At 32.4% G+C, this 69,497-nt stretch overlaps 10 protein-coding genes and 1 pseudogene across 17 annotated transcripts in view; 2 read left to right on the top strand and 9 right to left on the bottom strand.

Moving 5' to 3' along the window:
- Positions 1 to 2,713, top strand: part of LOC11435469 (indole-3-acetate O-methyltransferase 1) — a 5,072-nt gene extending 2,359 nt beyond the window's left edge. The window contains exons 3-4 of the mRNA XM_003617599.3: positions 761 to 1,036; positions 2,008 to 2,713. Of these exons, the coding sequence (XP_003617647.1) occupies positions 761 to 1,036; positions 2,008 to 2,364 (633 nt within the window). The 3' untranslated portion in view covers positions 2,365 to 2,713. The remainder of the gene's footprint in view (positions 1 to 760; positions 1,037 to 2,007) is intronic.
- A 1,575-nt stretch (positions 2,714 to 4,288) lies between these two features.
- Positions 4,289 to 8,445, bottom strand: LOC11432015 (phosphoribosylformylglycinamidine cyclo-ligase, chloroplastic/mitochondrial-like; annotated as a pseudogene).
- Positions 8,446 to 8,680: 235 nt separating this feature from the next.
- LOC11432014 (protein HOMOLOG OF MAMMALIAN LYST-INTERACTING PROTEIN 5) lies at positions 8,681 to 12,059 on the bottom strand. The gene is made up of 6 exons (XM_003617597.4): positions 11,874 to 12,059; positions 11,683 to 11,783; positions 10,687 to 10,796; positions 10,263 to 10,338; positions 9,976 to 10,116; positions 8,681 to 9,877 (listed from the first exon to the last, which is right to left on the bottom strand). Exons 1-6 carry the CDS (start codon positions 11,962 to 11,964, stop codon positions 8,933 to 8,935), a joined length of 1,464 nt encoding a protein of 487 aa, XP_003617645.1. The 5' UTR covers positions 11,965 to 12,059; the 3' UTR covers positions 8,681 to 8,932.
- Positions 12,060 to 15,851: 3,792 nt separating this feature from the next.
- On the bottom strand, positions 15,852 to 20,319 carry LOC11436648 (65-kDa microtubule-associated protein 1). The gene is made up of 10 exons (XM_003617595.4): positions 20,089 to 20,319; positions 18,911 to 18,999; positions 18,620 to 18,823; positions 18,247 to 18,495; positions 17,914 to 18,129; positions 17,613 to 17,768; positions 17,223 to 17,534; positions 16,811 to 16,898; positions 16,528 to 16,676; positions 15,852 to 16,368 (listed from the first exon to the last, which is right to left on the bottom strand). Exons 2-10 carry the CDS (start codon positions 18,980 to 18,982, stop codon positions 16,066 to 16,068), a joined length of 1,749 nt encoding a protein of 582 aa, XP_003617643.1. The 5' UTR covers positions 18,983 to 18,999; positions 20,089 to 20,319; the 3' UTR covers positions 15,852 to 16,065.
- Positions 20,320 to 30,665: 10,346 nt separating this feature from the next.
- LOC11433052 (phosphatidate cytidylyltransferase 1) lies at positions 30,666 to 34,151 on the top strand. Its single transcript, XM_003617594.3, has 12 exons — positions 30,666 to 30,862; positions 31,255 to 31,408; positions 31,558 to 31,811; positions 31,915 to 32,066; positions 32,166 to 32,307; positions 32,433 to 32,589; positions 32,695 to 32,742; positions 32,841 to 32,927; positions 33,034 to 33,162; positions 33,269 to 33,325; positions 33,462 to 33,545; positions 33,844 to 34,151. The coding sequence occupies exons 2-12, from the start codon at positions 31,331 to 31,333 to the stop codon at positions 33,931 to 33,933; spliced, it is 1,278 nt and encodes a 425-aa protein (XP_003617642.1). The 5' UTR covers positions 30,666 to 30,862; positions 31,255 to 31,330; the 3' UTR covers positions 33,934 to 34,151.
- Positions 34,152 to 34,311: 160 nt separating this feature from the next.
- On the bottom strand, positions 34,312 to 39,408 carry LOC11427367 (trigger factor-like protein TIG, Chloroplastic). The gene is made up of 13 exons (XM_003617593.4): positions 39,007 to 39,408; positions 38,470 to 38,553; positions 38,006 to 38,134; positions 37,450 to 37,538; positions 37,064 to 37,247; positions 36,680 to 36,767; positions 36,418 to 36,572; positions 36,101 to 36,193; positions 35,905 to 35,997; positions 35,572 to 35,652; positions 35,287 to 35,436; positions 34,964 to 35,059; positions 34,312 to 34,542 (listed from the first exon to the last, which is right to left on the bottom strand). The coding sequence occupies exons 1-13, from the start codon at positions 39,370 to 39,372 to the stop codon at positions 34,465 to 34,467; spliced, it is 1,686 nt and encodes a 561-aa protein (XP_003617641.1). The 5' UTR covers positions 39,373 to 39,408; the 3' UTR covers positions 34,312 to 34,464.
- Positions 39,409 to 41,169: 1,761 nt separating this feature from the next.
- LOC11428864 (putative lipid-transfer protein DIR1) lies at positions 41,170 to 41,701 on the bottom strand. The gene is made up of 2 exons (XM_003617592.3): positions 41,392 to 41,701; positions 41,170 to 41,204 (listed from the first exon to the last, which is right to left on the bottom strand). Exons 1-2 carry the CDS (start codon positions 41,699 to 41,701, stop codon positions 41,170 to 41,172), a joined length of 345 nt encoding a protein of 114 aa, XP_003617640.3.
- Positions 41,702 to 47,621: 5,920 nt separating this feature from the next.
- On the bottom strand, positions 47,622 to 48,230 carry LOC11436106 (uncharacterized). The gene is made up of 2 exons (XM_003617590.4): positions 47,873 to 48,230; positions 47,622 to 47,793 (listed from the first exon to the last, which is right to left on the bottom strand). The coding sequence occupies exons 1-2, from the start codon at positions 48,180 to 48,182 to the stop codon at positions 47,756 to 47,758; spliced, it is 348 nt and encodes a 115-aa protein (XP_003617638.1). The 5' UTR covers positions 48,183 to 48,230; the 3' UTR covers positions 47,622 to 47,755.
- A 2,703-nt stretch (positions 48,231 to 50,933) lies between these two features.
- Positions 50,934 to 54,621, bottom strand: LOC11436105 (uncharacterized). Of its 8 annotated transcripts, none has more exons than XM_024784652.2 (8): positions 53,959 to 54,621; positions 53,125 to 53,266; positions 52,695 to 52,769; positions 52,251 to 52,603; positions 52,048 to 52,168; positions 51,665 to 51,844; positions 51,480 to 51,548; positions 50,934 to 51,384 (listed from the first exon to the last, which is right to left on the bottom strand). In XM_024784652.2, the coding sequence occupies exons 5-8, from the start codon at positions 52,144 to 52,146 to the stop codon at positions 51,184 to 51,186; spliced, it is 549 nt and encodes a 182-aa protein (XP_024640420.1). In that variant the 5' UTR covers positions 52,147 to 52,168; positions 52,251 to 52,603; positions 52,695 to 52,769; positions 53,125 to 53,266; positions 53,959 to 54,621; the 3' UTR covers positions 50,934 to 51,183. The 8 variants fall into 8 exon arrangements, with proteins under 8 accessions (XP_024640420.1, XP_039690428.1, XP_039690425.1 ...); XM_039834494.1 differs by having other exon boundaries at positions 51,668 to 51,844; positions 52,511 to 52,603; positions 53,959 to 54,620; XM_039834491.1 differs by having other exon boundaries at positions 52,511 to 52,603; positions 53,087 to 53,266; positions 53,959 to 54,619.
- A 1,006-nt stretch (positions 54,622 to 55,627) lies between these two features.
- Positions 55,628 to 56,401, bottom strand: LOC11433558 (putative lipid-transfer protein DIR1). Its single transcript, XM_003617588.4, has 2 exons — positions 56,007 to 56,401; positions 55,628 to 55,859 (listed from the first exon to the last, which is right to left on the bottom strand). The coding sequence occupies exons 1-2, from the start codon at positions 56,314 to 56,316 to the stop codon at positions 55,822 to 55,824; spliced, it is 348 nt and encodes a 115-aa protein (XP_003617636.3). The 5' UTR covers positions 56,317 to 56,401; the 3' UTR covers positions 55,628 to 55,821.
- Positions 56,402 to 58,327: 1,926 nt separating this feature from the next.
- On the bottom strand, positions 58,328 to 64,015 carry LOC11433051 (grpE protein homolog 2, mitochondrial). The gene is made up of 5 exons (XM_024783210.2): positions 63,726 to 64,015; positions 60,665 to 61,159; positions 60,420 to 60,590; positions 59,296 to 59,424; positions 58,328 to 58,735 (listed from the first exon to the last, which is right to left on the bottom strand). Exons 1-5 carry the CDS (start codon positions 63,867 to 63,869, stop codon positions 58,649 to 58,651), a joined length of 1,026 nt encoding a protein of 341 aa, XP_024638978.1. The 5' UTR covers positions 63,870 to 64,015; the 3' UTR covers positions 58,328 to 58,648.
- Positions 64,016 to 69,497: the final 5,482 nt, after the last annotated feature.

The following is a 69,497-nucleotide window of genomic DNA, read 5'->3' as shown; positions in this document are numbered from 1 at the left end:
TACGTGCCATGTATGCAGATTCTGCTTACATGGTGGAATGAAGGACCAAAAGTGGAAGAATATGAAATTACAGGGACAAAATCTAATTTTTTTTTACAGGGACTAAAACCGAAATTCGCTAATATTACAGGGACGAAAGTTTTATCTCAAGGACAATATAGTAAAACCATTATTACTTTGAATGCTAAGTTCTAATTTATGTATATGTGGTCAAAAAGTTAATGCAACAAATTCATGGTCAGTCGAAAAAAGGACCATGTATCATGGAAACAAGAACGTGTTTGAACAGTAGTTTTCAATGCATGCATAGTAAACACATAATGTGTTCTTAAATTCTTATCCAACTTTCATGCACCTTGGACTTTATAGTCTCTCTCTCTCTCTCTCTATATATATATATATATATATATCAGCCGGCATATATCATTTTTTATTGCGATCATACTCCTTATTCAACTTTCATGCACACCTTGGCTTGGAGTACATTTATATGCAGAAATTTCACTAACTTTTTTGAGAGTGCATAACTATGGTCCAAAAGAGTTTTCATACATGATGGACCCAACTTATTCCTTCACAAGATATCAATGATTATTAAAAGTCTATCAACTTTATTTTGAACTTGTATTGTTTCCAATAAAAAATTCTACACACTCACTTTGTTAGTTTCATCCATCTCATTTTAAGTGTGTTATTTCGAATATTTCGCTATCTCTTCATTTTAAATAAATTTTCACTCTCACTTTGTATACTTTTGCAGATACCAGAATCAGTGTTGGACAAGAAGTCAATTGCATACAACAAAGGGAAGGTGTTTATTCATGGTGCTAATGAGAGCACAGCCAATGCCTACAAGAGACAGTTCAAAACAGATTTGGCAAGCTTCTTGAGTGCAAGGTCAGTGGAAATGAAGAGAGAGGGGTCCATGTTCTTAGTTTGCTTAGGCAGAACTTCAGTGGACCCCACAGAACAAGGTGGTGCTGGAGTTCTTTTTGGGACCCACTTTCAGGATGCTTGGGATGACCTTGTACAAGAGGTATAATAATAATTAGAAACATTTTTATGCATGCTTTGTGTTTTTTGAACAGTAGTCACTTCACAATCACATATATTTAGCCTCTATTTACAATTGGCAGACCAAAAAGGAGTTGTAGATAGACACTATTGAGATAAATATCAATAAAAAAACACAATCACTTACAATCATAACAGCCATTGATTAACCACCCTCATATTGTTCTGGCCAACCATATTCATCATAGATCATAGGATGTTGGCAGAAATAGGATGTCTTTCAGTACTCAATGAAGTGTACTTGCAAGAATTGTCATCTGCCATGTCTTGAGCACAGAATTTTGGGTCCGAAAGGGTCTTGGGGATCATCACATTAAACTTTAAGCAATTACGCAAATGATACTCTTAAGTACACTTTATATTCCTGCTGCGTAACATTAACAGGATGTCGCGAACACAATTACGGTCAAATATAACTTAATTGCTTATTTATAGAGAAAGATCAAGAAAAATTAGTGGTTTAAACTAATAATGATTTGAATTTGAACGGTCTCTAACATCATATTTATGATAAGATGTGATAAATTATGAAAGTTCGACGCATGTCATATAATAAGGTTGTTCTAACATGTGCATAAAGGCGAATTTCATAAATAAAATATATTTATTAAAAAAAATTAATTTTCAACATTTTGAGAAATAAATTGACACAATTTTCCATACATGGTTTTTATTTTTGATGATATACTAATATGTGCCCTGCTTTAAGGGCACATGTTAGCATTTCTCCAATATAATAATAAGTTGGAACTAATTTTTATTTATGCATTAAAAGTGAAAACCTTGATTAGTGTATATGCAATTGAGTAGTATGAGCAGTAATGTGTTTGCAACTTGTGTTTAGAATGATGATCAATAGCTTCCTTCAAGATTTTCCAACTATTAGAGCATATAGTATCCTTTTTCATCATTGAATCACATTGTAAAATGCAGGGACTAATTAGCTCTACAAAAAGAGACAATTTTAACATTCCAGTTTATGCACCAAGTATGCAAGACTTCAAGGAGGTAGTTGAAGCAAATGGTTCATTTGTCATAAACAAACTTGAGGTATTCAAAGGAGGAAGTCCCCTTGTTTTGAACAAACCAGATGATGCTAATGAAGTAGGTAGGGCTCTAGCCAACAGCTGCAGGACTGTGTGTGGAGTCCTTGTTGATGCTCACATTGGTGATAACCTTAGTGAGGAGCTCTTCCTTAGAGTGGAGCGCCGAGCCACTAATCGTGCCAAAGAGCTTCTAGAGAAACTACAGTTCTTTCACATAGTCGCATCCCTTTCTTTTAGTCAATGAGAACAAGTCTCGATCCATCGTTCATTGATTTCTAATACCATATGCCTATTTATAATATATAAACAATCGTTAGAAATTGGACCATTTTATACATTTCATAGAAAAAAGACACTTGAAGACGACAATGCAAAGACTTTTCTCTTGCCTCTCACTCTATCATGTTTAATTTTGAAAGAGAAAAGAGAGGTTCGCAATTTGTAGCATCTTGTTTTTGGATCTGAATCCTCTACCGCTGCAGCTGTGGAGGATCAATATCATTTGTTTTTCCCTCTTTTGTGTATTATATATATATATGGCTGATTGTAATTATTTTCTACACATAATGTCCGTTTTGACTTGTTTTGTGTTCCCTTGTTTCTGAACTAATTTTTGCTTTCTAAGTAGAGAATACTATTGTGTTCATATATTGTGAAAATTGGAATTGAACTTATGTTATACCTTTTGTGCCTGACAAACTATGATGTTAGATCATTTGGTTTTAGTCTCATTGCCCTTTCTTTATTTAATTGCACACAAAGGCGCTTGTGTAACCTCAATTTTCATTTTATAAATATCTAAATGGTTAAGAAACCGGTCCCTAAAATCAAGATAACAGTAAAATTCGTGCAAGAGTTTATGGAATATATCCATAATAGTGACCATGATGAATTCATGATTCATGAAGATCCAAGTTGAAGACAACATCATAATCAATGTTGTAGTGAAGTGAAGACAAGATAAGAGAGAAATTTCACTCAAATTATGTTGAGCCTTTAACTGTTCTTTTTCACCATTGAGCTGTGAAAGTTGTCCGTATACCATATCTCAATTGACCAAAGAAAGCACCCTTTAACTAAATTAGAGAAAATGACATGCATTCTCACTCATAGACAACATTGTGTTGGAGAGATGGACTTTGTGCTTTTGATAAATATTAGATGGCTAGAATAAATTAGAGACGTTTAGTTCCACCATTTTGCATGAAGAGGATACCCTCAGCATGCACCAATAATCGTTGTTGTTTGGCAAATTATTATATTAATTTTAGTTGAACAAGTGTGGTGTGTGTGATTAACTTAGTTGTAATCATTTCTCAAATAGTCAAATTCAATCAATGAGGGATAATTTTATTAATTGAACATGTGTGATTATTTATTAATTAATATTCAACATTGAAATTTCACCCCTTTTTGTTAATTTTGATATCAATGGGACAAAGATTCAACACAAACATATGTATGCTTAGCAGCAGGGGAAAGCTACAAACCAACCTCACTAAAATTCATACAACACGAAAACAATCCATCTAGCCAGCCCTTTTATAGGCAACATATACTACACTACAATATACTTAATTAATGTAACTGACCTTGGAGCCAAATTATTGTGACTAGACCTTAATGCATTGTTGAAATTCATCCTCTCAATTAAGAATGCTACTATTTATTTGTTACTATAATTTTTTACCTGTCATTGTTTAATCAGTATTTTGCCTTTTTAACATATGTTTCTGTTAAATGATGATGTTGTTTTGCTTTATCATGAGTGGAAAACACGCATTTTCACCATTGAGCAGAATTTAGATTATAGTACAGTTCTCTCAACCCTGCTCACATTCAAATCCAAAGAAGCCACACCTTTGTCTTTAGAACATAATACAATTATCGATATGCATGAAAAGTACAATTAATTTGTTAATATTTGACTTATTTTCTCAACTTCAGGACAATGTCCTTATCATATCCAACCCCAAGTCAGTATCTTGTTCTGCCATTAGACTTGAGTTTCTCGAAAACATACAAACATAAAGAAAAAAACACAAATTGCATTAAGCAGTGCTGGAAAAATTGTACTAAAATTCCTTCAGTTAAGGAGGGAAGGTCTGCTACATCTGATGGAATGCCTTCAGTTGGATCTTTCTATACATGCATTTATGCCAAAGATATGAATATAATGTATTAATATTGAGGGTAAAAAGTATGCACCATCATTTAAAACTCATTTCTCATAAATTAGAACTCTAGAAGGCAATGCAAGTACTATTCCTAGCAATATATATAGGTAGTGAACATGACAGTAATACTTGAAAGTTCATATGCCCACCAAAGGTATCAAGCTAGTAGCTACCTCTTACACTCAAACTAAACTAACAGTAAGTCACACCCTTTCCGCTAATAACTTCACCTATGCGGTAGGCTTTATCTGTATCACTTCCGTTTTCAAGTATTCTATTAGCTGCCTCTGGAGTAACTACAAGGACTATCCCAATGCCCATATTAAAAGTGCGCATCATCTCAGAATCTTCAATCTTCCCAGCCTAATGTGAGAGGTAATTAGTACTGTGCACTTTTGTTTCCAAAAGATTTGAAGATCAAATTTAAGTATATTATTATTGATATAAATAATTTAAAACAAAATTTTAAGAATTTACCTCCTGAAGCCATTTGAAAACTGCAGGCATTTCCCACGAGTCTTTGCATATAGAAGCACCAAAACCTTCTGGAAAAACTCGAGGAATATTGTCTGTGAAACCGCCACCAGTTATATGGGCAATTCCCTTTTCCCCTCCTTTGCTGACTATGTCAGGCACCTATTTCAAAAAGACAAGAGACGACTTCAAGATCAAAATGGGAGTGAGTTTAAAAAATAAAATAATGAAGAATGTCACCTTCTTTGTATAGACCAGGCATCTCTGCAGTCTGAAAGGTGTATAAAATTAATTAGAGGAGAAATATAAATAATCACTATCTTCATCGACATTTATAATAACATGCAGTTGCGCGCGTGTGAGAAATGAAGTTATGTATTTAAATAGAGACATGTGCTTAATTTATTTGACAACAATATAAGATTTCAATAACCTAATGGGGTTTGAACATGTCCTATCCAAAAAAGGAATTGAACATGTCTTATCCTAATAAGTAGGAATACGACTTGAATGAATAATTGCATGGACAAACCAAATTCCAATAAAACCATTTAGATTGAGGTCTTCTATAATAGTTAATTTTTTTTTACTGAATAAATTTCTTAATTCTTCCCTACCCGGTTCGAGCTTATCCAAATGCAGCCTTTGTTCTACTGTGGTTTTCTCAAATAGCTAAATCACACCTCAATAAGTATACCTCCAACCTTTCCTGCGTATACTTCATGCTAAGCCCCCTCAATATCAGATACTAGCAATAAGTTCTTTCAAAAATAGAGATATTTTAAGAATGAATGCTCTAGTTACTTCATTTTGTCTACCCTAAATTGATCATATTATGAATTGGCAAGAATACATGACAGCAAATCCAATTGGCAAGAATAAACCACAAAATATTTCAATACCTCTCCTCCGAGAAGAGCACAATCAGATTGCTTACAACCATCAACAATTCCTTTTATAACCTGAACAACAGAAAATGTCAGTAGCAAAGTAATCTAGGAAAAACAAAGGCTTTGCCCCTGAAGTAACAATGTCATTGACGCTCATCGCAACCTAGAGAGAAAAACAATCAAAACTCAAACCCTAAGAAAACCGAAACACTTCAAAAATAAAAAATCAGATATCCAAAATGTTTACCAGATCAATCCCAATAGTGTCATGAATGCCAGTTTCAAAAGCAAGCATCGCCTTCGTCCCAACACCATCAGCACCAGCAACGAGATATGAATCACCTGCGCAAAACAAGTCAAATTAATATCCAATTAAAAGGAACTAAACAAACAAGGGTTAAATACATTTTTGCCCCCCGACATTTGATCGAAATCCAGTTTACCCCTCTGTAATTTTCTTTTTTGAGATTCCAACCTTTTAATTTAAAGATTCTTTGCTTTTAGACTTTCGTGTTATTTAACTGTACAAAATAAATGATGTGGCAGGGAGGTGATTTGCCCAAATGTTAGGGACCAAAAGTACCTTTAATCCCGAAATTTAATGTCAGGAAAGTCTAAAAGAAAAGAATCTTTAAATTTCATGGTTGGAATTGCATAAAACATTTCTACAGTGGGCCACTCGGGTATGTTGGAATAGTATTCTAAAAAAAATGACTTCAATTTACTAAAATTCAATTCTAGAGTCAAAAGCTATGAATCTCAGCTTGAGGTCTTGATAATCCAAATAGCTTAATTAAGCGCTTATAGATAAGCTATTTCTATAATACAAGATATAAAGAGTCAAGTTTGTCTCATACAACCTATAAGCTGTTTTTATAAGCTATCTTAGTCAACTCGTGACAAAATCATAAGCTGAATAGATAAACTGAAATAAGCCGATTCAAACATACCCTTACGTTAGAAACAAGTTCAAAAGAAAAATGAGTTACAAGGGGGGAATAAACCACCGAAGCCACCAATCCCGGGAGCCATCTTGGCAATTCTTCGAACAAGCTGAGAATCAGCGTCAATGTCAACTCCAGAGTCCTTGTAAGTAAGACCTTGACCTTCATCTCTAACAGCAACAACTCTGCTATTCGAGCTCGACATTGATAGTGCTCTGTTGTTACGGCCGATTGCAATGCGCAAACTGTGGGTGATTGTGGCAGTGCATTTAAGTTTAACTGATGCAACTGCAAGAAAATGTGATAGCTCTGTGCAAGTTCCGAAACTCCATTGCTTTGCTAAAGAGTGGTGGAATGGAACAAGTATATGAAAAGAGAGAAAGCGTAGGTTAGTTAGGGTGGGAAGGGATAAGGGAGGAATAGAGGTGGCTACGGGCTGAGAGGAGAGACGACGGTGGGTGACGGTGGTGGAAAGGTTGTGTGCTGCGCGTGCGTGTTGGGAAAGAAGAAGAAAACGCGATGATGAGTTTTGGAAAGAAAGTGTGTCTGATGGGCTGGGCTGGATGGACAGATAAAAATTACTTTTACCACCCTATCTACTTTTTATGCGTCCTATAATTTTTACAAAAATGTTCATGGGAATTCGGTTTATAAAATCCAAAAACATGCGAAGTGTGTTTGGATTTTATAATCCAAAATAGGTTTATATATAATCAGTAATCATTATTTCTCCCATTTCAGCGGTTTTGAATTTTGCTTTTAAAAATAACCAAAAAACAAAGTAAAAAACGATAAAAACTTGTCAAATAAAAATATAAAAATACCACAAAAAAAAAATTCTATAAATCAAATAAAATTACTGCAAAATTTTTTGGATTTTTCTGAGAATATAAAAGAAAAAAAAAAGAATCTAAACTATAGAATGGACTTCAATGTTTTTTTAAAATATTTATAGACCAATTATGCGGATTTATCTATCAATTTATTGACATAAATTGGATATCTTATAAATACAACTGTAGATGCCAATCATTCAAATTTTGTGGAACTGAAATGAGTAGCAAACTCTCTTTGAAAATTCAAAATGAGTGGCAAACTCTTTGAGAATTCAAAGTTGTTTCATGCCCAAATTACCTAACCATGGACATATTTTTCTTTATATTTTGGTGTTTGTGAATCAACCCACCAACCTATATGGATTTTCAGTCTGATGGAAAGCTTGTAGTCATTTCCCCTTCTTTCCAAGGAGAGCAGTTTGTAACCATTTCAAGGAGCGAAAATGTTAAACTGAAAATGCTGAATTCAATAATGGTCCCGTAGCCATCCGAATGCATTAAAAATCAAATATGTTATCTTCTCGCACCTAGAGCGGAAGCTGTCTCAAAATAGTGCAAACATTAATCACTTCCATTATGAAGTTGTTTAACAATCTATAATCTAGTCATTTGCCTGGTTGAAGTTGTTTAAAAGCAAGCATTTATTTAATTCCATAAAAGATCCTAAAGCAAGGTAATTACTACGTTTTACACATCATGAAAATCAAAATAGGTGACTACGGTTCTCTAATAATAGGTTGTTATAAATGTACAAGTGTTCATGGTTCAGTTAGAGATTTTTTTTTTTTCTTTCTGTTAGAGATAATAAAATAATTTATGAAAAAGTTAAAATGCAGAAGCTAACTCCAACAAATGAAGAACATTATTTATAAAGAAGACTCGTTTGGAAAATCATTTTAAGTTTTATTTTTCTGCAAGTGTCTGTTGAAAAATTTATCCAAACTAGCTTTAAGCACAACTTTGTTTCAACTTACCAAAACTGTTTGTTCCACTTTCGTTCTCATTATGACAATTCCAGTCAATAAAAATGTGGCTGTCCAGTTGTGAAAAATACAACCAGCCTTAACTAAAGTAGTAAAATGCAGTTATAAACTGTACTAATCTAGTTTATACCAAACCAAATTGTACTAATCTATGAATGGAGCTTCTTAAAAAAGAAGTTTTATGCTGAGATTCAGATTCCTTAAGGGTAAAAAAATGAACGTATGTGGACCTAAATTGAGTTTAGAGAAAAGACCAATTAAAAATAATAATAAATTGATCCAGACAGACAACTGAAATTCATCAATCAGATATCTCATGTCTCATAACCCCTTGACAAAGACATCAATCTCAATGACTTCTATATTAATGACAACTAGACACTCCAGACAAATTTTATGATTTTCATTCAAGTCATGTTTACTGAATTTCTTCACGCTTCATGCACAAGGAATATAATATATTACAAAACAGGACACCATGTATACCAGTACCAATTTTTACACAATCTTACTGGCCAACTGATGGGTTTGTTAGCAACTCTAGTGATTTCTTCAAGTAGTCTACTGCAATTGAGACATCATCGAATGCCAGTGCCCCAACGGCAAATCTTGCAGCTTTGTGTGCCTCTGCTATTCTTTCAGGTGGTGGCTGGTAGCTACTGTCATACTGGTATGTCGGAGTTGTTGGCTTGGGTTCTGGGACAGTACCATTTCTGCTGCTGGAACTGTTTTGGGTATTTAATGAATGGTTTGTAGTCAGAGGAGCTGACTGGGAAGAATATGAAGCATCGGGCCCTTGATAATAAGTGTGGTTTACTGGTACCGACGGTAGGCTGCTTTCTGTAAAACTTGGATAAGATTGAAAATGGGGAAGAGAGTAAGGAGGGGGAGTTTCGTGAGAAGGGTAATTGGGACCTAAATTCTGTGACTGATCTGGTGAGTATTGTTGGTGGTTGTAGGGCTCGGAATAAGAACTGTCTGATCTTGCAGGTGGAGGCTGATGGTAATCTTGGGAAGGTGGAGGGGGTTGATAATCTTGAGAAGGTGGAGGAGGATGGTAATCCTGGGAAGGTGGAGGAGGATAATCCTGGGAAGGTGGCGGAGGATGGTAATCTTGGGAAGGTGGAGGAGGATGGTATTCTTGGGAAGGTGGTGGGTGATGATAATCCTGGGAAGATGGAGGAGGATGGTAGTCTTGGGAAGGATAAACTCCAGGTGTATAAGAGTGAGATGATGGAGAAACAATGGAAGAATGCTTATTATCATTTACCCTATCATGAAACTGCAAAGATGGTGGAATGTTTGCAGAATTTTGATCATTAAGAGTGTCGTTGAATTTAGGTGCAGGAGGAATGCTTGGCAGATTCTGGTAGTTGACAGGGTTATGATAACCATGTGTTGAATCGGATTCTGACCCAGCACCAGAAGCAGAAGTTTCAGTAGTCCCAATATCCTGCAGGAATAAACAGTTGAATTTTAATTGTTTATAATTTATTAATATATCTATTTATTTATATGCACTAACAGACCGAGTTGAGTTTTGAATCATACATATATATTACTAGGAGAGCTCGACAGAACGGACAGGTCCTCGTCACCAGCAGGTGGGCCAGCCACAGGCTTCCTTCCTTCTTTCAAAGCCTTTCTTATATCAGCTGCTTTCCATACTGCATATTTCTGTTTCTGCTCCAGCTGGAAAATAAACTCAGAAGTATTAAAAATACAATTACACAAAGGTATATTATTGCCCCAAGTTGTTGCCATATAAGACAGACTAGCAACTGTGCAAATGCAATTGAGACATTGTTAAAAATAATTCAATGCATTGAAGTACATACATCAGGCTGAAGTTCACCAAATTGATTAAGAATCTCAAAAAAGATGCTAGCAGCGTAAAATGTTTTTGCTGTATTCCTGCAAAAGGTCAGAAATACATCTTAAAAACTATCACACATGAAAGAAATAATTAATATTCAAGAAAGTTATGTGATAGAAGTGGTATCAATCTGGGATAGCGGATTTTTAAAATTCCGCAAGGCAATAGGGCTATAGCACCACTATACCCACTATTTGACAACATTTTGTACTAAATAGCGTGTCACAGAAGAATAGCGGTTTGTCTAAATTCCACTACGATTTAGCGATATAGCGCCGCTATAGCTGCTATTTAACAACACAGTTATAGGCATAACAAAGGAACATGAGTATTATAAGAATATAATGATAGTATATCTGCATTAAAAAAGAAGCGGTTTAACATACACATCTGCTCTTCCAGCACGATCTTGCTTGTCTGCTTTCCCAAACACATTCAAAGCAAATCCCTCAAGATATAAATTATCTTCAGGCCCCAACTTGAGTCCCTTTTTATCCTATAAACGATAATACAAAGATAATTTTATAAACATATTGAGGATACAGTTAAATAAAAAAACTAACAAACATAACCAATCAAATTATGTCAGCCACTGAAATTGTTTTCAAGTGATAAAGACAAAAACAGGTTGTCATGTAAAATTTCACATTATCATCATCAAAATTCAAGCATGAGGCATATTCACTACAGCTAAAAAATGACGCATTCACTGTAAATAATAGTAAATTGAAGGATTCAAACTCTTTGCAGTCAAGTCAGTGCATTGAGCCGGCGGATGAAAATCAAACAGCTCAAATTCAAGTTTCCATTTTTTTAACGTGTTTTACTTTTCTTAAAATGAGTTGTTCGATCTTCATTCAAAAGTTGACTCAGTGACTGCATGAATGTGTGCATTTCCACACTGCAGTCAGCGGTCACTTTAGTCAGCGATCTAACCAGATTCACCTAACTTAAAATAGAGATTCCTATCTATTGATTTGTCAATGCATGATGTGAGTCATTCGACCTCTATCTAAGCGTTTAGATGGACTGACTAAACTAACTATACGAAATTTTGACTGCATGGTATCAGAGTACTTCGATCTTAAATAAGAAGATCAAACATCCAATGAATTCAATTTTCATTCAACATCTTTGACTTACTAACTACGCACCACAATATTTTGATAGCCAGAAACCTGAGTGCATGTTTGGTATCAGTCATTTTGTCAGAATCACAACGAGCCACTGTAAGTTTTCAAAAGCTATAAAGTGTAGCTTCTACGAAGTTACGGCGTGTAGTGTAACGTGACAAATCCACGGTGATTTTAATTAATTTTGATTAGGAAGAATTAAAGAAAATTAGCATAGTTAAACAAAATTAGATTAATTAAATTAAGAACCTTTTCAAGCTGTTTCATGAGAGAAACAAGAAGAGCATTAGTAGTTTTGGTGCGATCACTTTGTGGAATCCTCAATCCTCTTTCCATCGCATATAATCGACCTAAATTCACAAAAAATATAATAAATATTATTAGGTTATTTTGGATTGAGAATTCAAGAAACTATAATCAAACATAAGGATTGATCTTACAGTAATAAGAAACGAGAGGTTCGTGTTTCTGTAATTCATCGGCGCGTTGAAGGTATGGTAACAAAGGCTTCGCGGGTTCGTTCTCCGCCATGGAAAATTCTCGGAGAGAAATTGTTGCATAAAAACGACGTCGTTTATTCGCTTTTGCCTTCAACTAGAAGAAAAAACTAAAAAGCTTCTGATTTTCGTAATAAAATAGAAATAAATAATGTATATAGCTGACGTGTTGGTTACACCTTTTTAAATTGTCTTTGGTTTTAAAAGATTTTTTGTTCGAAAAAGTTCTTAGTTTATTAGGAGTACTTTGAATTTGATTTCTTAATTAGTTTATTAGGATTAGTTTGAATTTGATTTGTTAACTTTTTTTAAAGCTTAGATTTGAGCTGAACTAGCTCTTTTCACCCATCTTTGACTTTTAAGGTATATTTAGTCTCACTGTTTTGAATAACTTTGTAATGAATAAGTTGGTCGAATTATGTTAATTAAGTTGAAATATGTAGTTTATTTATTTAGAAGACTCATTTGCAACATTATTTTAAGTTTTATTTTTCCACAAGTGTTTGTTGAAAAATTTATGCAGACTTTGGTTTCAACTTACCAACGCTGTTCCATTTTAGTCCCACTTGGTCAATAAAAATATGAGTAAATAGTCAATTTTTCTCTTGAAATTGTAAGTTTCGTCAATTACCTTTTAAAATTAACAAAACTTCAATTACCCCATGAAATTGCATAACGTTAATCAATTTACCCCCTCCGTCAAATTTTTTTGTTAACTGTTTACGATTATGATCAAATACCCCCATGAAATTTTGCACTTATGTGCAAAATGCCCCCAAACTTGAAAATTTATATTTTTTTATCCTTGACTCAAAAGATATTAAAAGCAAACAATTAACAATTATTGTCATATAAATCTTTATGGAAGGTATGTTACTGTCATGTGTTTTAAATATATACATATTTAGAAGACTTTTTTTACACAAGTTGGTAATTATGTTAGAGTATGCAGTCATAAAGTACACAAGTCTTTGATAAATGTGTGTCCATAAAGAAAATTCATAGGTTAATATATGCAGAAGGAAGAAGAAACAAGGCTTAGGTTTGTGAATCTGCAACTTAATTAATGATATAATTTTTATAATGCAGGAAATGTCATATCTATTAGCTGCAGCATGTTAAATAGATTATGTCATAGACCTTCTGCATGAAGCCGGTATATCACATTGTACTACAAAGTTATGTGATAGATATCAATTTTTTGCTGTTATGACATTCTTGTCTTGGTTTATTTCAACAGCTTGATATCTTTTTAATGTTTGGTTTATAGTTTTACCTTCTTTGTAAAAAAATTATCTTGCTCATTGTTGATAAATATGAAATATGAATGAAAAGGCTGCACATAACAAAACCATGATTTCTTTGGCATAAATTCATTCATTTTCTTGTGAATAGAATTTTTATGACAATAGGTACAATATACTACTTGAAGAACTAAATGTATGATTTTTGGTAAGAAAAAAATCTAAATTTTTAAGTTTATGGGGCATTTTGCACATAAGTGCAAAATTTCAGGGGGGTATTTGATCATAACCATAAACAGTTAAAAGAAAAATTTGACGGAGGCGTAAATTGATTAACGTTATGCAATTTCAGGGGGTAATTAAAATTTTGTTAATTTCAGAGTGGTAATTGACGAAACTTATAATCTCAGGAGGGAAATTGACTACTTACTCATAAAAATATGGTTATGTCTACCCAACTGTGAATAGGGGTGTTCGCGGTCCGGTTTGGATCGGTTTTGAGGTTAAAAATCAACCGATCCAAAATAAAAATCACGTGCGGTTCGGTTCGGTTTGGATGATTATGTTAAAAAAATCTGAACCGATCCGACCCAAATATATGCGGTTTAATTTGGATCGGTTTTTGGATATCCAAAGTGTAACATGTAATTTTTTTTTAATATTAATATTACTCATACACAATAAAATAATCGGTTTGATACAAAATATGACACAAATTTATTAAAAAAGTTAACATTACACAATGAAAATGATTGATTATATTTGAAATAGATGAAGTAGTAATAATATAGATTAAATTAATGCAATATATAAGATTAAATACCAATAAGCAATATATTAGTGCAATATATAATACTAATAAAATAATAAATAAGTATAAAAATTTACTTTTGCGGTTCGGTTTGGTTCGGTTCGGTTTTGAAAACGCAATCCGAAATCCGATCCGATCATAGCGGTTTTTCCAAAACAACATCCAAACACATCCAAAAATATTCGGTTTTTTGCGGTTTTCGGTTTTTTTGGATCGATTTGCGGTTTTATTTTAGATCGGTTTGGATTTGAACACCCCTAGCTGTGAAAATTATAACAATCCTTAACATCAATGTACTTTATAAACAGAAATGTAGTTGGTCTAATCTCTGAATGGAACTTCTTATGCAAGAAGTTTTATATGCCGTACCAAGTAATTTTACTGCTGAGATTCAGATTCCTCAAGGGTCGATAGATGAATGAAAGTATACCTAAATTGAGTTTAGAGAAAAGACCAATAAAAATAATAATAATTGACCAATCAGATATCATATGTCTCATAACCCCATTGACATAGAAATAAATCTCAATAACTTCCATATTAATGAAAAGTAGACACTCCAGACAGATTTTATGATTTTCATTCAAGTCATGTTTACTGAATTTCTTCTTAATACGAATTAGTTTTGTATCATTTGAACTGAATTAGACTTTTTGAATTTTTATTTATTTTTTTAATAAATTGTTATTAGCGTTCATAAATATATATGAACATAGATAGAGTTGGATGCAGGGAAGGCTCTTGCTTGCAGCCTCCACCCCATGTCGTTCCTAGTTTTAGGTTTTAAAATTTAAATGCATCAATTGTTTAAGGTGCATGTTTTGTAACGCAGGGCGGTGGGTCTAAAAGTTTGGATGCTGTTTGTGTATCACGGTTGTGGGATCTATGTTTGTATTGTGGTAATAATGGATAGTGGGTGAAAGCTTTAATGCTTTGAAGTGTTTTTGGTTAACTAACCTAAGGTTTATTTTGTTTTTTGTAAAAAAAATTATTGAAGTTTTATTTGGTTCATAAAAGCTTCAGATTTATTAATTTCAGCTGTTGAGTAAGACATTATTTTCATACCTTTCAACCGGATTCTGATATTATGAAGAGCAAGCTGTACCTCCTGAGTCTTGTGTGTTTGGATTCTTAAGTTGTTTTCTATGCGGCATGTACGTTTACTTTTTCACAAAATCTCCAGGTCTTGGTAGGTGAAGCCCTAGGTTTGTTATCCTCTTCAATGACTCTCATCTGTGAACTTGGGAAGAGTTCTCATTAACGATCCTCACATTGCATTCATTGAATTTGCCTTTGGAGCCATCATTGAGGTGTAAGGGTGTTCCTCGCTGTAACTCAAACCCTTTGAGCTTTTTTTTATCATAACAATTCGAACTCAATGCAACAAAATTTACATTTACCCATCCTACACACCAACTACTCCTCGCCTTAGAACAATAAGTTGTGTACGTATTTAACGATTAACACGAGCAGTCCAATTCACAACTAGTCCCTAAGTCTTATCAAATCTCTCTAGTTTGTATTGCATCTTTAATTATATTTATTAAATGCCATGATTTTCTTGTTTCTAAAAAACGAGAATGCATTCCATTCCACAACTAAACTAAACAAGGAGATAGTTCGTCAATTCATAGTTGTAACATATTTTATAAAATTCCACTATATAATTGCATCAATGGCCCTTAAATCCTTCTTTGATCCCAATGTACCTCTAAGGCCTGACGTACCTAAACTTTTACTATAAGTAAATACTCCGTCCCAAGGTATTAAACAAAAAAGGGAAGGCGTAACAAAAACAATGAACTTTTTTGAAAAAATGTTGTCACAACCAATTAATGGTAGAAGCTAAGATTTGGAAGAAGAAAAAAAGACAAAACTACTACCGTATATTTTCATACTTAAGGACTTCAATGGAATAATCCAACATGTATTAGTAAACCTCCAAATGGAAAATATACCATACACAGCTCAGAACAGTTCCTCTCTAATTACTTGTCACTTACATATTATATTCCTAAAACAGTAACTAGTAATATGACAACGCTACAAAGATGAATTGAGGTTGGAAACTAAGCTCTCATTAGGGTGATGTTGGGATGGGTTCAGTACCAGAAACGTGGGAAGCAGCATCTTCTTTTGACATGGCCACATAATTCACAGGAGCAACTGGTCTATTATCCCTTTTTCCATCTTTTGATATGGACCTGCTTCCATTTTGATGAGCATTAAGCGATAGCCGTCGGTTAGGAGTACCGTTGGCCCCTCCATTAGCACGAGGGCCACCTACCTTCTTAGCAGCGCTAACTGGCCTAGCAGGGCTGGGTTTTGAACCAAAGGGGGCCTCTGGTTCCGTGCTTTGCAGCTCCTGAAATTTCTTCTGATCCTACAAAGTGGGAAGTCCAGAGTAAACGAGTCAGTAAAACTGTGTAGTGAACAGAATTTCTTCAAGTTGACAGTTTACTTTTGCTCAGTCTTATTATTAGCAAATGCTCCAGTTAATTCGATAATCAGTCATTCTAATCATCATACCAATGAAACTTACCCTCATTCTTCGTTTTTCTTCTTCCCGTTCATGCCTAAGCATGGCATATTCATCTAACATGGCAAGAAGAGGAACGCCGTCATATGTGAATGACATATCATGAGTCTCTTCCCATGCACGTGTTTTCGCAACCAATGTATCAACCAAAGCTGCATATACACCAAAAGAAACAATGTTAATTCTTCCAGTAATGTAGCATCTTTTTGTTTTACTTAGTATTGACAGCAAATATAATTAATAATAACAGTATCTGATGGTGGTTGTGGTTTCATTCCATACATACCGGGAATTTTATTTACCAGTATCCGAGCTTTCTCTGCTCTCTTGAGGTTTAAGTGTGCACCTCTGCTTGCATTATACCTGTTGTCATCCTGTTTTGCATTGTTGTGCAAGACAAAATTATTAAATCCAAAATGATATATTGGACAAACTTAAGCAATCATTTAATGCAATGATCAAACTTGCAGTAAAGCTAAAACTTGGTAATTCTGGAAATATGGCAAGGCACTATCAAAAAGCAAATCACTGATACTGATAGGCTATAGAAGAAAGGGAAATGCAAATTGACTCAGTTCATAGGATTACAAGTTTCGCTAACATGATAGTAAATGTCTTGATTCACCTCTCTCACCAAAACTGTGCACAACCAACAACACGAACACAAAGAAAAAATGCACAAGGGAGATTATAATTACCCGATTATAGTCCTCAAGCCAGCTCTCCTCTTCACATGCTGACATCCATTTCTCAACCTTGTCCAATATATCTTTTCGGCTTAAAGCTTCTTCTTGAGCTTTCGCTATTTGATTGTCCATATCAGCCAGTAATTCAGTTGGTTCAATGTCTCCAGAATCAATCAATGCCATAATCTTCTCTCTTGCAGCATCCGAATCTATTTCTATATGAGCATTAGCAAATATCACTTCAAGTTCTGATTGCTTCTTGAAAGCAATTTCCTTCATCCTGCTTGCTTTAAGCTGGTCAAGTCTCTCAACTTCCACTTCAGCCTTCATAAAAAGAATAAAATAATATGTTAGCATAAGTTTTGGAGCCCAAACTTTTAAACTTCAGAAGGTCTCTAGTACCTGCTCAATCAGATCCAGAGCAAGGGCACCAGGAATAGTGACTTCATCGACAGAAGCTGAGATGTTACAGGTAACATGGTCAAACAGTTTCCTTTCCTCTGGAGGGGTATCCATTAGATTCCACAGATCAATTAATTGAGAAGCTAATTCTTGGAGCTGCAATGGTTGAAGCAAAATAAATTATACCATAGACTGAAAGCCAATCAGAAATTAATTCAAAATGATAGAGGTAAATTTCTTCCAAGTGTGATAACAACAGTATGTAAAAATTACAAACAATTGAAAGCATATAGTTAACAACCTTGTGCAACCTCTGCTTTTTATCTTCTTTCAGCGTTAAAACTGTGTTAGCAAGCCTGGCTAGAGTTTCATTGCTTATGCTTTTGGATTGCACACCAGTAGAATCATTCAGGCTTGGATGGACCTCAGTTACCGTACTAAAGAAGTCCATACCAAGGACAGCACATAGATCATGCACAGTACTCACAAATTCAAAAACCTTTTGCAACCTGTCACTCTGCCAAACAAAGCAATGTAAGAAAACTGTCGATGCATTGTTAAGTAAATGAAATCAAATGGAGTTTTCAAATCTGCGACTAGATGATATAATATTGGACATGAAAACCAAAATCACCTTTTCCTTTTGAAGTTCTTGAAGCTCAGATTGATATTCTTCAAACTTCTTCAGGGTCAGGTCCGACTCATCAACTGCAGGTACATCATTAAGGTTCAAGCTCCCAGTTATCTCTCCACATATTTTTTGAATCTGTGACTGTACATCTGAGAAATCCTTTATCCTTTCTTCCTTTTGTTGCCATAGCTGTTCAAGTGCTGGTGCTATAGCTGCAAGCTGTTCCTTGATAGTTCCAGAAGTATTATCAGGCTGCGAAAGAATAAAAGAAATTAGTTCATAATTTTATTATGTTAATGCATCATAACGCTATATATGTAGCAACTGTGATGTACGTTTCTGATAAAAGGAAAAAGCTAAGTAGTTAGTTACGAACAATTCCAGCAAAGCCCTTTTCACCAAGAGCAGATAGAAGTGTTGAAAGCTCAAGCTTAGCATCAGACAATGCTTGAAGTAGTTGTGCCCTTGACTTTGCAGCATGTTCAACCTTTCTCTTGTACACATCCAAGCACTCCTGCTCTAACTGAAGAAGCATCTTGTCCCGTTCCTCGTCACTTTCACCAACCTCATCCCATATTTCCTACAAGAAATAAAGATAACATAAACCTATTAATCCAAAAGTCATGTGCATCTAATGTTGCAAAGATGAATAAGCAAATGAAGTTACCTGCAGCTTCTTCAACAAGGAACCACATGTGTTCTCTCCAATAAGAGGGTTTTGAGCTTCAGTTACGGCCATTGAAGTTCCAGAGCAACCTAGCATGCACACCCCACAAAAAAATAAAAAAAATCAGAAATGTCTTGCTCCATCAACCCAACAGATAGAAAAATCTCTACAGCGAACAAAAACAACAAGAAGCAAGATTTATCCACACTATGTAGGGTCGGCTACATGAATCAAATACTGTCGTAAACAAACTCATCTTTGAAAGCAAATTTCCAAAAACTGATCTTTATACCCAAAACGAAGTCTATGACTATAGGAATCAACTAAACCATACTAGTATACAATGTGAATTCGGAATTAAGTAAACCACAGTGAAATCAAACTCAAAATTCAAGTTTTTTTCTGCTGAAATCAGAGTGAACCAGGTGATTTTACAAAAATCTATGCAAAATCATGATGAGTAACTATGATTTCAACAAACCAATGCAAATCCAAAAATGCACTAAAACAAAGCAAAAGACAAAAGGAAAAAGAGGAAAAAATTTCTACATCTGATTCTAGGGAATGAAAACTAGCGACTTTGACTAGTCAAAGACTATGGGAACACACAATCACACAAAAAACAAGATTAAAACAACAAGAAAATAGAAAGACACTGAATTCAGAATCAACAAAACCACAGTCAAAGTAAACTCAAAATTCAATGTAAGTAAAAACTAAAAACATTGAATTCCAGTGCCCTAAATTATCCATATCAATACATAAAACTAACAAATTAAACGAGGGATCTTCTAAATTATTACTACTACTACTAATTGTGTTGTTGCATTCCATTAATTGCATATAAAAATCAAATCTTTAAACAAATCAAGCTTCATTAAGCATATATAAGCATAATTGAATGCACAGCTAAGGTAATCAAAGTGAGTGTTGAAAGGATCACAAGAAAACGAAACGAACTTCACCAAACAAAGAAAAACAAAATGAATCCATTAACAAGTAAGCAAAAGGAGTGCATTGCAATAACGATCAAAGAAAGAAAGTTGAAGAAATGCTAGAAATCAAGTTGAGATTAAAGAGAACATGCAGTGTGAGAGAGAGAGAGAGAGAGGAAGAAGTGGATCTTAGAGGTATGAGTATAGATCAAAGGAAGAGGAAGAAGAAGATAGAATGGTTACCGTATGAACGTGGGTTAGGGTTTGTGAAGTTTCAGATCTGAAAAGAAACAGAGTGTGTGTTGTGTTTCTTGAGAGTGAGTGAGTGTGTAATAGTGACAAAGTCTAGTATAGTCTATTGTTTATAGTGACGAGTGATTAATAAATAGATTAGATTAGATTAGTAGTACTACTGCTAGATTTTAGATATAAGAACGAGATGAACAAGAAGAAGAGAAGACAGAGAGCGTACAGTGCGGGGATGGACCCACAACAATCTTCTACTAGTCTCATGATCATAATTTTATTTCTTTAATTGCCATGCATTTTCTATTTTATTTACGTATATGACACTCCGAATTTCACCACCGTCCACTTCTCCCCTCGTAATTACCTCATACTTTTCCCATAAACAAATACTTTTTGAAACATCCTAATAAATAAATTAATTAAGTTTGAGTTTTTGTAATAAATTGATCTTTTAAGTTATTTTTATAACACATAAGTTCTTAAACTTGTACACATTTTCAATTTAGTCTTTATGTTAGTCACACATTACAAAAACGATGATGTGGCAAAATGACTAAATCAAAAGTATTTAGGATTTATGGTTTAGGGTTTAGGTTCCTAAACCATAAAAGACCAATTTATTACAAATTTCAAACTTAAAGTACTTATGTGTGATCAAAATAACTTAAATGATCAATCTATTACAAACCTCAAACTTAAAGGACAATTTACTCTAAATAAATACATTGGTCAAAAAGATGGTATTTTGTTGGTGAAAATGAAGTTTATTTTTTTCAAGTGAGATAGTGACTAGAATTCGTTTTTTATAAAATAAATAAGTGAAGTGTTTGTGTTCACATCCCGACTTCTATATATAATAAAAGTTTTTCTATCATGTGCAAATTTGCACATATTAAAAAGTTTAAAATAGAAATTTTGTATTGAAAATTACACATATAATATTAAATATAAAACTTTTGAATATTTAATTATTATTTTTTTAAAATAATTACTAATATTAGTTGTTTTAACATATGTTACACATATTAGACAAAATTATATAATACATTGTTCCTGTCCAACTAAGCTACACTTAGAAGCATAAATGGATTTTATTACTACACCTAAAAATATAAAAGTGTTAGGCCAAAGTTATATTATGTGTGCACACGTCAAAAGAGTACGTTTGCGTTGTAAAATCATACTGATGCAAACTTGAAGCCTTATAACGAAATTACTTTTTTTTGGAACCTAACATAACCATAACCATTATACTCCCTCCATCCCTTAGTGTGTGTTTGATTCAGCTTTGAATATAATTGATTCTAATAAAATTGATTTTGAGAGAATTGAATTATGTATGGATACAATAATGCAAAATTGATTAAACAAATTAAATGTTGTTTGGATAGTTTTGATCAAAATTGATTTTGAATGTATAATTACTAAAATGGACATAGCTAAATACAAATAAATGGACATAGTTGAATGTATATGTAGAACAATATTAAATGTAGATATATTATTTATTCTAAATAAATAAAATTTCTATATTAATTTTTTTTTTTAAATACGATCATTAAACCAATTTTAATTTAAATAATATTTGTTCATATATTTTATATTTTTTGATAAAATATATTAAAGTTAAATAATACTAGAGTTAGTTGCCAAAAATGAAAAAATAGAGCGTAAAAGAAAGGTAAAAAAAATACAGTAAATTTGAAAGGAAACACCGTAAAGGAAAATCCAAAACTTGGTAATTTGACCATAAATATTTTATGGGGGTAATTTGGTTTGTTATGTTTTCTGATTAAATTTGGTTCATCAAATTAAATACAAGGCAAAAAGAAGGAGAATTGATAAAGGGCAATAAAGGAGAATAATAGGTTGTAATAATCAAAATATAAAATTTATTGGAGAATTGATTATAGCTAACTCAAAAGCTAGGAATTGTAGCTTCATCCAGAATTGCTTTTGGAGATGAGAATTGATTTTGATAAGCTGAACCAAACATGTTGGAATTGCAAGTTTTCACTTTTGAAGCTACATAAGTGCTTTTAAGAGGTGTAGAAGCTGAACTAAACACACTCTTAATGTAGGCATCCATTGTCTTTTTCATATTTCTTAATAAAAGTTGTCAAGGTAATTAACATGTATGTTTTGTGTATTAATATTACGAAATTGTCCTTTGTTTGTATGTGTATTAAATTTGACTTTTCATATTTAAAGACAAGATAGTAGTATTAATTAGGGGTATGTTTAGGAAAATAAATAAATAAATGCATCTAGAAATTTGAAAAGGGCTTTACATTTAGGGATAAAAATAAAATCAAACTGATACCATGATGCCTTAAAAAAAAACATTTGATACCATGTGTCAGTTTAACCACGTGTTCGATGAGTCATGAATAAGTTTACACATTACAATTTTTTTCTTTTATAAAAAAACGACATATTAAATTTATAAATGATTTATTTTTAGGAAAATACACCTATAGATGATATTTCCAACTTTTGTATATTGAAGAATAAAGAGAAGAGCAAAGGAAGACTAAACTCGAATGGAATCAAGTTGGAAAATTCCCCCACCTTGCGTTTGGTTAATGCTCCAAACTCGAGCTTCTATATTTTCAAGTTTTTTAAGTCTTGGAACACAAGAAAGAATACTCCAACACCCAACCAAGTATAGCATTGGTGTATGTTTGATTTTGAATGAATTGATTATAATTTAATATCATGTTAACCAGTGTTTTTGAGGCACTAAATAAGCAACTAAAAATAAAAAGAAAATGCAAAATTAGCATTAAAAGCAATATTTTTACAAATTTTAAAAAATAAAATACACAATTTTTAAAAATTATTTCTTTTTATAATTTCTTAACTAGTTTATGGGGGCTAGTTAACATTTCCCTATAGTTTGAAGTGATTTGAAGATAAAATAATTTTGTTTGGGTAAATTAATTTGAAAGTGAATTAAACTACAAATTTGAAGACAAAAATATTATAAATTTGTTTGTTAAAACAATAATTTATGATTTTAGAGTTGAGACAAATTAAGTAAAGATTCCCCTAAAGAAAAACTAAGTAGGGAGTGTGTTGGACCTGCTGGGATATATATGGGCACAGCATAAGAACGTGGAGCAGGAGGAGTATCGTTCAAGAATTTTCAAAAGGACAGTACTGTAATACAACAAAAAGACAGGGTCATTAAAAATCTTTTTCTAATTTATTATTATTAATTAATTGAGGGAAAAATGCAAATGAAAGAAAAAGGAAAAGCATAATAAGAAGAAAAAAAAAAAAGGAAGAGCAGATAAAGACAAAGGTCACGGTCAGGAGTTGGGTGTCATCACGAATCAAACACGTTTATGTCCAAATGAGTAATGACACCATCCTTTGTTGCCACCTATATTTTTTGTCTCTTAAGTGTGTGTGTGATATATATAAGCTTTTGCGACATTAACATGTTTACATTTTCCTTTTATATCATTTTCCTTTCAACCATTACTTGTCTTGTGATTCTACGTAAGCATATTCCATTATTACAATAATTTTTTTATATATATGATGATCATGGACGGGAAATGCATATATCATGTATCATTGTTGATGTTGGGATTTATGGCCTACATTTCAGTTTTTTACCAAACTTATTATTATATGCATCTATATATAGGAGACTCACACAGTCACACTTAAATAATACTCCTACTTCCTTCATCAATTATTCTATATATATATTTTTGGTACAAGTTCTTTTCTCAATTTAGTAATGTATTGAAAATTATATGGTATACTACAAAGTTGGAAAACAAGATCAGTATGTAACAATTATTGCTTTATTATTATTATTATTATTATTATTAATAATGTCTGGTTAAGTGTTGATAATCATGACTATAGTGATTGGATCAAATCATCAAACTGAGATATGCTTGTTAATATATAAAGAATCAATTATGTAAATAAATAAAGGTGCATGCATGCCTACATTTTAGTTAGAAACGTACAAATATTACATAGATCCTTTTAATGATCCAACCTCTCAATTGGTTAGCAAAATAATAAAAGCCGCCATCTTTTTAAGGTCTCACGAGAAAACCCTTCATCATTAATTAGATCTGCCTTCTTTTTTAGTATATTAGTTCAGTACTGATAACTTAGTATAATTGGTGGTGGTATTGAGCATGTTTAAGATATGTTCTTTACAACAATATAAAAAAAAAATATATGTTCTTTACAACGATTACGTTTTCCCCCTCATTAACCCATGATCAAGACATAAATTTAATGTTCTCCACCAACACGGCTTCCTTAAAAATTTCTCCTCTGAAAAACAATGTTATTTCTCATGTTCGTTCCAAGAGTATGCCTCAATTGCTACTTTTCTTAATCTGTAAGAGTTCTTCAAAGCTAAAAAATGATTAACTCCTACCTCATGTGATATACAATGCAATCAATGCCCAACTACTTAAATATAAGAAAATATTTTGTGTACACACCCCTTATGAGTTATGGACGTATACACTTTGTAATAAAGAATAAAGTGGTAGTACTATATAGTAATATGTTTGTGATAATGGAAAGAAAGAGATCGAGACAAAATTAATGTTGAATGTGTCTGTGAAATTTAGAGGTGTTCATATATTATTATTGTTAAGAATACAAGTCTACACCTTGCTAACCGAAAGACAAAAAACAAATGTAGAGTTCTCAACATTATTGAAACAAAATTGAAAAAGAAAAGGAAAAAGGGACACATCGAATCAAATACAATTAATAAAATGCACAACTGAAGTACCTACTTTCTTTAATAATATGATGATCATTTGCTTATTACAATGGAGACCCTCATATTTGAGGTCTTAAATGGGTTCCACATGGACACATAATTTATTTTTTATTTTTAAATAATTGTAACTAATAGGTACTCAACCACTACAATGGACATCCTCTATCAAAAGGTCTAAATAGGTCTCACTAATAATTATTTATTAATGAAAAACAACAAAAACAACTCAAATAATGATTATTTTATTGAAAAGTGGTGTGGGGTCCACTTAAGATTGGGGGTATTAAGTTAGACATTGGGTCTTAAGAGACCTCCAATTTTTTTTCCACATTGAAGGTACCTATTAGATACCGGGTCTTAAATGGTAAAGACCCTTCCAATATAGATGCTCTTATAACAATTTTTTTAGTATTTGATTTGGGTTTAATTAAATTCAACAAACTTAACTTGTAATATATGGACAATATCATTTATAAAAAATAAAAAAAAATTAAAGAAATATATCACTTATAAACTTATGTTATGGTCTTATTATTTCTACAAGTGGAAATAAGTTGGACAGACGTTGTATGACCTAAGTCTAATTTGTCAAAAAATGAAGGTCTAAATTTGACATGAAGTTTGTCATATAAATATGTTTTTGGTCCCTATAAATATATCAATTTTTCGTTTTAGTCCTTCTAAAATTTTCTTTCAACTTTTAGTCCCTATAAAATTTCAATCACTACTTTTGGTCCCTATTTTTAAGTTAATTTTTGTATTTTTTTAATGAAATTATGCAGAAATGTGTAGAATATTGTAAAAAAAAATCGTCCAAAAAATTAGAGTTTTTTAACCAAACATAAATTAATTATGAATTTTTAATCATAAAACATATAAAAATTCATGTTTTGTTCAAAAATTCTAATTTTTTTTTTTGTAGAGATTCGTATAATATTATGAGTTTTTCTGCAAAATTTTATTCAAAAATATAAATCCTACATATGAGTTTACTTTAAAAGAGGGATCAAAAGTGAAGATGGAAAATTTTTTAGGGACTAAAAGTTGAAGGAAAATTTTAGAGGGACTAAAACGAAAAGTTGATATATTTACAGGAACCAAAAACATATTTAAGCCTAAATTTTATGCACGAGTTTAGTCGTTTGAAAATCCGATATGACCTATTAGTTTATTCAATGTCTCATTTATATGAACATATTTAATAAATAACTTGAATTATGCTCAAAATAGACCAATAAACTAATACATTAATGAGATTAAATATATATGTAACAAAAAAAAACTAATGAATTAAAAAATTTAACTTTCAATTCTAATTTTTATTAACAGATCTAAAATTGCAAAAAAAAAAACTAATATAGACGGATTAATAAATTTAAATTGCTATAAAAATCAACAAATTTATAATTTAATCTCAACATCCACTTCCTTTAATAATATAATTTGTTATAATAAAATAAAAAGTCTTATCCTTCTTTATTTTCTCTTAAAAAAAATCTAGTCTAATTTGGGTCTGACGTATGATAAACCACTATAGGCCGATCTAACATATTAACACCGTTTTTTTTTTAAAAATAAAAATAAAAATGGTTTAGTCTGACGTATGCTAACCCTCTATAGGTTGATTTGACATATTTACACCACTTATCATATTCAATGTGTGGATCTCTTTACACATTTATCATATCTAACATTTGACATCTAAAGTGTGATCTTAATGGTCAAATAACAATATAATGTGATAACAGCGGTTTAACGGATCGTGAAACCCAAATTTTAAAAAATTTAATGCAAAATGCCTATGTAATTTAAGAGATTACCAATGACTAAGAATAGATTATTGTAAAAAAAATAAAAATAAAAAACAGACCACGACTCTCCGCCATGCTACATGTAGGTTGAGCGATGCCATGCTACATGTGGCCTCGACAGAGGGAATAATAATTTAGAAAAATTCTTGGATGGGAACGTAAGTAACATGTCAGCATTTACAAACAACCAATAAAAAGATTACACCTCATTTAATTTATTAAAAAAATAGAGAATAAAATAAAGATGAAACGTGTCCTCCGTTTTGCTTGCTCTTCCGCCATTATTTTGAGAAATTTGCTTGCTCTTATTACTAATCTTCTTCTACATTGTTTTTAGCAAGTATTATGATTGGTTTGCAATAATAGAAACTGAATCAGATTAATCACAAAAAACAGAAGAAGAAAAAAACTACATCAGATTGGTAACTGTAAACTTTCATGTGTGTGAAGGACTTCGGTGATTTTACTTAAAATCAAACCTTATTATGTCACTAACTTCAGAACCTATTGAATTCAACACATTAAAATTTGAGAATTAATATCCTCAATGTCATATATTAACTTTGCCATTGGATCCTTGGATTGATGGCATGGTTTTAAAAAATAGTTTCAGTCGCCTTTTTGATCTTGCTACTAATAAAATGGCAACGGTGGCTGAAATGTATTCACTTGGGTGGGGAGAGGAGGGTGAAGCTTGGAAGTGGCGGCGTCGGTTGTTAGCTTGGGAGGAGGAGAAGGTGCGGGAGTATTGTGATTTCTTAACTAATATTGTTTTGCAGTCTAATCATTCTGACAGGTGGATTTGACATTTACATGCATCCAACAAATACGTCACAAGTGCTTATAACCACTTGTTGTCATCAACAAATAACAACTTGGCAGCTGATCACATAACTGAAATTTGGAATAAGGAAGTGCCTTTAAAAGTCAGTCTTTTTGCTTGGCGTCTGTTGTGTAATAGATTACCAACAATAGACAATTTAGTTAAAAGACAAATTTTACAATCAAATGCTCAGTTTTGTGTGGGCGGATGTGGCATGCTGGAAGACGCAAAACACTTATTTTTCTCTTGTGATTTCTTTGGTAAACTGTGGTATGGTATTTCTCACTGACTTAGGTTCCACATAGTGTTTCCTGAACATGTGTCAGATCATTTGTATCAATTTGGCACCTTAGGTGGGTTTTCCAAAAGCAACCGCTCAGCTTTTAATCTCATATGGCTTTCTTGTGTGTGGGTTATTTGGATAGAAAGAAACGCTCGGGTCTTTCATCAAAAAGAGGCCTCGTTCCATCAATTACTAGATAAAATTAAACTTCAATCATACTGGTGGCTGAAAGCGAACCGTCCTAGTTTTACTTTTTCCTACCATTTGTGGTGGTTGAACTTTTTACCTTGTCTGAGCATTTATCTGTAATGGGGTGGTTTGTCATTTGATCTTTTTATTTTGTTACCCTTTGTTTTGAGGTTGTAATTTGATACTCTTTCAGCTAGGATTTTTGTACTTCTTATGCTGAACTTTCCAGGCTTCAGTAATATATTCCATTTTAACTTCTTAAAAAAAAAAAAAAACTTTGCCATGTGGAAACAATTCCTCAAAATAATGGCGGAAGAATAGCAAGCAATACGGAGGACAAGTTTCATCTTTATTTTTTTTTATATATTTTTTTAATAAATTAAATGAGGTTTAATGTTTTTATTGATCGTTTGTAAATGCTGACATGTTACTTACGTTCCAATCTAAGAATTTCTCAATGAATTTCAGAATTTGCATAGCTGCATGCCTTGACCGGCCAATTATGCCCAATTTCTTAGGCAGTCACATGCATATGTATATTTCAATTATTAATTTTCCAATCATCCTACAAGTGACCATTGTTTTTAGGGGATCGTTCAAGTGACCGTCTTGGCTAACATAATCAACATTAATTTACTATATCCACGAGGGCAGCATGTAGATAATCCACATCTAGCTAAAAGTAATCATTATCCCCTAAAAAAAAAAAAGTAACCATTAAGTGAGTTGAACTCTAATTAACATAAAACTACAAATATTTGACATGTTTATATCACGGTTTTATTATTGGAATATGTTTATATTCATCGTATACATGTTTGATTTGTAAATATTTTTTTTTGACAAGTGATTTGTAAATATTTGTTAGCAATTCATTAGCAATTGTTTAGTTTTTTTGAAGGAGCAATTGTTTAGTTTCTAAAATAGGATTGACAAATGACAATAGTTGTATATTTTTCATAAATCAGAAATCAGATAATTACAGATTTATATGGTATCAACTTTCTCGATCCATAAACTCTAAATTCATACTACAAATTATCTCCCCTCTTCATCATCTTCATCGTTGGAACCACTTCCTTTACATATAACATTGATATATGCAAATGTCTCACAAAACATCCTTAATTCCATACTTATTGTGATCGACGACTCTGCCGAAAAGTGTTGGAACCGCATTGCCGCTTTGTTCCAAAAATTTGTTTCTGAAATTAGCTTTCCTAAGAATTCTATTACGAAAAATATTATTTCCACAAATTTGTTAGGTAAAATTTTCATATTCTTAAGAGCATTTTTTAAAAAATTATTTAGTTGAAAATATAAAGGGTTAAATAATTTTTTCATCCCTATAAATATAACGAATTTTGATTTTAGTCCCTAAAAAATAAAATAGAATGTTTTTATCCTCACAAAAAAAATTATTTTAGTTTTGGTCCTTAATGATCAATTTATGTTTATATATGAATGTAGAGATTATAATTTTTTTTCTAATCAAGATGTATCTATATTATGTCCGTTTATTATGTTCAACTTTTATAATATTCATATTATGTTTAAAAAATGTCAAAATTAAATCCATTAGGGGCCAAAACTAAAATAAAAAAAATTGAGAGGATGAAAACATCTCATTTTATTTTTTAGGGACTAAAATCAAAATTTATTATATTTATAAGGATGAAAAACTTTTTTTTTTGGTAGATTGGGACGAAAAACTTATTTAACTCAAATATAAAATAGAAATAAGAAAAAAAAAAAAAAAAAGGAAGTTGCTTGAACATTTTAATCTTAAAAATAAATAGAGTTGTGTTAACCGGTGTCCCCGGGGCACTGGTTAACATTTCCCAAATAAATAATACTATTTGAGAACAATTTTTATCAAACATGATAATGTTAAATGAGGAATGCTAACAACACTCTCTTTTGAGCACTCTCTCTAGCACTCACTCTTTTATTGAGTGAAATCAATGTATGTCCCACCACTTTATGTAAGTTTCATTTCCAAAGTGTAGGTCTTACATTGATTTTACCCAATAAAATAGTGAGTGTTAGATAGAGTGTTCAAAAGAGAGTGTTGCTAGCACTCCTCGTGTTAAATTCCTAACTTCATTTTCCCATGATTGTTGATGGTAACCTTGAGACAAACACAATGATTGGATTTATGGTTCTTTTCACTTATATATTGCTCATCATTAACTTTTTCATCAATGATAGGACTTCTTATCTAATTCACATTTGCTACGCAACACTATTTGTGGAACTTGGATGCATGTTTCACATTAGAGTCCCGCCAGTGCGAGCTCCACTAGTGCCATTGACGAAAAGTAAATGTAAATCCCTTTCGCATGTATAGTTTTTGAACTTAAAGTCTTTTCTAGGATTCACATTCTCAGACCAAATCCTCTTTTGTGGCATGTCCTATTGTAATTTCAGTTGTTGCTCTCTCTTCAAGACAAAGACTATATTATATATGCAGGAGTTGGTGATTAAAATTTCCAAATTTTCCACTTATTTACTTTAAAATGGTGAAATTATAACATTAAACTATTTGACCAAAAAATAAGTAGCACAACTTTAAAAGGACAATTAAAATCATACGGAGGGAGTAGACCTTAAAAAAAAAAAAAAAAAAAAACTTTATATAATAGAGTTTGAGTGAGGTGAGGGGCCTTGATTGGTCAATGAAGACTTTCACGTATCTCTCGTAGTTAGTTAAAGTTCTCTCTCATATGTCTTGTTCTTGTCCTTGCATGTTTTCTGTTATTCTTGTTTAGTTTTCCTCAAACATAGCAAATCCACATCCAATTACACAACCTCATCTTCAACGTTCCTTCATCTTTTTTCTCATTTTCTATCTCTACACCGTGCTAGCTAGCAAGGAATTTCTCCAAGTACGTATACTCTTTTTCATTTCTACAGTTTCATTCTTAGAGTTAATTTGGATCCCATTAATTTTTGAATACATTTTTTTTTTAACACAAGGGAAAAAATGTTATGGTTAATTTTGTACATTTGTGACTCTCAATGATACATTCTAATGTAGATTTAATTATATGTTGCTTACAGTCACAGATGTGTTTAATACTATTTGTACATTTGTGACTCTTAATAATAACATTCTAATACTAATTTCAGGAGGCATTAGGCAATTCTTTGAGTAGATATGTTCAAAAGTTTATTTTGGATATCAATTTAATTTACCAAAGTGATTGAAATATTCATTAGGAGTACTAAGTTCACATGAATGAAGGTAATTCAATATATAATCTTTTCCCATTTGAAGTCTCAGGGGAGTTCTCAGTCTCCATGCATGTATAACACCTCAACAAATATTTGAACTTTATATCATCAATTCAACAATGAGAGATTTGAATTCAGATAATAGCTGTATTTCACCAAAAACTCCAAATTTTCGGCAAAGAAGACGCTCAAATGAGGTTAGTGTCGTAATGTTAACATGTATCTTTCTATGTTACCAAATACATTCAAATCATATGTACGGAGAGGTGATTCATATATTGAATATCGTAAGTTGAGATGATTAATTTCGGTATTTTGACGGTTCTACCTTTTTTTTCTGTATCAGTTTCCTCCTGAAATAAGCAAATCAAATGGAGCCATTTTACTTGTAAATGATAAATATAAATACAGATCAATGTGGATACGTGCATATTCATCTCTATGGATGCTAGCATTTGTCTCACTTATCATATATATGGGTCATCTTTACATCTGGGCTATGGTGGTTGTTATCCAAATATTTATGGCTAGTGAGCTCTTCAATCTATTGAGAATAGCTAGTCAAGATAAACGTCTCCCCAAGTTTAAGCTCTTGAATTGGTAAGCATCATTATTTATTAATCATAATACAATTTCTAAATATTCAATTCATGATGTTTAATTCACAAAAGAAAATATAAGATTTGAAGACAACAATGTCCAGGCATTTTTTCTTCACGGCGATGCTATACGTATACGGCCGTATTCTCAGTCAACACCTTGTGAATACAGTGACATCAGATAAATTTTTCTATAGACTTGTCAGCAACCTCATCAAGTATCAGATGGTTATATGTTACTTCTTATATATTGCAGGTTAGTACTAGTAAATGTGTTTTACTTGTATGATTTCAGGTTTTTCCCTATAGTATAATAAATTCATTTCTGAGTAAATCTTTTCATGTATGGTTTCAGGTTTTGTATGGTTTATTCTTTCATTAAAGAAGAGATACTACAAATATCAATTTGGCCAGTATGCATGGACACATATGATACTTATTGTCGTGTTTACACAGTCTGCATTCACGGTAGCTAATATATTTCAAGGAATTTTCTGGTAACATGACTTCTGATACATATTAATTCATTCTGTTACTGTTAATTTCTTTGTCACTGCTAACCATTATATTCTTCATGCTTTCAATTATGATTATAATAGAAGATGTTAACATTATTTTGAAGGTTTCTTTTCCCTGCATCTCTAATTGCTATGAATGATGTTGCTGCATATTTCTTTGGTTTCTTCTTTGGGAAAACACCTCTGATCAAGTTATCTCCAAAGAAAACATGGGAAGGTTTTATTGGAGCATCTGTTGCAACTATGATTGCGGCATTTACGGTAAGAATCAATTAGTGATACATAATGCACCATGAAAGCAAACTATTTGATAAGATATTGCAATAACAAACTGGAAATATAATTGATTTCCCATTATTTGAGCAGTTTGCAAACTTTTTGGGACGCTTCAATTGGTTAACATGTCCAAGGAAGGTAACAACTTTGATTGAGTGAAGTCATATAAGATTAAGAGGACATATTTGATTTTTGCTCCTAATGTTTGTTGATAATCTATGGTGCAATAAATTCAGGATTTATCAACTGGTTGGCTTGAGTGTGACCCTGACCCAATTTTTAAGCCAGAGTACATTCCAATGCCAGGATTTGTTTCTCATTGGGTAAGTGATGAATCTTTCTGTTGACGCGATTAGCATTCATATTTTGATCTTTATGATAATTTTACAACTTTAAATATTAATTTTTTCATCTTGCAACATTTTGTAGATTCCTGAGAAAGAGATCGCAGTTTTGCCAGTACAGTGGCATGCCTTGTGGCTAGGACTATTTGCATCCATCATAGCACCATTCGGAGGATTTTTCGCTAGCGGTTTCAAAAGAGCTTTTAAAATCAAGGTATGTTCTTGATCTTTATAGTAGGGGTTGAGTTTGCAATCATATGCTTTTCACCTTTCACTTTAAAACTTCCAAATATAGCATTAATCTCTCACAATGAATCCAGGACTTTGGTGACAGTATACCTGGACATGGTGGATTTACTGACAGAATGGACTGCCAGGTTTGCACATAGATATATTTGTTTTGTACTAGAATAATCCTTAGTTTGAATCTTAACAGGAAATGATTTAACTCAGGACACAGTTCTTTTCATATTTTTATAGTATTTATTAAGACAAGTGTTGCATATTTTTCAGATGGTGATGGCAGTTTTTGTTTACATTTACCATCAGTCATTTATTGTCCCCCATGACTATACCATTGATGTACTTTTGGACCAGGTGAGTTTTTTTGTTTAAACAATTTATTGTATAGTTTTCAATCATGTAAAAATTAAAGGATTTTGTTTCCACATGATACTTTTCATTCACCCTGGACATTCCAGAGACCAAACAATCAAATGTTTCGTTTTGAACTCTGAAAGACTAACACATACACGTCTGACACTGATAATAATTTAAAAATGGAAGAAATTGAATGTAAACTATATGTGTCAGTCTCGGACACCAAACACACTTTAGTCATAAGTGTTTGTGTTACATAGGTTGGGAATAATTTTGTTTTATATTTATCGTGTAGATAATGAGGGACCTTGGTTTTGAGGAGCAGCTGGCTCTTTATACAAGACTTGGGCAGATATTACATGAAAGGCAATTAATGCATACATGACAAGTTCACTATGTACATTCTATCAAGCATGCTTCAATTGGTGTTACAAATGATGAAGATTGATAAAGAATCTTTTTGAGGCCACTCTTTTTTAACTGCTGAGTATATTTGGAAGTGAGTACAGAGATCCTTGAATATCACATTGCTTATTTCCATTTTGGGATTGACATTGACATTTTAAGCATGTGTGTGGCGAGAAATATATCGGTGTTTTTCGATGCATACATAGTTGTTGGAAAGATTTGAGGTTTTAAATAGAATCTGTAACTTCTTGCTAGCATGGAATGGGTGGCTGCAAATGGAGCTCTTTGTAGGATTTTCTGTACTATTTCCTACTGTTTTTGTTACCGCTTTCTACTTTCAAGAAAAGATTTATCATCACTTGTAACACATATTTCTATTCTTAATGTTCTTTCTACAAAATTCAATCAAGAATTGTTTAATTTCTTAAAACTTACATTGGCCGAAAGAAAACTCTTTAAATGGATCTGCAATCTCACTTTCCTAATTTGTTTGGCCGGTGCTTGTCTCTCATATTGTTATATACTGAACTTCTGCATGTTCTCTCAACCACTCTAGCACCTTAGCTCCTTCTAGTATTTCTTGAACCTTGAAGAAAGTTCAAATAGATCATATCAATCAATCTTTAAATTAGGAAAGAGAGAAGTTCAAGACACAGATTTCCACCTTAAAATTGAAAAATGCAACCTAACTATCATTTCCTACAAAATGAAGTGACTTTTGTTAATGAAGATACCATGCAATCCTTTTGGATAGCCCTTGTTCTTAGTTTGTATTTGGGTTTTAGTATCCTTTATATTCCATTATTTAGAATATACATCTCTTTTTGCTGTTTCAAAAGAAAAAAATACTATGCAAGTAGAAAGTGTTTATATCCCTACATTGTCCATTTTAAAAACGGTTCATAATATTTTTTATTTCGGATATGCATAAATGCAATGATTAAGCAGCCAAAACAAAAATTTAAAAACAAAATAACAGTAAGCAAATTCAAAAGTAAGGTGCAAACCTGTTCCTTTACACGTTCCTCGTCGTATTCTTGTTTTTGACGTTTGAATTCAGCAATGGAATTCTCAACCTCTTTGACGATGTCTTCAGTAGGAAGCTAGAGAACAACATATATTATTCTAATAAGCCAAATAATTTACAAAATAGACTAGACAGTTTAATAATAAATAATGTGATATGCAAAACAAATGTTATTTCTCAATCAGATTAAACTGAGTGGCACTAATACACTCATATCATCTTTTGGCAATGGGAAATATTTGTTGTCAGTAAGACCTGAGTAACTATTTGTATAGAATACATATCTTACTCAGACAAGTATACCTGCATATTTTCACGCTTATATATGTCACCAACTGCCAGGTTCTGTTTGATCAAATTTGTAATATTTTCCCTATGATGCTCAAGATATTCATTCACGGCCTTTGGACTTGATAGAGTAGCCAGCTGCTGCTCACTTAGTTTTATTTTTGTCTGCATCATTACGATGGTGCCAAATAAGAACTAGTAAATAAATGTGTGCGCCTGAGAGAGATTTTTTTTTTTCCTTTAAATGTTGGAATCCAAGTTTTCTGATTGGCCAAAGAATGTTCCTACTTGAATCAATACCTGCATTTCTAATAGGCTGGATCCATATAGCTGTCTACCTTGTTCATCAAACAAGGATTGAGGTATATCAACTTCCACCATCTGAAATGACAATATGAATACTAAGCGAAAAAGTTACAGAAACTGAAGAATGATAATATGAATATATACCTACCAGAAAAAGAAAGAAAGAAAGAAAGAAAGAAAATACTCAAGTGTGTTCATGTCAGAAACACATCATTATGCACAAGGTAAAAGAAGCATGCATATCGAAAAAGATGTTGCGAGGTACATTCTAATCTGGAAGACAAGACAGATTCAATTTAATACTGTTACCTAATGATGTAATGTTACCTTAGAAATCTGATCTAATATAGCATTATCAGTTGCTTGTTCCCTAGCTGTTTGCTCTATCTCTTGGAATCTTTCTAACAATAAGTCTTTGACCTGGAAATTCATGCTGGAGAATTTTACTTGCAATTCAACAAATATAATAATTCTTCAGTTTACACTTTACTATGACAATTGCACTTGAGGGAGAAAATGTCACCTGTTGCACTGTGGTACATCCAGGGATAAGCTTATCAGCAATAGAATCATCTAGCTCTGGTAAATCTCTGTAAAAAAGTTCTTTGCACTCAACCTGTTAGAAATGAAAGAGAAGCTCAATTAGTTGCTCAGTTAACGTTCAATGGGCTCGTGTGCATACACAAACACAGATCAAAGGCCCAAGAAAATTATAGCAAAAATCCATAAACTATACATGTTGGTGAACAAGTTGGTATCTTATAAAACCAAAAGAAAAACTACTATGCTGGCTCGTGTTTTTAAAATAATTAATCTTTTGATTCGGCATTAGAAACTTACAGTAAACTGAGCATGAACACCTTGGAGATTTTCCTGCTTCCATGTTTCAGGAAAAACAAGGGGGAATGACTTTGTTTCGCCTCGACCAATTCCAATTATAGAATCAAGGAAACCTGGTACTAATATTTCACTATCCTCTGTATCAAAATTGAATCCTGCATATGTAGTATAATGTTTGATGAAAAAATGATCATGATATATCGCCCCAAAATAACTGCTATCACAAATCAGTTAAATATCATTTTGCAAGCATATCACCTACCTTTACTTTCAGCAGAAGGAATATTTTTGATATTTGATTCTTGATCAACGGTCGTTGCTGAGATGTCAAGTACAACAACATCACCGACCTGTAAAATTAAATACGCACAATAATTATCAAGATGATGTATAAATTATAAAATACATATAAAAGGAAATGGTATTCATACGAAGACAGTTTGCTGTGAGCCTGCGACTAAATATAATACATTCATGTTCATGAGGAAATATGGATAGATTCTGAACACATGTTTGGTAAAACTTGAAAACGTTACGAATAAAATGACTCACGTAGGTTTGAAATGAATAGCATAAGCAACCACATTAAAAATGGAAAAGAAAATCAGTGTCAGTTAGTTGACTGGTACAGATTAAATCGAATCACCTGTAGTCCTCTATCAGTAACAACTTTCAGTACACCGGCTGACTTGTAACGCCGTCTAAATTCTTTTTCAGATGCTATGTGAGCATCTATTTCATTGTCTATCTCAACAACAACCTTCAAGTTTTTGTATGCATCATCAGAAATCCATTTGATTTCTGGTGCAACATCAACACTCACATCATATCTGAAAAGGTGAAATAAGCGAGAGTAATTAATATAATCTGCAATGTAGAAGTCATCGGCTGATAATGTGAGCATTCTTCATTATGATCTTCCTTTTCTCTATTTTATGAGTGTAGATAGTTTTGGTATAACGGACTCAAAAAAAAAGGAGGAAGAGATGAGCGTCACTGAAAATGAATTTCAAATAGTAACCTATTGATTACCTAAGATATCCGAGAGAAGAATAGGTATCCTCCATATCAGAAAATTTAGTAACTATACGTATAGAATCCTGCAAAGCCCTTCCAGTAACCTATAAAACAAAATTGATTATGAGATGTTCAAGTGAAAGATCAAAATATTACTTGATCCAATAATCCACTTTTTTTAGTAATAACTTCGGACAAACGATCGGAAAAATTATAATAAATAATTATCATTATTATTAAATATTTTGATCAGTAACAAGTCGCCGTGTTAAAGGCATTTCATTGGCAAATATATCTAACACAAATTTACTATCATGGACTTCGATAATGTGGAATGGTTGATTATCAGTGTGTGTTAGTGCAATGTGCATGGACCAACAAACATATTTCTAGTACAACATTGTCTAAAAGGCTCACAGATATATCTCACACAAATTTTACTATCATGGACTTCACTCACGGATATAATTGCAAATAAGCAGAGTGAACCCAACATTGTCTAAAAAGCTAACAACAAGAAAGAACGCAAGGACATCAGAAATGAGAAAACGGAAACCAGATTACAACATACTGCTGTTACAGCGTGTGAAAGTGTCCTCCTCAATATTGATTCGATCGTAGCCTTTTGAACATTTTTACTCCCCACATAACCAACAAGAATACTTTCCGGGATCTTTTTTCCAGGACGAAATCCAGGTACCTGTTGATGTAAAACAATGTTAAATTAGCTCATATTACTATAACTTATAAGCAGCATGTTTTCTTAAAAGAGGGTGAAATAGTAAACTTGTATATGATATGGTAGGGTAAAAATCTTAAGATTGTAAAATTTAGTAACCTCAAATTTTGTATGACAGACTGGTTATAACCTCCAATTTAGATACCAGAAATTATTAACTACTAATGAAAGACTGCATAAATATTACTCTATTCGCAGACAAAAACAATTTCCTGAATGAATTCTGTTTGGATTGAATACGAGAAAGATATATTATATAATACTATAAACATAATGTAAGCATAAATGAATAATACCTTGGCGAACTTTGTAAACTCAACTAGGACCCTTTCATAACAGTCCTCGCATACAAGTGATGGAACCTCCACATGCAATGTAACCTGCAAGATATCATAAATATATATTCAGTAATATGAATACCTTAGCATTGTCTTATTTTAAGAGTTTCATTTGTAGTTGATTAATGATACTAGCACAAACTTATACCAACACATTTTCATGGAAGCCATTGAATAACATAAAGAAATGTTATATGTGTACACTATTGATTGTTTTAATATAGATTTTCATAAATAATTAAAATAACATAGCAAATTATTTTCAAATCACAAACTGAAAATCAGGAAATAAAGTAATTTCCCTCTAGGACAAGCAACACTAGATAGATGTTCCATGTATAAATAGATAACATTTTGGTCTATAACATGAAGAAATTTCTTGTCTCTTTTTTTCCGCCATTACATGTTCTTGTAAAATCCAAAAATCAAATTGAAACAATGCAGCATAAAATAAAACTGAAATAAAGTAAAAAAAAAAAAAAAAGTAAGACATACTCTGGAATTGGATTCCTTTGTTTCAGTGACCTTCAATTGAGCAGGAAGACGGTCATTTTCTGGGAAAAGTTCAACTGAAGAAGAAGAAGAAGCTGAGACAGTGAAGGGAGAAGAAGTGTGATGATAAAGAGATGGTTGAATGAAAGAAGATGAGAGATTGAATTTGAAGGGTTTAAGAGTAGTATTGGAATGAAGATGAAGAGAAATTGAAGAAGAAGAAGAAGAAGAAGAAGGAAGAGAGAAAGAAGGGTTGAAAGGAAGAGAAGTAGTTGTGAAGGTTCGAGTACAGAGCTCCATGGCAGCAAAATCAACTTTAGCTGAAACAGAGTTACTCTTGGTCGGATAATGAATATAATCCAGATTCATATTTTCTATTTTTCTCTTCAATTATTATTTTTACGTTTTATTTATTTATTTAACAACTTTATTTGGTGAAATTCATATCACTCACTCATCAAATTATGTCTTATATAAATTTGGTTGAACCCATATAAATTTCGACCAATAAAGAATGTGTGTCACAAAATGTCTTCTTAGCATTCTTCAATAATAAATTAATATTTAAATAGAAAAAAATTATCATAAAACAGGGTATAAATAAATCTAGTTTAATTAGACTACATATGAACTTTATTTTTTGATTGATGCATATGAGTTTTTTTAGATTTAACCAAATTCTAAAGGTGAGAAGTGTCTCCTCGTTATAAACTCTTATCAAAAGTCTTATCTATCTGATATGGAACTTGAGTTTTTTCAATAAGACTCACCACTTCAAAGGAATTAAGTGATGTGATAAAAAGAGATAGATAGAGAAAAAATAAAGAGTTGAATGAGTGTGAGGAATTACTTCTATACAAATAAAAGAGTTGGTCTATATTTATTTATAATTAAATTATACACCCTTGCGATTGTACTTGTACCCCTATAAACACTCTTAACTATCCAAAATACGAGAAATATTTGCTTAAAGACAAACCTAAATAAAAAAAATTGGACACACTCACAAATGTTTTTTTAAAGAGAAAATGGTTTAATGAAGTTGGATGATATGACTAACTTATTTATATCTTTTAATTTCTTTCATTGTTTTGTGTGTCCAAATAATTTTAATTGCAATTGTGTCTATGTAAGACTAACTGCCAAAATACCCTTCATTCTAATAACTAAACATCAGCAATGGACAGGCACACTCAACATTAGCAACAACCTCAGGTTTTAAAGAGATGGCAGCGGTCTCCATCGAGCTTTGTTAGATGCAACATTGATGCGTCGTTCTCTGAGCCTCAAAACAAAGTGAGAATAGGCATATCATGTGTTCACGATGAGTTTGGGATTTTCATGAGAGCAAAAAGGTGGTGGTTCGGCCAATAATGGAGATTAATGTGGGAGACATTGTGGGATTGTTGGCTTCTATTAAATGGATGAAAGAGTCGGGGTTTAAACAAATTATATTTACTCTTTACTCTAAAAATGTAGTAGACTTTTTCAACGGAGCAGTGCATGGTCAATCTCTTTAGGTTCTATTTTATCTAAATCTCATAGCATTTTATTGTCGTTTTTAATAACTCTTATATTGAGTTCTTTAGAAGAGAAGTTAATATAGTTGTTCATAATCTGGCAAAAGTGGCAATATATAACGCGTATTCTCAACCTTATATTGGTATATTGGATTGTCTCGTTGATTTTTAATGAAATGCATTAGATCCTCGGACCCAATAAAAATAAATGAATTGCAATTGATGCACCTTGTTGGGTCTGTTATTTATACTGTTGTAGTTATCAATGAGGTAAATATTAATAACTAAGGAGTGGGGAAATTGGTTAAATTTAACATGGTGTTAAATACTGATTTTTTTAATGGTTTGAAAGATAAGTTTTGATATTCTTACTCTTCCCCTCATAATATTGTAAAAAATGGTTGTATTCTCTCAAACCGAGTTCAATTGATCCATAGCTTGAGTATTATTATCAAATCTATTTCATAGCACTGAGATTACATCATTGAACTCATAAAAATAAAAATACATATCAAAGGGAGAGAGAGCATAAATCAGTAATTAAGAAGACGCATGTACATCATGCTTTTCTTTTAGAATACATGTCATGTTTTATTTTATTTTATTCATGTATATAAGTTGCATGCGCCCAGCCCAAATTTTTGCATCAAGCCTTTGGAGAAGTAGGAGGAGGATTATAACCTGAAAGAGTCACAGTTATACTAAACATGATTAGCATTGTACAAAGAAATTAATATAAATTAATATATATAATAAATCAATCTTTCTTTTGGATTAAAAATCATACAGTTTATAATATTATTCAATAACCAACTGATTAGTGTGTGTATAATTTACTCTATTAAGCTCTTTAAAAATATTAACTTACTTCCACATTTGCCTGTAGGAATATCTTGCAATTCGCAATTTCGAGCTACATTCAAAGCTTTGTCAATGCTGATATTTTGCATAAGACGAGGAGTCACATATTGGCAGTAACATGAGACATCAACACCGTTCAATGCATTACAACATAAATCTGATGGTGGCAAAGTTGGCCCATCCTTTAAGACAAAAGGTTTACAATGATATACAATGCCATTCAAGTCACCACCACATTCAAATTGACCAGAAATTCCTACCACTAAGATGCTTACGGCAAGAACTAATGTTGTAAAGTGTAAGTATCTAGTTGCCATGATGATCAAAATCTTACTCTTTTCTCAAATTCAAAATCAACTTAGTTTGGTCGAAAACAAAGAATTGTCAACTTATATTTATTACAGCACAAGAGAGCATTTATATAGAAGAATGATGGTGTGAAAAGGTGTATAATTTTTTGTAAAGAATGTTTTTTTTTTTACCAGAATAATGATCATTTATTAACTTGCAAAAAGAAAATTATAATAAGGAATGTTATAAATAATATTAATTGCAGCAGTAGACAAGAATTTACATAAAAGAATGAGGAAAAGGTGTATAATTTTTTTATAAAGATTAATATTTTTTGACCAGGATATATATAATTTATAACTTGCCAAAATAATATATTTCATTAATAGAATTAATTAACAGAATAATTTATTTAAATATTTAATTATTTTTTATAATATTTTTAATTTTTTGGGAATGTTTTGTTTTTTAGTAATTATAATAAGGAATTTTTTTTTGACAAAATAATAAGGAATGTTATAACTAATATTAATTGCAGCACAACTTTTCAAACAAAAAAAATAATATTAATTGCAGCACTAGAGAACAATTTATTTAGAAGAACGATGAAAAGGTGTATAACTTTTTTATAATGGCCCTAAAAAATAAACTTCTTTTATAATGATGATTTATTTTTAGACCAAATATTTATAATCTATTTATTTTTTAGTAAAGAATATGATAATATATAACTTGCGAAATTTTGTATTTTATTTTCGTGGTGGTCGGGGTCTGAACCCTGAATCTTGCATATATTATGCATTGTCGATACCAATTGAGCTAACCTCACTAGGACAAAAAAACAATAGTATGGAATTAATAAATGGTAGAATAATTTATTTAAATACTCTATTAACTTGATTTTATCCCCTGAATATATGATGTAGTATTATTGCATCAAACAATTATAAGTATTTATATCGTCTCCTCGGGGACTAGTGCGATATCGCGGACCGTTCGACACCAAATATCATTCCAAGTTAAAAGATAATTGGTTATTTGTTTTAGTAACTAAATTGCAAATGATAAAATTGAGATTAATAGGGCGTAACACTTGTTAGGATTAGAGTTCCTTGATCAAGCGTCACACATAACCTAATGACCATACATGGATTCTAGCTTTTCTTTGATATTATCACGTATTCCTCGACAACACTATTCGTGTCCAAACAATATTGTGAAATCAATTGTATCATTCAATCGTCGATGTCTCAAACCATTGAATGATTCAAGAGTCGATCTTATCGTTCAATCGATGATTTCTCAATCTATTGAATGATAAGAAAGCTTTAGGTTTGGATACACAAAGTGATTATCAAAACATCGATTCCATGTCTAGAACCTATGTTTTGATAGATGGTTATTCTAAACCTAGATTCAAAAGTATTTCTCAATCACAATTAAATCAAAGATAAAGATTAAAGTGCAAGAATAACATCAATATCAAATCAAATGCTAGAACCATATATTTATAGATCAAAAGATTACATGTTAAGCTAAGATCAAGTACCTCTAATCCCAACAAAGGAGATTTAGCTACTCACTGTCATGGAAGCCTTGCAAGAATGAATTGAAGAAGAAAGATTCATTACAACTTGTGATTTCTCAACAAAAGATGAAGAATCCACTCTCTATCACTCTCACTCTATGAAGAACAAGCCCTATCTCTCTCTCTAGAAATATTGTAAAATGAAAAGCTATGGAAAACTCTGAGAAAAAACTAAGTATATCAATGAAATGGTTGAGTGGGCTATTTATAGAATTTTGACTCTGCATCAACTCGCCTCGCGAGCTCATTCATTCGCCATGGCGAGTTGAGGTTCCTTCGCCATTGGGTTTGTGCCACGTCAGCTGTGAGAGGCTAAACCGCCCTAGCTCGCCTCGCGAGTCATTCCACTCGCCATGGCGAGTTTGCTCGCCTTCCACTCGCCATTGTGAGTTGGTGGCGTGTAATCTTTGTTGCTTTCTGGAATTGCTCGCCTTTTCTGCTTGCCATGGCGAGTTGGAGGCGAGTGATCTCATTTTTCGGCCTTTTTGTACTTTTTTCCATTTTCTTCTCTTTGATTGATGTCTTGAGTTCGAATCCTGCACAAATTGGTGAAGTAAGATAGATAAAGCGTAAAAGGGCAATAATCACTTATCTCTTGGCTTTTCCCTCAATAACTTGCAAAACAAGTAACAAAAGTGCCTAAAATATATCATTTAAAATACAACTTTCTAGCACTTATCAATATATAACTTTGATCCTTCACGTACCAAAAAAAAAAAAAAGTTTACTTTACCGTATGAATATTTTAGAGTAAATTACACTTTTCTCCCCTCTAAGATGCTTGAATTACACTCACCTCCCCTCTTAGGTTAAAATATACAATCTCCTCCTCTCTTATTCAAAACATATTATCAAACTTTTCACACCCCTCTCCTAAGAGAAGCTTGAATTACATTCTCCTCCCCTCTTATAATAAAATCTACACTTTACTCCATCAATATTTTTTTATTTATAATAATCTAGCAAAAATAATAATAATCTACCACACTTCGAAAAAAATTGTATTATAGGTCTATTTTAATATAACAAAAAATTAAATACATATTTTTCACTATGCTTTATTCACAGTTTCATGATCATGTAGTTTTAAACCCTATTATAAAATGAAACAACCCAAAATAAAATTAAAATATGTAAAAAATGACTAAAGACATCAAATTAGGGTTATTTAAAAGTTAATTTTATACTCTAAATTATAAAATCAATAGAAAAATATTAAAATTTAATTATCATTGATATTTAAATTATAAAGAAATGATTTTTTTAAATGGTGGTTCAAAATTAAAATATATCATAAAAATATTTATTTATGTTAAATAGATTAAAGTGTAGAGCATTTTTAATTATTAAGGGAGGGGGTTGTAATTCAAGCATCTTATGAGGGAGGGGAGTATAAATTTTACATTGCAAGTGATGAGAGTGTATATTTTAACATAAGAATTTAGGGGAGTGTAATTCAAGTTTCTTTCAGAAAAGGGAAGTGTAATTCAAGTATATTTCAGGGGAGGGGAGTGTAATTTACTCAATATTCTATTTAATGCTTAATCCAAAGTGTAATTATTATTTTTTTTAACAAAAATAATAATAATAATTATACTTTATGACCAAAAGTATAATTATTTTATGGTAGAATTAACGTTTAAATGAATTCTAACACATTTTGGGAGGTTTTTCCTTACAAAAACATATTTTGGGAGGTTTTGTGGCCTTGGCTTTGATCCTTGGAGTGTGCTACTCCTCAAAGTTTTAAGTTCAATTTACCTAACTTGAAAGAGAGGTGAAATTTATCTAACGGCGTCGTTTGGATTTGTCACTCTTCCATTGTGGGAAAGGGGAAAACGAATGGTGTATGCAAAAAAGAAATGATTGTTGTGATTCTTTTAATGAAATAGTTTTTCAAATTAAATGATTAAGTGATTATACAAATTGGAGAATGTTTGATTGCATCAGATTTATGTCCACAAAGGAGAACTAGAGTCTAGAAAAAACTCAAACGTGAAGAAAGAAAAAGAAGTAACATATATATATATATATTTTTTTTAATTTAAGTGGGGTGTGGGTATTAGACTTAATTTTTTTTTAGGGCCATAGCTTTTGGAGGTCCAGTTTGGTTGAGCTACTTGCACACCCCCAAGGTCGGGTTTGGGCCGAGATACCTGAATCCGTCCGGGATAGGGATGAGATTCAATTTGTCATCCTTGTTGGGTATATGTAGGGTAACATGTAAGTATATAAGAATCGGGGATGGATAGAGAATGTATAACTTGTCCCCACCGCGCCCCATTGCCATGCTTGCGTCTCATATTAGGTGTTCTGCTTGAGTTTTATACGATTATTAAATAAATGATTAATAATGTTGATTTTAATGATAAAAAATATATCATTTACTAAAATAAAAAAGTTAGGAAAAAGAACACATAATTTTAGAAGGAGGGGAGTAATTCATACCGTTTTTTAAATGTTCAAAATAAAGAGTCTTCTAATCTTTCGAGAACTAATTTTTTTTTTTCTTCTACCTGCCTATCTATCTCAAGAAGGGAAGAAAAAAAAGTGGGATGGTATCTAGTTATCTCAAACAGTCCCTACCAAACCATAAAAATGGTCATATATACCTATATTTCAAGGATATAAAGATTTGAATACTCGTATATAATCAAATCAATGTTGATAAGATTTAAAGGTGTAATGAGTTTAGCTCAGTTAGTAGGAACAATGTATAATATATGTAATTTTTTGTTTTTGGTCATGCCGTTTTTGTTTTTGGTTCTGATTTGTGGTGGTCAAGACCCTTGGATTGTTTAGGTCTTGGCTAACTCTTGATTGACTTTGTATATCTGTAATTTTTTTGGAATCCCTTGGTACACCTTGTACTAGGGAGAGCCCTTGGCTTGTTAATATAAGTTCCATTTTTTATTGTTAAAAAAAAAAATGTATAATATATATAAGGTTCGGAGTTCAAACCCGACTATAAAAAAAAAAAAAACGGTGCATTCACACTCAGTTATACATAATAAAACAATACTATATCGGCTACATAACCTCACATTTATTTATTAAATCAACATTAAAATTGACGGTTTACAATCATCTTATTTAACTTGTTTCATAAACCTTCAAATCTCATAAGAACCGAACAGTTTATAATTGTCAATTACATCATGTCATCATCATGTTCCAACCAAAACCAATCCATTTAATTTGGAAACTTAACAACTTTTAACCGTCGATGGACAAGAAACACTCTATATAGTGGGTTTCTTAGGCTCTAGTTGACATTCCAGAATTACATTTAGGTCTTACGACAGAAAATAACTTAATTAACTAAAGTATCATAACTTTGGCCCTCATACATATTTTTCACACACTATACATTAAAAGTCTCAAGTTTTTTAAACATAACATTAACTTCAGCCCTTCATTGAAACTTCATGCAATTCATTTATCCTAGGGTTCAAGATAAAGAATCATTCTAGTTTAAAACATGGAGTATATAGGAGTACTATTTAAATTTCTCATGTAAATACCTCAAGTAGGCCACATTGTCCCCACAGTATGCTAAATAGTAGTAATATCTCTATCAGGATAATCAACTACTAAAGTTCAATAATAATCTCATTTCCAACTATCAGTATGCTAGCATATGACTGTTTTTTTAATGGTAAATATGTTAATTATTATATTAGTTTTTTCTCTCTTTACCAAGACTTGAATCTTCAACCTCCAACTTTTTAACCCTCAACTCAAACCAGTTAAACTACACAACGTCTCAGTATGCTAATACAACTAACTTAACAATTTAAATTACTACTAAATACACTTAACTATCAGTAACAACTTAAAATTGTTTGTCTTCAAAACGACTCCTAAAACTCACCACACTAGGTGAGTTATTCTTCTGATCACTTAAGATCAATAAGTTTTGATAAACAGTACGTTGCATGCACCCAACCTAAGTTTTTGGCTTTTTGCATAAAGTCTTCGGAGAAGCAGGAGGAGGATTATAACCTGAAAGAATCACTTTTTTTTTTTTGACAGATGAAAGAATCACATTTATACTAGACGGTATTAGTACAAATATATATGTGTCTGCTCGTAAAACAAATAAATTAATCTTTTTTTGGATTGAAAATCATACTGTGTTACAACATCAACTAAATTTTATCTCACTAAATGATGTCAGCTACATGAATCAAATGTTGTCGTAGTGTTCTAAAGATATGCTAATGAGTTAACTTATAATCATTTATCAATTAAATTTAACATATGCTAATGCTGATTTTTTTTTATTGGTTCGAAAGATAAGTTACCGTTATTAATACTCTTCTGCTCATGATATTCTTTTTAATATATTTTATATATTATTCCTCAAAGCAATTATGTAGCACTGAGATTACATCATTGAACTCATAAAAATACATGAATAAGTAATTATAAAGACACATGTTTTATTTTATTCATATATATAAGTTCCATGCGCCCCCAATTTTTTGCATCAAGCCTTTAGAGAAGGAGGATGAGGAATAGTATAACCTGAAAGAATTTAAGAGCGATTAATTAGTATGTATAAATTTGGCCGCTAATTAAGCTCTTTAAAAATAATTGAACTTACTTCCACACTTGTCCGTAGGAATATCTTGGCAATTGCAATATCCAGCGATATTCAAAGCTTTTTCAATGCTGATATTACGCTCAAGTTTAGGAGTGACATATTGGCAGTAACATAAGGCATTAGCTCCATTCAATGCTGTACAACATTCCTTTGATGGTGGAACATATGGCCCTTCCTTTTTCACAAAAGGTTTACAATGATATACAATTCCATTCAAGTCACCACCACATTCAAATTGACCAGAAATTCCTAACACTAAGATGCTTGTAGTAATAACTAATGTTACAAAGCTTAAGCATCTAGTTGCCATCTTGATCAAATCTTAGTATTAATGCTCACATGTAATGAATGTTATAACACCTACAACACTTTATATAGAAAAATTATGACATGAAAAATTGTATAAATTGCAATTCAAATCAAAACAATATTTTACTAAATGAGTATTTTATTCCGCAGGAGACGTGCTGCAAATGCATATGAAGTTTTTATTTAAACAAAAACTCAAATTAGTTAATCCCAAAATCATGAAATTCATAAAAAATTCGCAACCTTAAACAGCTAACATATTGTAGTACTTAAATATGGTAAAATCTTTACAAAGGGTTGATCCATCTTTATTGGCTAATATGAATTATTTTTGTTATAGAAGTTAAAGAAAGAGATAATGTATTTCTATATATACACACACAATGAGGTAGTGTAAAAGGAGATAATATATGCCTATATGTATATTAAAATACGAATTGTCGAATTCTTTTTCTTTAGAAGGTATAATAACTCTTTTGAAAACAAGATTTCGTTAATCATAAGTGTTTACGTAACCTTATATCACTTGTTCTTTAACATGTTTTTGTCTTTTGTTTTTTTCATGTCCCGTTTTACCTCTTTTTTAGATTATAAGTTTGTTTCCTCTCATACTTTTGGTTACAACATATAGCTTGCACTCATTCCTAACTAAAGAAAATACAGCTTCGACTCCTTTCCTAATTTTTATCAGTTTTATTAAAGTGAAAAACTAAAATAAAACTATGCAAAAAGAAACTTAGAACTTGCGTACATGAAATCACGGTCAACATCTCACCACTAAGCTACAGCGAGAGTCATTATACTACTAGCATTCAGACGAACACATCGTATGAATTAAGAACAATATTTTATTGGTATTGTAAAATGACATTGAATTTGTCACTATTTTTTTTCTCAAAGTAAAATATACTAATAAAATAAGGATGAAGTATTATATTATAAGCAAAATTACACTTTTAGTCCCTAAACTTAATTTCAAGCAACAGTTTGGTCCTTTATCTTTTTTTCATTTCAATTTGGTCCTTTTTGTCCATTTTCATATGAATTTTTAAGCTTAAAATTCATGATTTTATTTTCTTATGGTCTTTCAATCTTCAAATCTATGATCCTCGTCTATGTTTGCATAAGAATATTAGATTTGAAGCTTGAAAATGTATATAAAAATGGACAAAAAGGACCAAATTGAAATGAAAAAAAAGATAAAGGACCAAACTGTTACCTGAAATTAAGTTAAGGGACTAAAAGTGTAATTTTGCCTATATTATAAGACCCTTTTGAGAATTTTTTTTGTCCTTTTTTATAAGACCTCTTTGCTATTTCCAACTACATTAATTATTTCTTTACATACATGCCCTTATTTATTATTCATCTTTTTCTTCAATCAGCAATAAATAACATGTTGAAAATATAAACCAACTCTCTCTCTTGAAGGATAAATTTGTAAAAACAATTGTAATTACAAACATATTTAATACAAATATCCACTATCTTAATTCTCGTTATTTTTTCAAAAGGATCGTATAATTAGGAACGGAGGTAGTATATATATTATTGGTATTTGTGTATCATATTGCATAGGGAATTTAATGTCCGGGATTCAATACCAATCTTTAACTCGACTTTTTCTTAATGAATAATGTTTGTTGTCGCGAGGGATTTTATCCCCAACCGGTCACGAAGTGGTTTCCATTGTATGTATTCAACACATGCTAGCGTGAATGGTTAGTAGGGGCTTTTAACAACTTATCTTCTCCTCTTGTTTGTGATAATTTTGTTAGGATTTTTTCACTATATATATCACTAGATCGTCTACCCGTGCTGCCGCACGGGTCATATATAGTTAAAAATGTAACTTGATGATATATAAATGACAGTGGTTGTTTTTTTATGATAGAACACGATTATGTTAACGTAGAGTTTGATAAAGTACGATCAAGATGCGGCAGTATTGGATACATTGCTTTTAAATAAATTCGCTTGATGAAACACAATAACTCAGCAAGAAATTTAAAAACGCCAAACATGTGTCATGTTGCATTTAAGCAGTCTAATTTGCATTAACTATCCATTTACAACTTAATTAGACACAGTCATATACAGCTTGTAGTTTACATGCTTAGCCTCTACAATCCATGGAGGTCCTTAACGCTTCCCCAACTATAGTTTATCATGTGACGGTAATCAAAGTATATTTAACATATATTAATCTGAAGTTGTAAGTTATCGTACTGTGATCAAATTTTTTTTTACCTAACCACTATATGATAATATTAAGTATATAGTCCCTAACAGTTTTATACTTACGTAGAATAATTAAATTTAGGAATAAAATGATTTTTAACGTGTTGTCAAATGTTCATCAATTTATAATTGTCATATAAATGACTATATAAAATATGAAATACTTATAATATAAGGTGATAAACTCTAAAAAAAATCAGGACTTAGATAAACTAATTAATATTTTTCAAAATGCAAGGTTCCATTTATCAAAATGAATATTTGTGAGCATTGGAGATGACCATTCACAAACTGACGGGTCAAAGTATGCTTGAAAAGTAACCAAACATAACAATTTGCTAAAAAGTATTAACAAATTGTCAAAATTCATCTCAAATATCATGCGCATATAGTAAAAGATGAAATTCGGAAACATCTGCGCAGATAGCTTTGTAATAATATCACGTGTTTAAGCTAATAGGCTTACAAAAACAGTCAGAATAAACACATTGCATATGTAAAACACTTAGACTGATAAATGTAAAACCTCAAACAGTTGAAACATCAATAGGAGGAAATATTTAGATTGATTCAGACAAAACAGTTGACAGAAATATAAACGGGCAACAAACAAAAGGCAGTAGGGCCTAAGGTTCAAAAAACATTACACCAAAATGGGAAATAGTCTAAAGCAAATAAACGTAACATATTGATCCAGAACCAACACAGAATCTGGTATCAGACAAAACAGAAATTTAAAATTATGGACTTCATCCTCCCCATTAGTTCAGTTTCTCAACCTTGACACATATCATCTTCTGCAGCTTGTTAATTGATCTATCTCCAATCTCTTCGGTGCCAAGTATAGCAGAATCCTCTGCATCAGCAAACCTTTTCCCTCCAGATTTGCTACCAGGTGTTTGCTCGTTATCCACCAGATCATTCCCAGTTTTGGTTGAATCACCAAACTCAATAAGGCGGCTCTGTAAATGGAGAAAATATTGCATTATTAGTTTAATTTCCTATGGTTTAGAATATTTTAAAAACATTTAAAAAGTGCAATCTGAACCGTTTATACCTCCAATCGCGCTTCACCAATTTGTGTTAGCGGAACATTGTTATTGCAAGAATCATCCTCTTCAGCAATCTGAAAACAATACATTTTGAACTTTTTATTCTTAAAGTGAATGATCTAATTTAATTTACGTAATAAAGTCCTATAAAAAATTACCACCTTAATGATAAAGTCCTATAAAAAATTACCTCCTTAATATTATGTTTCTCAATAAACCTTTTGATCAGATCAGCATCATCCGAAGTCCTCTTGACACCATGATTTCGCCAATTGTGTACCAAATTCCAATCAGTGATCTCAACTTTAAACAACATCTGTTTACCAACCAACAGCCCCAATTCTTTGGGGCAACCAAGAGAATTGTTGGCCTGTAGTGTAAGCAGATAATCATCAGAGCTCAAAAATCATACCACGAAATGGCAAGGTTAATACAGGATCAAATTTGTTTAAAATACCTCCAAAGACTATTTCCATATTACTCTAGAAATGAGTTTCAAATATTTGATAGAAAAATCAAATTATAGGTTAAAGTTCATCAAAGGATTATATCAAACATGTTTAGTTATATCACCTGCCCCTGAGCATCAATTAGGTCTTGAACACTCCTTCCCACATAATTTGCAATGTTACAGTCAAAAAGGATAATACTTGTTGATCCTGTATTGTCCATCACCTGGACATGCAACTTGAATCTGTAATGATAACAACACAATGACACAATGAGTATTAATACAACAACCCAAGCAATCAAAATATATACAGTAATCAAATCACCCTATATGAGCGTGACCCTTAATTATTCCTGCTCTGAAAAAATCGTACTTCAAATCTTAAAATGTAAGTCCCATAAGTTTAATCTTTTTCAGCTGTGGATTCCAAAATAGTTTTGAAAGACATAAACTCAATCAAAAACTTCAAGTAGAAAAGGAGGGTTAAGGTCAAGAAAAAAAATGAATGAAGATATACATATCTAAACATGAGAATCTATGTGTAGCATATTAAAAAAGCTCTTCCCTGTTGGGGTATTTTTGTACCTTCAATGCGTGCACATCATACATTCATAAAGTTGCATATGCGTTGCACCAATCTTTACATTTTAATTGTTAAAAGTTACTTTGCCACTAAACCTTCACAGGAAAAAAGAAAAATTACTTCTGTTTGCAAAATCCCAGTACGAAAAATTCCTAAATTGACAAACAAACAAAACCCAACAATTACCTTTATTTGTGAAAGAAAAATCAAAATCGAAGTGTGAGATGAGAACCATGCGAAACTATATTGTCACTGCAATACCTACAACCATCATTGAAATAAACCTGATGATCAACTACTCAAATCAATGATTTTTTTGGCAAATTGATAGATTTCTAAAGTTCTCAAAATGCCTGATCAAAATTGCAGGTTTTCATTAAGGTAAAAATTGGCAAAAATAGTTAAGAAAACGTAGATTATTATTCTCATAATCACTTTCACTGGAGTCAAACAACACCATAAAGCAATAACAAATAATTTCACAATGTCAAAAATCAAAGAAAAATTAACTATTTAGTTGATCTCATACCACATGATTAAGGCATGTGGTTCATAGAAGAACAAAAAGATGGCATTACCAAACAGGTACTCTCTGCCATGAATTTGAGATCTCTACCTGCTGCATCAGAGAGTTTCTTCTCCAACTTTGGAATGACTTCATCAATTGGTCTCCTTAAATTCCCAATGAAAATGCCTCCGTCACCAAATCTACGAACATTCGTAGTGAAAAATGTGTCAAAACCAAAACAACTCTTTAACTGCACAAACCAAATTAGCAGCATTAGTGGATAGAGTAATTTAGGATAGTGTATAATAACAAATGTATATACGACCACCACATGACAGAAAGAAAACAATCCTGGTTAGAAATTTCAAAAACATGAATTAACTGTATCTAAAATACCTCCAAAGACTATTTCCATATTACTCTAGAAATGAGTTTCAAATATTTGATAGAAAAATCAAATTATAGGTTAAAGTTCATCAAAGGATTATATCAAGCAGGTGGTGGAGGCAAAAGTAAGAAAAAAAAATTGATTCACAAACACTGCCATATAAGAAACTGATCCACATTCCCCGAAACTGTCACCTTCCCCTGTTATGTATTTGTCTCAGCTGTAAATACCCATGTCATTCATTAATCAACACAAATCACATACAAAGAACAATTGGTTTTGTTTAACTTCGGATAATAACAATTGACAGCATAATGTATATATTTTTAATTTAAAGAATGTAAATAAATCATATTAGAGACCGTCAATTTTTTCAAGATTTCCTTTACTTTAAGTTTGCATCTATCACATGTTCACTTTAAGCACATAATCAATGAGCATATAATCAAACAGTTTGAATGCAAAGCACCAAATGAGCATAGATTCAAATGAGTTTCAATAAAGAAACAAATCATAAACAAAACATTTTTCTCTGTGTAATTTAAAATAATTACCAGCAACAGAAACAGATTCAGTTCCAGCGGCGGCACTCTCTGGCCAGACTCTGCAAATTGAATTGATTTCATCGAGATGTGAACGGACGGTTACGGAATGGATTAGATTCCAGTCGTAGCTGGAGAGTTGACCACCGATAGCAATCCAAGTGGAACCATTCTCCGTGGCTGTGAAAGTAGAAGATAATCCTTCCGATGCAGGACGGACGGAGACGACGATGGAAGCGTCGATGCCGGAGAACGGAGGCGGAGAAGTAGCGTTGCGGAGGTGATTGTCAATACCATAGAAGAGAGCTTTATCGGAGTTCTTGTTTGGAGAAGCGGCGGGCAGTGGAGGGGAGGTGGTTGGCGCGGAGGAGAGAGGAATCAGAAGGACATGGCGTTTATGATTTTCGAATCAAAGTGGAAGAAGGAGAAAAATGAATGGATGTAACAGATGGGAAGGGTGAAAAAGCTCCATAAGAAAGAGTTATGGAGAAGATCATACGAAAGAGAAAGGTTGGGACACAAAGAAGAAAAGAGAATTTTTTTTAGAAAAGGAAGCCTAAAAAAATTATATCAGTTTTTTGTTTGAAAATAGTAGCAATACATGGGAAACCTACAGAAGAAGTTGAGAAGTCTGCCGTGGGAAAGTGGAGGAGAATATATTGGTATGAAGCGTACGTTACCAATGCACTTATGATTTAAAATTGAAAGAAAATGTTTATTGGAAATAGATGGATTGTGTAGAGATCAACATAGATTTATCTAACGGCCAGAATGATTTGGAGCCAAAAAATTAAGATTAGGGTTTGGCAATTAGGGTAAACATGTTTGCTAGGATTAGATATAAAGGATTATCCTATAGAATTAGATTTAGTCAAATTGCTTATTCAAGGAATTTTAAAATGATAAATTAAAGTATTGATTTTATGCATTTAAAAAGTGTTAAAATGGGAGTGTGAACATGAAATATGGAAGAGAGAAAAATGATATATGTGGGTTAAGGAACTTTGGATGAAACCTTTCATTGAAGTAAAAATTAGATTAGTATTATAAAATTGAGCTGGTATGCATGAAACATTAAAAAACATAAGTGAGTTCCTTAAATTCATATCAATGAAGATGCTTGACGTGTACTACGATAATTTTCAATGAAAACTGACAATGATAAATGGACATTTTTTGCTACCCTTCCTTTCATCCGGCTTCATTTAATAACATAAAATGAGTTCCTTAATTTTTGACGTGTACGATAATAATTTTCAGTGAAACATGTGAATGAGCTAACAATGGTAAATAGACCATTTCGGTTACCCTTATCTTCCACTCTACTTCATTTTCCATCTTCTTTTATTTAATTTTTTTAATAAGTTAAATTAGTCCATCCAAATTGACATCGAGAAGAATCAAATATGAAATCTTAAAAATGATCACACTCCAACATCACTAAACCAACTCAAATGGTTATCTTTTTTCATTCGATGCATTAAAAAACTCATAAAAATATTGCCGTCATGGATATCCCTTTTTCATCTCTTCTTGTTCCTCAAATTAATTTTCATGTTAATATTTTATCTTAGATTAACATATTGTCTCACATACTAACAATTAATTGGAGATTTGACTCCACTAACATGCAATCAGAGATTCGATTCATGACTCTTGTGTATGAAAAAATACAAATTAATGTGATTACTAAATATAACCTTGTAACTTTTTTAAATTAATAACAGTATGATCATGTCATTAAACTCATGCTAATACAAATACAAGGAAGGGAAGACATAAAAAATATAATTAAAAAGGCGCATGTTGGGTTTATTTTATTTTATCCATATACATAAATGGATGTCAATAATTTGCATGCGCTCAATGTTGTCATCACGCCATTGAAGGTGCAGGATGATGAATAACATAACCTGGAAAAAAATAGTCACATTTATACTTTGCAATATTAGAATTGTGCATAGGAATATTTTTTTCCTAAAAAATGAAATTAAATATTTTTTAGGATTAATAAATAAATCATAAGGGCATAAAGAAAAGAAAATAGAAAGCTAACTTACTTCCACACTTGTCTGTAGGAATATTTTGCAATTGGCAAGTTTTGGCTACGTACAAAGCTTTGTCTATGCTGATTATACTCTCAATACTAGGAGTCACATATTTGCAGTAACATGGAACATTAGCACCTTTCAATGCTGCACAACAAGGTTTCGATGGTGGAATCTTTGGCCCATCCTTTTCGACGAAACGTTTACATTGAGATATAATGCTAGGAATATTACCACCACATTCAACTTGAGCATAAATTCCTATCACTAAAATGCTTGCAGTAAGCACAACTGTTGCAAAGCCTAAGTATCTAGTTGCCATGATCACAAACCTTAGTATTTTCTCAAATTAACAATCAATTCTTAATATGTGGGAATAGGATGAACGATTGTTAACTTATGACAACTGCAACACTAGATAACAGTTTATATAGAATAATCATGACGTGAGAAGTGTTTAATTTTCCTAAAAGTAATTTACTTTTTGACCAAAAAATAAAGATAATTTATAACATTTTATCAATAATAAAAAATTTGAAAAAATGAAATTGATTACCTCAACTAAGTCCAAGTTTTAGTATTATTTTTCTTCTTCAATGTTCCCTCATTTTATGTTTTTCTTTGAACACTCCTCCTTTCCTTTTTGAAATATCGATGTTTTTGTATAATCTATTTTTTGTTAACCTTTTGATTATTAAGGGGAAGAGAACCATGATAATTTAGAATTCAATCATACGGTACGTATGCTCTGATCATGACTTGTTTTACACAAGTTAAATTTGGGTTAATCAAACGATTCAAATTAAGTGTTAAAAGGTAAAAGGCAAATAAATATATAAAAAATAATAAATTTATTAGTTTTATTGATATGTGTAATTAACTTTAAAACGACAATTAAAAGAGTAGTACTCCCACTGCATGCTCCCAATGCAAAACATATTCCCAATGCAACTTTGTCTTTTTGAAACAGATTTGATATTTAGTAACTTTAACTACAATACATATTCCCAAAGCTACATTTTTTTTTATGCATTCCCTATAAATAAACTTACACATTTGACAACTCATGCAGAATAAATTGTCTTTGATTTTAGTAATTTTTTTATTGGTCTTGTTAACGAGTGTTCTAAGGCACTTTTTTAGGATTCTAAATTAAGAAATTATTCATTGAAAAAGTATAATGCTTCAATTTTCGATGCATTGAATGTACAAATTTCCATAAAAATTTACTATCTAAAGTATTTAAAGTGTGTCATAAGAACACTCGTTAACATTTCCTTTTTTTTATTTGTTGATGTCAACCCAAACATCAGTTCTAATTTTCCTAATTTAAGAAAGTAGTAACTAAAGAGTATTTGGTCACACACTTATAAAATATACATCATTTAATTACTGTTAGAAAACATATTTTTGAATTATTATTTTCTTGTGACCATACAAAACTTTCTCTTATTTCAATATTCAATACCTTTTAGTATTATTTTCTTCTTTCTTTTTCTATTAGTGAGAAATGAGAATGAGTTGTTTTCCCTTGCATTTTGGATTTCTCAATGTTTAACTATTTTGGGTCTATTTTCAAGAAACATATTTTATCCATTCATCCATTCAAATGTGTCTTAGAAACATCTTTTAATATAATCAACATTCTTTCTCAATTCTTGTTCAATTGTGGAATTTGCAGACAGATTTTGTTCTTAATTATGTCATTTTCAATGTTTAATCCAACATTAATATTCTAGCTCAACGTTTAATTAAGTGGAAAGTAGTAATAGCTCAACGTTTAATTAAGTGGAAAGTAGTAAGACATTTGCTAAACTTTATAAAAATAGTTTAAATATTTGCTTTATAATAATATCTTTCCTAATTGAACATGTATATCATGCTTGCAAACATTAATTCGGAGAGAATGATTTTTACACAATCTTTCAAGAGATAGCTTATGCGGTAACATGATTTTAGACATGGAAAAACACAATTTCACCACCCAACCAAACACTACAGAAACACAGCTTTGCTCATTTTTGTTAAAACAAGACATAGAAATATAACTTAAGTGTTTATTATTTTCAAACCCGTCACTTACTAAATTTTAAACGTGCAGCTAAAATAGTGTGAAATATTGTGATAAGTAGGCATTTGTTAACCACCAGTACCAACTCCATAACCATCTAAAGTGGTACAATTATTCACAATTATAACATACCTATTTCTTTTTAAATTATAAGTTGTAAAGTTCTTCGCTAAAATAACAAGGATAAAATCAACGGAAGAAATGATAAGCTATAAACTCAAACAACACTTTAAGTATTTTAACAAAAAAAACTCTAAGCTGGTGAAAAATGATGAAATGCCCGCTACCAAACATGTATTTTTTAGTCATGAGTTTATAAACTACAAGTCATAAGCTAACTTATTTGTCTTGCCAAACAACCCTTTTATGATAGAAATGCAAATTTACAATCAATGATGAATCAAAATTCTGATACCATTACAGTCAACGATGAATTGAAATTCACATGCAATTAAGGTAGCAAGTAAGGAAGATTGCAATGCTTCTGATGCACTTTGAAGGAAACGTTGCATGATATCCAATAAGATGCCCCTCAGGAATCTCTTAATCATACGAATCCTTATCAGCTATATTATCTTTACCATCATTCAGCTGAATTGCCATTTTCTTTTGCTTGGGTTACACCAACTTCCGCTGGCCGAATAACACGATCATGAAGCAAATATCCTGCCTGCAAACATAACAGTTGGATAGATTTTTATTCATGTTTTCAATCTCCTAAATAAACCTATCGAACAAAATCGTGAATAAGGACAAGTTTGTTCCAACATTCAATGAAACAAAACCTCTGATCCAAAGGATCTTTAATAGACCACCATAAGTGGGAAGTATCTGCATGATTGATTGAGATAATAAAACCAAGAGCTTGTCTAACTTGTCACATTGCAAATCGAAAGGGCATCAAGCCATTAACAAAATAAACTGCACTAAGAGGATCAAAGTATGATATCCTTTGCTGTGGTTTTTTGGGTGTCAAGATTGCAAGACTATTTTAAAGGGAGGTGATGGGTGATGAATTTCCTAAACGATAAAAGTATAGCTACAATGTGAAAAAGGTAGAAGTATGAATAAAAATGTTATATTGAATATGAACATGACAGATGCCCATAAGTTTTGGAATGTTCATGCAACATAGACCAAAATAGCACATCAAGATTTTATTGATTGAAACAAGTTTTAAAATTGGAAGGAAAAAGAACATGTCCTTCCACAAGCAATGATCTAAATTACCTTCAGCACAGCTGCAACAGTGCCTGGGGGCTTGGAACCGTCAGGAACTTTGAAGACTGCGTTATGCCTATGTGGATCAAAGGGCTCATTTGTAGGGTCAAATTTTTCTACACCAAACTTTTTAAGTGCCTGTAAATATAAGCATTACCTTCAAAACAATAGCCTGAAGCAATATATTGTCCCCAGAGTTTCATTTTTAAGCACATGATGTGATGATGATATATTTTGAAATAATTTCATAAGATTATAACTTTGAAACATATTGTTGATATGACAGCACAGGAAGATGCGAAGGTCCTTACACAAATTCCACACAGAACCCATCTAACCAATCAAACTTCAAATGTAAGCATATCATCATATTTACAACCTTTCCACTGCAATTCAGAACAAAAAAGCATCCAGTTTTTTCAAAACATCAATAGGAGATAGTTAAAAAAATCAGAATAAGAAGATCATCTCCAACTCTGTTGTCAAAAGCGGCCACGCCGGCTGCTATAGCGAAGCGTAGTGGAAAAATCAGGACTACCGCGTCGGCGTGTGTCATAAGTGGAAAGCGGTCAAAGCGGACCCATCAATAGTAAAACAATAACTTGTACTAGTTGTATATAATTGGTATTAGCGATTTTTGATTTTGCTATCCCTTTTATTTCATATTATGAATACTTAATGAAATTTTGAGTAATGTTTAAGGTATTTTAGTATTTCTTTTTGAATGTATTTAGTATTAAATTTATTAGTGGCCCCACCACCGAAATAGCGCCCCGCTCCCGCGCCGCGCCGCATTTCCACATTGACAGCAAAGATCTCCAATATGTTTGTAAGTTTTAAAATGAAATTGGCTTTTGAAAAAGAAAAAAAATGAGTATAATCCCACAGCGCCCAACCAACCATGAATTGAGCTTCAAAATCAAAACTCTGTTCCCAACAACCCTTATCCCCAAAATCATGCAATGAATCGTCGATCCCTCTCGGTGACCAAACAAAACCATAAATGAGAAACATTGTAGCAATAGCTGAAAGCAGAATGTGAACGAACACCTTAACCGCATAACGAGTAAAATAAAGACTATATGATAGAATGGCTACGATGATCATATATTTATACATATATAACACTCTACCTCTGAAAGTTGTTTCTCAGTCATTTCAACACCTTCCAGAAGTGTCTTCAGGAGTTTCACCGCTTCAGCGGAGGAGTCACTTGACGTATCAATTTTGGAAAAACTTTCTTTTACAACTGATGAAGCTCTTCCCAAATTATCCGCAACATCAAGTAAACTCTTTGCGAAATTCTACAGCACATTTAAATAAATCAGCAAAAAAATTATGAGTAAGTTATTTGGGACAAAAATGTTCAAATTTTGACCTGTATAGCGAATTTCCTTGAATTCTCTGCTTCACGTCTAGTCCTGTCCATGACATTCTCCATTTCAGCGTAAGTACGGAGAACTTTATCTTGCATTTTCTCAATCTCTTTTTTCTTTAGTTTCAAAAGTTCTTCCTTCTCAGCTACAAGCTTAATCAAATCATCCCTGGATAGATCCGATTCACTATCTGAATCTGAATCAGAAAAAGCAGTTCGTTTAATACTCCTCCTCCTCCTTTTGACAGTTTGAGAATGTGAATCTGCTGAAATAGAACCTGATTCTTCTGTTTGATCTGCAGACTTGGCTTGTCCAGGCTGATCAATTTCCTCTGCTTCTTCACTTGTTTTTGCAGGGTCAGCACTTGTGAAATTGCCATTATGCACATTATTCCCTTCTTTCCCTTCTGTTTCAACTGAGGCTGATGAAGAAAATCCAAATTTTGAAGTTGATGAATTTATAGATGGACATAAGAAATTGACTTGAACTGGAAATAGCTGGAATATTAAAAAGCATATATGGAACTAAATGAGAATTTTAGAATGCATTATCAATAATTTACTGAATAGAGAATTTTAAGATACTTGGTCTAAAAGTATAGAATAGTAGTAATAGTCCTATAAATAATCTCCATATTATCACAACTTCATATATATAAAGTCCCTAGAAGCTGTCTATCCCTCGAAAAGTAATAAACATTAAACACAACCCTAAAATAGTACATGAAAATGGGGGGATGGAGGAAATCAGTCATCGTAAGATGAAAGCTCAACTACAGTGTTTTTCTATATGGCCTGTTGGGATAAGTCGGAGTACATGGGTACTGTTGTGTCCAGACCGGTATGATTCTTCTGCCTCAGCCGCGAGCATACTGGTGGAAAGAAATTCCATAGCAGATGAGCTAGCAAAAGAAGGACCAACTTTCAATGGAAATTCGATTTATTTTCGGTAGTAGATGCAATAGCATTGGCACATTTAGGAGTGCTCAATGGGAGCATTGGAAATTACGGTCTGTTGCAAATTGCAATAGATAGTATTAAAGAAAATAAAAGGATTAGTGAAATGAAGTAAATTCAAGGTTTAGAGAGGATGTTGATGTATGTTGTTATTTGCTGGGAAGGATTGATTACGGTGTGTGGCTATTAAGGAGCATGTGTATATTTGGAGTGGCATTTGTGTTGCATACATGTATGGAGTTCGCTAAAGAGATGTAGTTGGAGCTTGATGAGCTCATTATTTACTTTGTTTTGGAAAATGAGTTTGGTGTGTATTCTAAGTTAGTGTGTTGGCCAGAAAATGGAACTGTGGAGTTTTGGAAGTGCCCCTGAAGTCAAAGTTTTGATGATGAAGTGGGAGTGGATGTCCTGTGTTTGATGTGTTGCTATGCTTTTATTTGGCCTATATGAGAATTCCTTAGTGTATCCAAGATTGGTGTGTTCGGTTAGGTGTGGTTTTTAGCAAGGATGAGGCTATATTAGCTTTGGTCTAGTGCTTGATGTATGTGGGTGCTACTGCTGCAAACTATGCAGTCTGTGCAAGCTGTGTTTCGGCCAGATCGGAATAATATTGATTAAGTGACTTGGCGAAAGTAGGACCAAACATGGAAGGATGAGTGACTTGGCAAATAGTATTGAAGGTTTCCTTATTACATGGTAACCGCGAGGCGAGTAGTGTTGCAGATGACTTGGCGAAAGTAGGATAAAACAAGCTATCTTTTTTCTAGGGAGGTTGTACTTTGTAATTGCAATGGCAACAATGGATAAGCTGCCGAGGACTATTTTCCAGCCTGCATAATTGCTCAAATAAAATGCTTACTGGTTGGTTTCAGAAATCAGACTCAAGTGGCTTGTGCAGGAAATGCTAATTGTTTGGAGTTCATTTACTACTGGAATGGAGCTTTAAATGTTGGCTTCTACCACAGACGAGAAGATGCAGTTGAGCAAAAGAAGGAGCAAATGAAATACATATTGATTGATCTTTTAGAATCCACTTAATTTAAATCATATATACTCGTGTAGTCAATAAGGGTAGACATTATGTAGTTGTGGTTATTGTGTAAAGGGCTTGGTGCAACAATTACTGTAAGGTGCAGGCAGTCTAATTCATATCACCTGAAGCAATTTATCTCATCTAAGTGGTGTATTACAGGTGTACTTCAGGGTGTATTATAGGAATTTTGTCAAAAGAATATTGTATCGAATAGAGTCTTGTGGACTTCGCCTTAGTAACTTTTGATTGTCTGGGTGTCTAGCACATGATAACGTAGACCCTTTACAACCTTTCGTAGAAGGTGGGTGGAGTGTGTCTACATTCATACTGCACCGGACGCCATTATTATTATTAATAAAATTCTTTTACTTGTCGGAAAGAAAAAAAAAGAAGGAAAAAAAAAAACTTGCTTAATGGACAATCAAAACCAACAGCAGCAAAAGGACCAATGAGAGATTATTCAGCTGCTTTTCTAAACCCTAAAATGACATTCAGATAGTTTTTTTCATTCCTTCTAAACATCAGAATTCAAACGGAATTGCAAAACAGTTTAAAACCCGGAAAAAAAGGTGATAAAGAAATAATTAGGTTAGCTAATCTAGAATACAACTTTGAACAATATGAATAATTGAATATCCAAAATAGAAGCAACCATAACCCTAAATTTTAAAACTTACAACAATAACAAACAAACTAAGGTTTATCGCACTAAGTGTGGTCCAATACATTGATCAAATACACCATATTATCCAACTCATTAATCTCTAGATCTTTCTCTTATATTTTTTCTAGGTCTTCCTCTGCCTCTAACGATTTGACTATCCTTGGTATCATCTACTCTCTCTCCTTACTACATAATCTACAGGTCTGTCTTCTCTCTACATGCCTAAACAATGTAAGTCTAATTTCCACCGTCTTTTCTACGATATGTGCCACCCCAACACTCTTTTCATTTCTAATCATAAATTTCTAAACTTGTAAAAAAAAAAAAAAAAACCTATAGCCCTAGGTAAATCCTACAGCACGAAAAAAATGCAAAAAAATAAAAATTTATGAGCAAATGTAGAAATGAACCTTGTTGGTAGAATGAGGAATGATGAGGGAATGTAATTGATTGGAGAAGTTGTGGAAGTGTTGTTGAGGGATTCGCGGAGCTGAGAGAATCGAGGTTCCGGAAATGGTAACTGGAACACGGGAGAAAAGCTTATGGAAGAACATTGATAAGGATTTTTGAAGAAGAATTTGATTAGAATGATTGATGAATTGAAGATTCAATGCGGAAGAAGGGTTTATGAGAAACTGTGTTTGTGTTTATCGGGAAAACAGAACAGAGAAGGGAAAGGAAAACAGGAAGGGTTTACAGTAGAGAAGAAGCTACTAATTTGTTTTTTTGACCAAATTGCCCTTGCGTTTAATATTTTTTTTTTATAATATTATCACGAGTTTAACATTTTTTTTTTTTAAACAATCACGAGTTTAACATGTTTGTTGTATTTCCCTAAAAAAAAAAAAAAATGTTTGTTGTATGGCGGTTAACTGCAGTTATGTTCGTAATATATAAATAGTATGGGAGTTTCCAAAACTCCATTGTTACGTTTTTTACTTCGAATTTCACAAAGCATAAGTCTATCCAAGCCAATTTCAAGCACAAAATCAAGTAAGTTTTTTGAATCCTATTGCATTGCTATTTTGTGATTGATTTGTTAGTTTTTTTTGGTTAAATTGCGATTATAGAGGTTTATTGATTTTATGATGTTATGATAGTTTAGGTTGTTTGAATTGTTATGTTTAGGTTAGAATTGTTTAGATTGTTAGAATTGTAGAATTGTTATGAAATTATGGTAGAATTTTTAGGATTAGATGAATTGTTGTATAATCGTTACAATTAGTTTAGGTTTGTTATGAAATTTTGTTGTCATGAATTTGTGATAGAATTGTTACGATTGAAGAACGTGATAAATAAAAGAAAGTAAAAAAGTAATTGAATTCAACCCAGTTGAACCCAATCGAAATCGGTGTAAATAACGATAAATGAATTGCTCAAAAGAAACAAGTAAATTATTGTACTTGCAGAAAAAGTACAATAAGGGATTATAGGGTTAAGAATAGTATATTAGGGTTTTAGACTGATTATTGGATACTTGAGACTGTTCTCAAGGGTGGTATTTATAGCCTTCTATGGGCTTGGGTTTTTGTTGCTTAGCCTCCAAGTAATAGGGGTATTTATGTATTTATAGGCGATTTCTAGAAGATTCTAGAGATTTATTGAGGCGGCGCCGCGGATAATGCGCGCCCGAGGCCCATGGCTTCTTTTAAGGGTGTTAAGGCCTTCTTGAGAGGTCTAAAAGCCCTTTTGAAGGTCTTTCAGGTCCTTAGGAATATTATGACGGTCCACAGCCCCCAAGCACAAGTCTTGGTACAAGGCGTGGTGCTTTTAAAGCTTAAGAATTTCTTTATAATACTTTCAGGCAAGTTCTGAAGGTTCAGGAGGGCGCGCCTAAACCCAATAACCCTTTTGGAAAACCTTTTAGGTCCTTACGAAGGGCGTTTAAGACCTTTCCGAGGGTTTCTAAGCTTTGAAGAATATTACGGCGGTCCACAGCCCCCAAGCACAAGTCTTGGTACAAGGCGTGGTGCTTTTAAAGCTTATGAGGTCTTTGGCGTCCGTTTTTTATTTTAAACGAATTGCAGACGACTTTAAATCATAAATGTCTTTATGACTATGAGTTTTTTACCGGGACGCCGAGTTCAGAGCCTATAAAAGGTTGACCCAGTTTGGGCGTCCTCTCGACAGTCTTCATTTTATCGGGACGCCGAGTGCAGAGCCTATAAAAGGTTGACCCAGTTTGGGCGTCCTCTCGACAGTCTTCTTTTTATCGGGACACCGAGTGCAGAGCCTATAAAAGGTTGACCCAGTTTGGGCGTCCTCTCGATAATCTTCTTTCTGTCGGGACGCCGAGTGCAGAGCCTATAAAAGGTTGACCCAGTTTGGGCGTCCTCTCGATAATCTTCTTTCTGTCGGGACGCCGAGTGCAGAGCCTATAAAAGGTTGACCCAGTTTGGGCGTCCTCTCGACAGTCTTCTTATTAAAAAAACCTGCAAACCAAATCTCAAAGGTCGAAAAAGTTATTTTAGAATATAATTCCGCGTTTCATCTTTATGTTTTCCATGGCGAGACTGTTGCTTCCATGCTCGTTTAATTATGGCGTGTTGATTGGCAAGTTCTCTCCTTTCATTCATCTAGCCCTTGGCGGGCTTGTTAGTATCCCAACCTTGATTTATCTGAAATATAAAAATTCTTCCAAACTTCCAAAGTAATCAGTATCATAAATAAACGAGTCCTTAATCATATGCAATCATATTTAATGGAAACTAACTATTCTTTGCCTTCTTTAATTTAGCTCGCCTATACTTTGTATTTCTCTTCCTTTCATCCTCTCATCTTCGTTCTTCTACTAAAATGAGAATTGAATAAAGTATTTATTCTTTCTAACTCGGGACTGTCTCACCCATTATCTTGTCATGCTCCTATTAAATCCAAACTAAATCGCTCACTCCACTATCTTCTACGTATTTACTTATATGAAGTTTATAACTATGGTTTCTGTTCCATTTCACTCTTCTACTTGGGTCTGGTGCTAATTATCCATTATTTATGCTTTTACCAAACAAATAGTACAGTTCGTAAAGTAAACGGCACACGAAAGGGGTTCCCAGGAAAGAGAGATGGGTCGCCTGGACCTCTTAAATACCAAGACTTTCCTCGCCAGAGTCCCTCACATGTGACTTTTTAACAATACTACACTTTATTTCTACCTAGAGTAGCTTTAACTTAATTTGCTTCACTTGCTATTAATTCTAGTTGTTCAAATTAGTGACGTTTTAAAAAGAGAGATAGATAAGTACAGCTAATTTGACTATAAGACTTATTATCCACATATGATGTATATGCACCAAAAAATAATTGCAACATAAACAAAATCGATAAGAGACTTCGAAATTAAGTTGCAAAATATATTTTCTGGCAAGAAATTCTCTTTTAATCAAAAAGTGGAAATATATTGTCACAAAAAATATTGATCATAAATTTTTCTTCAAATCAAAAAAGTGTAAATACTCGCCTTATTTCTTCTACCTATTTTTCTTATTTGTTGTGCTCTTTTCTCTCATAATTAAGAAATTGGAACTAACTCGCCCATTATCCTATTTATTCGCCAATCCGAGTAAAAACAAAAATATAATAAGCTATCAAAGAATAAGTCAGTTCTCAATATACAATTGTCCTACGCGTAAAGATCGGAAAGATAAAACCTGAACGTTATTTTTCTCTCTAAGTCTCGAGTGACGTTGTTACGGTTGTGCAGTGTTTCCTTGGAGTGTTCATCCGAGTACGTGAATTTAGTATCGTAGCCGCTTTGTTGAAGTCTTCGTTCCACCTTATTTTGTAGAATTCTCCGGACAAAAACATCAACATACATACTTGAACAAGTCATGTTAGCCAAATAGAGCATATGATCCCGAACCAAATTTAACGGCCCTGGACTGTAGTGAGGTATTGTATTGATTAATCTCACGATAAAACGCTTCAAGGAAAATATGTGGACTTAATAATATATCAGATATCAAAGCAAATAAAATATATAAGTTGCTAAAGTAATCATGGGTCAGAATCAACGCTTGACTCAGTATTTCAAATTGGTGTCGAATGATATCCAACAAAATTAAAACCAATTAATCAGAAGCAAAAATTAAAGATCCCATGAGTGGTTTTAATTTGGAAACTAAATCAAAGGCACATATAGGTTAATATTGAATCTCGGTAATGGAATTTACAAAAGGACAAAACAATTCAGCTATCAAATACGACTTTAAAAAAATATGTCCATGAGAAAGATAAATCAATTTTTCAAGGGATAAAGCCAAAATATTAACTCAATTCAATATAGTCTGCTCGATGACGACGCCACGTTGCAAAACTTAGCTTTATATTGAAAAAGAAAACGAAACTTAGACATAGCATGTGTAATATGCAGAAGCATAACTAAACTTAAATAGATACCTGATATCGTAGCCATCTTTGTAAATAAAAACAACCATATACTTGATATCGCGAGTAATAAAAAGATATAACCTGGGACCTGCTTTGATCGAAGCTTTTGTTTGAGCTTTTGTTGCGGTTTCAGCAGAACAAGCAACAAAACAAATCGGACCAAACGATTGTACAAGAGTCTTACGATGTGAAACTTGGCGAGATGGATTGATGACCCACAGGCTGATGAGCTCTTTCATTGCCTCTACGATGTCGTCATCGAATCGGTCAGACATCACGGTGATGAAAGGGCAAGGGTGTTTCTAAATCGCGGTTAGGATTGCGATTTAGAGGTTGTGATTTGTCTTTCTAAATTGCGATTAGGTTTGCGATTTAGAGGTGAGGGGTGGCCTAGGTTAGGCGCCAACTGTACTTGCAGAAAAAGTACAATAAGGAATTATAGGGTTAAGAATAGTATGTTAGGGTTTTAGACTGATTATTGGATACTTAAGAGTGTTCTCAAGGGTGGTATTTATAGCCTTCTATGGGCTTGGGTTTTGGTTGCTTAGCCTCCAAGTAATAGGGGTATTTATGTATTTATAGGCGATTTTTAGAAGTTTCTAGAGATTTATTGAGGCGGCGCCGCGGATAATGCGCGCCCGAGGCCCATGGCTTCTTTTAAGGGTGTTAAGGCCTTCTTGAGGGGTCTAAAAGCCCTTTTGAAGGTCTTTCAGGTCCTTAGGAATATTATGACGGTCCAATTATAAATTGCAAAGACATTTAAGGAAATGAACTTAAATTGTATTGATTGAATGTAAATTGGTACACATATTCATACATTGCAACTTGTGACTCGTTTATCTCTTCCATGCAGATAATTTGAGTGTTAGTTTTTTGTATGATAGAATTGTGACCCTTTTTCCCTAGGGAAAACTACTATTTATACAAATTGAAATAACTGTCTAGATTTGAATCTAAAACTATAACTACAGTAAACTAACGATACTTATCCATTCGATTTGAATTTCGAATGTGTCTGGAAAATATCTGTTACTTGACCTTATCCGAACCACAACAAAAACTGTCATTCGATAACTTTTCGCCTGTCGGACTAAATCACGCGCTTTCAAGCATTTTCAGCAAGTCCAATTTCGATATGAATGAAAAAAACAATCTCTTCGATGACAAGGTCGACCTATTTTGACTGCATTAAATGATAACTTTTAAAAATATTGGCTACAATATGATATCATTCTTTTATAATATTTATTTTGAATGAATGGAGATCAAACTCTTGACCTCCATCAAGTTGCATCATTAATAGTGTTAGAAATTAAGACATCTACTAAGATCGACTTTGGTCCTTCTTTTTCTCTTGAGAACTAGAAAACTCATTAAAATTATCCATCATCAAACAAGGTTTGTGAATATTACAAGTAAGATCATGAAGTTGGTGTGAAGTATCATTTCTCTCATTTTCCTAAAGACTATCATAAACAATAAAGGTCGACCAAACATGTTTAGAGGTGTAAAACGATTTCTATTGTGAGATATTTAAAATAAATAAAAATCACATATGATTTAATGGGAATAAAATAATAATAATAAATCAAAATTTTATTACTACCAAAGATAGAATATGAGACAAATAACTTATGAGGCCTAAAACCTTAGCTTGGGGTTGTTTGACCATTGAGTCAGCCTTGTAAACATTAGTCAAGAGTCAATGATCAACATCTTTGTCTCTAACACGTATTGGTGCATGGCTATTGCGATTTGACCCTTGAACTTTTTTGCTCCTTCTTGGGCCTATCTTA

Source organism: Medicago truncatula, chromosome 5 (genome assembly GCF_003473485.1).
Source record: "Medicago truncatula cultivar Jemalong A17 chromosome 5, MtrunA17r5.0-ANR, whole genome shotgun sequence".
In the NCBI taxonomy this organism is placed as follows: domain Eukaryota; kingdom Viridiplantae; phylum Streptophyta; class Magnoliopsida; order Fabales; family Fabaceae; genus Medicago; species Medicago truncatula.
This window is presented reverse-complemented; position numbering and strand designations above follow the sequence as displayed.

Bases quoted from the DNA above. Each gene is read 5' to 3' on its own strand.
- LOC11436648 (XM_003617595.4), bottom strand. From the start codon at position 18,982: ATGGCCGTAACTGAAGCTCAAAACCCTCTTATTGGAGAGAACACATGT. The intron at 17,769-17,913 runs GTTGTTAACTAT...CAACCATTGCAG, and splicing joins AAAAGCAGAGGTTGCACAAG to CTCCAAGAATTAGCTTCTCA. The intron at 17,535-17,612 runs GTACTAGAGACC...CTTTTTATGAAG, and splicing joins CTCTGGATCTGATTGAGCAG to GCTGAAGTGGAAGTTGAGAG.
- LOC11428864 (XM_003617592.3), bottom strand. From the start codon at position 41,701: ATGGCAACTAGATACTTACACTTTACAACATTAGTTCTTGCCGTAAGC. The intron at 41,205-41,391 runs GTAAGTTAATAT...TGACTCTTTCAG, and splicing joins TCCTACAGGCAAATGTGGAA to GTTATAATCCTCCTCCTACT.
- LOC11433558 (XM_003617588.4), bottom strand. From the start codon at position 56,316: ATGGCAACTAGATACTTAGGCTTTGCAACAGTTGTGCTTACTGCAAGC. The intron at 55,860-56,006 runs GTAAGTTAGCTT...ATTTTTTTCCAG, and splicing joins TCCTACAGACAAGTGTGGAA to GTTATGTTATTCATCATCCT.
- LOC11433052 (XM_003617594.3), top strand. From the start codon at position 31,331: ATGAGAGATTTGAATTCAGATAATAGCTGTATTTCACCAAAAACTCCA. The intron at 32,743-32,840 runs GTAACAACTTTG...CAATAAATTCAG, and splicing joins GGTTAACATGTCCAAGGAAG to GATTTATCAACTGGTTGGCT. The intron at 33,326-33,461 runs GTTTGCACATAG...CATATTTTTCAG, and splicing joins CTGACAGAATGGACTGCCAG to ATGGTGATGGCAGTTTTTGT.
- LOC11436105 (XM_024784652.2), bottom strand. From the start codon at position 52,146: ATGGACAATACAGGATCAACAAGTATTATCCTTTTTGACTGTAACATT. The intron at 51,549-51,664 runs GTAATTTTTTAT...TATTGTTTTCAG, and splicing joins AGAAACATAATATTAAGGAG to ATTGCTGAAGAGGATGATTC. The intron at 51,385-51,479 runs GTATAAACGGTT...CTCCATTTACAG, and splicing joins TTGGTGAAGCGCGATTGGAG to AGCCGCCTTATTGAGTTTGG.
- LOC11436106 (XM_003617590.4), bottom strand. From the start codon at position 48,182: ATGGCAACTAGATGCTTAAGCTTTGTAACATTAGTTATTACTACAAGC. The intron at 47,794-47,872 runs GTAAGTTCAATT...AAATTCTTTCAG, and splicing joins TCCTACGGACAAGTGTGGAA to GTTATACTATTCCTCATCCT.
- LOC11433051 (XM_024783210.2), bottom strand. From the start codon at position 63,869: ATGTTCTTCCATAAGCTTTTCTCCCGTGTTCCAGTTACCATTTCCGGA. The intron at 60,591-60,664 runs GTCAAAATTTGA...AATGTGCTGTAG, and splicing joins CAAGGAAATTCGCTATACAG to AATTTCGCAAAGAGTTTACT. The intron at 58,736-59,295 runs GTAATTTAGATC...TTATGTTTGCAG, and splicing joins CTGTTGCAGCTGTGCTGAAG to GCAGGATATTTGCTTCATGA.
- LOC11427367 (XM_003617593.4), bottom strand. From the start codon at position 39,372: ATGAATCTGGATTATATTCATTATCCGACCAAGAGTAACTCTGTTTCA. The intron at 35,653-35,904 runs GTAACATTACAT...TTGTCATTTCAG, and splicing joins TATTAGATCAGATTTCTAAG to ATGGTGGAAGTTGATATACC. The intron at 35,060-35,286 runs GTATACTTGTCT...GTTGTTCTCTAG, and splicing joins ATAAGCGTGAAAATATGCAG to CTTCCTACTGAAGACATCGT.
- LOC11432014 (XM_003617597.4), bottom strand. From the start codon at position 11,964: ATGGCGGAGAACGAACCCGCGAAGCCTTTGTTACCATACCTTCAACGC. The intron at 11,784-11,873 runs GTAAGATCAATC...TTGTGAATTTAG, and splicing joins ACCTCTCGTTTCTTATTACT to GTCGATTATATGCGATGGAA. The intron at 10,117-10,262 runs GTATGTACTTCA...TTTATTTTCCAG, and splicing joins TTGGTGAACTTCAGCCTGAT to CTGGAGCAGAAACAGAAATA.